The 72089-nt window shown below is 42.3% G+C and overlaps 3 protein-coding genes, 1 long non-coding RNA gene and 1 pseudogene across 4 annotated transcripts; all 5 read right to left on the minus strand.

Annotated features, from left to right (window-relative positions):
* Positions 1–5978: 5978 nt before the first annotated feature.
* LOC139533740 (fish-egg lectin-like) lies at positions 5979–8172 on the minus strand. Its single transcript, XM_071332056.1, has 5 exons — positions 8077–8172; positions 7717–7950; positions 7303–7520; positions 7053–7171; positions 5979–6459 (listed from the first exon to the last, which is right to left on the minus strand). The coding sequence occupies exons 1-5, from the start codon at positions 8129–8131 to the stop codon at positions 6318–6320; spliced, it is 768 nt and encodes a 255-aa protein (XP_071188157.1). The 5' UTR covers positions 8132–8172; the 3' UTR covers positions 5979–6317.
* An 11420-nt stretch (positions 8173–19592) lies between these two features.
* Positions 19593–23852, minus strand: LOC139533741 (fish-egg lectin-like). The gene is made up of 5 exons (XM_071332057.1): positions 23694–23852; positions 23318–23551; positions 22929–23146; positions 22672–22796; positions 19593–20092 (listed from the first exon to the last, which is right to left on the minus strand). Exons 1-5 carry the CDS (start codon positions 23848–23850, stop codon positions 19951–19953), a joined length of 876 nt encoding a protein of 291 aa, XP_071188158.1. The 5' UTR covers positions 23851–23852; the 3' UTR covers positions 19593–19950.
* Positions 23853–28463: 4611 nt separating this feature from the next.
* On the minus strand, positions 28464–30112 carry LOC139533742 (uncharacterized). The gene is made up of 3 exons (XR_011666850.1): positions 29251–30112; positions 28984–29053; positions 28464–28891 (listed from the first exon to the last, which is right to left on the minus strand). It is a non-coding gene; the product is annotated as an uncharacterized lncRNA (long non-coding RNA).
* Positions 30113–38779: 8667 nt separating this feature from the next.
* Positions 38780–44093, minus strand: LOC139533744 (fish-egg lectin-like). Its single transcript, XM_071332059.1, has 5 exons — positions 44030–44093; positions 43670–43903; positions 43284–43501; positions 43032–43150; positions 38780–39252 (listed from the first exon to the last, which is right to left on the minus strand). Exons 1-5 carry the CDS (start codon positions 44076–44078, stop codon positions 39111–39113), a joined length of 762 nt encoding a protein of 253 aa, XP_071188160.1. The 5' UTR covers positions 44079–44093; the 3' UTR covers positions 38780–39110.
* Positions 44094–50617: 6524 nt separating this feature from the next.
* LOC139533743 (fish-egg lectin-like) lies at positions 50618–52638 on the minus strand (annotated as a pseudogene).
* Positions 52639–72089: the final 19451 nt, after the last annotated feature.

Here is a 72089-nt window from a genome sequence, read left to right on the forward strand (position 1 = left end):
TTTGTATTTGAAGTGTTCAGTTTATTGTCTTTTTATTAAACATGATGAACACTAATCACGCTGCGCTTTGGTCCTCTCCTTCTTCCACCGAAGAAATCCGTTACAGGATGCCTATTATGCTGCCTAGTTATGGGAAGCTGATTGCTCATCTAACATTGAACTATGAACATTTGAACATTGACTGATGACTAGTTATTGGACACTGATGGTAGATCGGCTATGATCATGATGTAATATGAGAGATGATGAGCTATGACAAGGATTGCATTCTCAAATGCCTTGTTCATACAGAATGATGGATGTTTTTGCCCACTACTAATTATTCTTAACTGCATGGTGAAGCCAGACGTGGAGATGACCCAAAGACGACCCAGGTCGTAGGTCACGTGCTTCATGCACATCAGAGATTTACATTAAAGTCTGAAAGGCACCTGCCCAACGGGCAAGTCAGGAGTATTTTTTTGGTTACTCGAAGATTGGATCACTTGCCTGAAAATGTAAATGAGCTGTTTACACTCAGAAGTGCCTTTTAACTACACATAGGGTGGACTCATGTATTTTGGTTGTTATGTAAAAGAAATCTCAGAACAGGCTCAACCAGCCTGACTGCCATACATTGTCTGTCTTTCACTCCACTTAAATGTAGAGGAACCAGAAAGATTTGTTTTAGGTTAGGACTACTGGAGTTAGTTTGTTGGCTTGAATTCACTTTTTTATATCACCGACCCAATGGTGCTACCTCAGAGCAGTGGTGCTACCTCAGAGCAGTGGTGCTACCTCAGAGCAGTGGTGCTACCTCAGAGCAGTGGTGCTACCTCAGAGCAGTGGGGCTACCTCAGAGCAGTGGGGCTACCTCAGAGCAGTGGGGCTACATCAGAGCAGTGGGGCTACCTCAGAGCAGTGGGGCTACCTCAGAGCAGTGGGGCTACCTCAGAGCAGTGGGGCTACCTCAGAGCAGTGGGGCTACCTCAGAGCAGTGGTGCTACCTCAGAGCAGTGGTGCTACCTCAGAGCAGTGGGGCTACCTCAGAGCAGTGGGGCTACCTCAGAGCAGTGGGGCTACCTCAGAGCAGTGGGGCTACCTCAGAGCAGGCTTAACTTGAGTGACTGCTCAGTTCACTTGCCCCTAAAGGCACTGTCAATCCCTACACATTGGGACATTGCTCCATCCAGTGCCCTCTGGTTTACTGGCTGTGATGCTGACTCTGTGTTGAAGAAAGAGGTGGGGTACATCTGTTCAAAATGTCTTGAATCCCACATTATAATTTCTGTGATTTAGTGCTTCCAACCCCTTTGAAAAATGGTGTGTTTGAGCTACATTGCATTGGTCTATTTATTCTGCATCCATTGAGACCAACCATTAGCCTGTGTGATTAACGGTAGAACAGTGTTTGTGAGACCAGGGCGGATCCTGAAAACGGTTCTTCTCACAAAAACGTCTTTAAAGTCTGAATGGTTTGAGCTACAAATGATTACTGCTTTATTTTTCATGAAATAAACTTCACTCTGAGTTGTGTGCTTGTCTTAATTGTTTACAGCTTTATTTTACAGCAGTCTTACCCTGTACCTACCCTCTAAGCAGGGCCGGCCCACTCATTAGGCAGGATTATGCGGCCGTCTATGGACGCACATGGACGAGGGCGGCATTTTCTGAGCTAAACTGACCAAGACCCACCTTCAACAACAACCCATAAAACCTCACGTAATTCTGCCCAAAAACCATTACAATTTCTCTCAACCAGTGGCATATGGGCTTTTTAGGTGAGCTCTGATGCCGCTCTGTGATAAGGCAGGGGCACAACATATTTTGCTTGTTTATTCCCAGCGGCACCTCTGTTGGCATCACTGTGACGCTCCACCAACATAAATCATGTAGCAGATAGAGCCAGGGTGAGACATGAGACATTCACAAAAACTGTAGGCTATTACACAACTTTTTAGGATTACCGCATGTTAGAGGCATGACAAATGAGCGAATGGACTTGAAAAATAATGGTATAGCCTACACTCAAATACGATGTGGTTCAAGGAGAACACTGACATTTTGCCAAGGCAGAGATGAGTGGCCGGCACCGAAACGCATGGCAACAGCACTGGATGCATAAATTCTGCCCTACTGACAATTGCCAAATTTGACATTAAACTTTTTGGTGTTTTGTGTAACAGATGTCTCTTTCCACTCACCACTATTTGGAAGCTGTAAATATCTTGCAAGTGGATAAATATGTATGGGTGGCCTATGAAGGAGCCCTTTGAAATTATAGTTTGACAATCAGATGAAAACATCTTGATTTGTTGTGTTTACGCCACAGTAAAAGGTAACATATTTGTTAAACATATAAGTTAAATTAAAAATCTTTATGACTAGGCCCACAGAGATCCTTAGGGACTGTATATGTAATTCTATGATTAAACACATAAAATGTTGGTGCATGCGCTTGATCCCGTACCTGGATATAGCATATGGTAGAAATAGTATGTAGCCTTTTCTGTAGCCTACAGGCAGGAGATAAAATGTATGACACAACAGCCTGTTTTACAAACGTTGGGCCTGACACATTGTTTATAAAATTCCTTTGACGGCCTACATGGTACGCTACACCCCAGTAAGCACGGACCGACGCCAATGTCCTCTGGACGTCTTTTTTTGGTCCTGTTGGACCTGGCAACACGGATAAATGCTGACACCTTTTGGACATCTTTTTTTGGTCCTGTCTGTACCGGCCTTGATTTCCATGTCCACGGACGTTGGTTTTTAGTCCGGTCCAAACCAAATTCTGAACCAGTCATAGATGTCTATGTTTGGTTCAGATAAAAATGACGTCAAAACACGTTATACCGTAGCTTTGATTCGACTGATCATGTCAACATCATACTTTCAAAATCTTAGCTAGCATACTAGCTAGCTAGACAGGCAGTCATCATCATGAATCACATTGCCAATCTACTGGGAAATCCTTTTCAATCCTTATCATATGAAGATACATTATAAATAAAACATCTCTGTGCTCATGGGCCATTGGACATAAACATTACACAAGAAGTCGGAAATCACAAATTCAACAATGAGTGGTTTGGAAGGAATCATTAGCTAACTGCAAGTGCCGCAAAGCAATCACTATTTTGCTTCCCCTGCCTGCTATTCAGTGGAGAGGGTGTGAAGTCACAGTCTGGGTTTAAGGCTTGAAAACATTTGTCTGAAAAGGTCTCATTATCAAGCTTAAAAATATAAACATTCACATGCAACATTATGGGCCAGAAAAGGTTGAAATCATTGGCCATGCATCAATCTAGCATGACTTCATCCAGAGAATGGCAGACTTTGATGACAATGTTTGATGATGACAAAGTTTTCCCACAAAAGGGACTGCCACGCCACCTTCCTTTTCAAGTGAGCACAGCACAACAATGGTGAGTCCAAACGTATTTATTGTAAACTGCTGCATAAATTATGTAGTATGCCAGGGAGATATGAAACTGACGGGTGGTGCACCTGTAGCCAATAGCCAGTTTTAGAGAACTGTCTTCATTGAATATTGTGAGAGCTTTTATTGTCTGCTTATATGCCCCCGTTATTTATCCTATGGTTCTGACTTGGTGTATAGGGAGAATACAGTAAGAACGGCCCATTCTGTTGCTGTCCATTTCAAAAGTGCAACTACGTCCATATCAACTACGTCCATTTAAACTCGCTCATTAATGTCTTAATCAAAATAATGGCTTCCCTCTTATCCACAAATGTTTTCCTTATACTGTATTTTGTACATATCAATTGTTATATTGCTTATATAGGTCTATCTCATTAGTATCTTATTCATAATTTTAGGTAATGTTGGAATGATGCATTTAATTGTTTTGCTTACTTTGTGTATTATAATTAGCTCGTGTTTTTCTCCATGAGGAGGGGACACTATACAATGTTGTTGGGTCTGTAACCATGTTTGCCAGTGACAGTCTCTTTCCATTCAAATATTTGTTTTCAACTAAATGTTCATTTAATAGACCCATGTAATTCCAGTTGATTTTGCAAGGGTTGTATTGTCTGTGAGTCGGTATATTGCCTATAATAGTGAATCCTCGTGATTGTATTTTCCTTCCTTTTTAGACCACAAATGCCTAATAAAATACTTCAAATGGTAGGCTAACTCTCTCTCTCTCTCTCTCTCTCTCTCTCTCTCTCTCTCTCTCTCTCTCTCTCTCTCTCTCTCTCTCTGTGTGTGTCTGTGGTGATTTAATGAAGAGTAAAGTTAAGGACTCAACACATTGCTGAATTTATCTGAACTAACATCTGAATTTCTGTCGGTGTCCATTTTGAAAGTACTGAAGGAATAGGCCTACCTCGTCGCAGCTCGTTTGCTAATGATCAGAACAAACATGATGAATTTACTGAACATAAATGTAATAATGTTTGTGTATGGTTCGAAAGTCTAAACTCATGTCGGCATTCACTATTATTGAAGCAGAATATGATTCTTATCGAGTTACACCAATCCACAAGGAATCCGTAGAAACCATATTTATTTAAGCAAGTCAGCCATATCAGCTATGTTTTTATAAAATGCAGTAACTTAGGCCGAATGAACTGTATTGCTGCCAGACGATGCTCAGCCTGGTCTCATAAACGTAAGTTTGGGACACTCAAATTAGTATGATATGTTAGGTTTGGTTTGACATATGATTACTTAAGTCTGGGTGGATGGGTGGGCGTATAACGCGTTTGAATCTCATCACGGCTAGCTTTAGCAATTTAGCTGATTAGCAACTTCAACTACTTACTATTTATTAGGTACTTCACAACTACTTAACATGTTAGCTAACCCTTCCCCTAACCTTAAACCTTTTAGCTAACCCTTCCCCTAACCTTAACCCTTTAACCTAACTCCTAAACTTAATCCCTAACCAAGGCTAGCTAACATTAGCCAGCTAGCTAACGTTAGCCACCTAACCAGAATATGTAACATATTGTATGCTTTGCAAGTTCGTAACATATAATACAAATTATAATTCGTAACATATCGTATGAAAATGGTAATGGACATCCACAAATGAATACATACCATACAAAATGTAACTTATCATACTAAATAGTGGTCTCGAATTTACGTACAGAATAATACTAAATACTCTGAGACCAGGTTGCCAGGCTCCACTGATAGTCAGGTGTATTGGTGGTAAGAATTCACTCCATGGTGCTGAAAGGAAAGCTCTGCTGTCTGGATAGCTTTATGTAGGCCCTAACAGTTTGTGGGCACTGTCTGTCACCCTTATACTGCAATTCATGGATTGTTTAATGCAGTGGTGTAAAATAGTTAAGTAAAAAATCTTTAAAGTACTACTTAAGTCATTTTTGGGGGTATCTGTACTTCCCTTTACTTTTTATATTTTTGCCAAGTTTTTTTTTTTTAGGAATGTAGTGAAGTAAAAGTACAATGTACTTTTTACTCCATACATATTCTCTGGCATCCAAAAGAAAATGGTCCAATTCACACCCTTATCAGAGAACATCCCATGTCATCCTTACTGCCTCTGATCTGGTGGACTCACTAAACACACATGCATCGTGTGTTAGAGCATGCCCCTAGCGATCCGTCAATTTTTTTATTGTGTCGTCTGGTTTACTTAAAATAAGGAATTTTTACTTTTGATACTTATGTACATTTTAGCAATTCCATTTACTTTTAATACTTAAGTATATTTCAAACCAAATACTTTTTGACTTTTAATCAAGTAGTGTTTTACTTGGTGACTTTCACCTTTACTTGAGTTATTTTCTAATAAGGTATCTTTACTTTTACTCAAGTATGACAATTGATTACTTTTTCCACCACTGGTTTAATGTTGTGTTGTGTAGTGGCTTTGCTGGAATGTATCTAAAACAATTTGATCTGTTTGCCACACCAACATGTACATGCTAAAATCACCACTGGCAGAGCAAACTAACATCCCCCTGTTCAATATGAAAAAAAAGAAACACGGAAATTACAATAGCTTCAAACTGAATGTTTATTTTAGCGGGAAATGATTATATAATGAGACAATAAGCATTGAAAAGGATTCCATCCATCTCTATGAATGACCGTTGAAGCACAGCAAAACCCATGTGGCTGGTGAGCAAGATCATTATTAAGATCAGTGATTACTATTGACAGAGATAAAGTACTGAACAGTATAGGTAGAGTAGTAGGTTTTAGAATGAAGGATTCTTATGAACTAATGTTGGGCATTCTCAAGCAGAAGACTGTTCCAGAAAGAGACATCAATGAGTTAGCATGTGATCTTTAGACAGATCCCGAACAGCCATCAGATGCAGAGGAGAGGCTAATGTGTGCACACCATGGTGACGCCAGACTTGGAGACGACCCAAAGACGGCCAAGGTCGTAGGTCACGTGGCCCATGCGCATACACATTGGGATATTGCTCCATCCAGTGCCCTCTGGTTTACTGGCTGTGATGCCGTCTCTGTTGAAGAAAAGGATGAGGTTCACATGTTTTAAAGATTATCCATATTTTTAAATACATCCAATTTTGGACTTTATTAATTATATAGCTATTGATTTTTGAAGAATATAACTTATAAATGCCTATTGAGCTTAATACAACTGCATCAGAAGCCAAAATGTAAGCTTTTACTCAATTGTTTGTTTGTTTATAATAACATTGTTTACATGTTCCAAAAAATATATATGTGGGGTCTGTCTGCATCCGTAGCTCCATGTATGAATATGAGAGTGGTTACATTTGTCTAACTACATTCCTCAGCTGTTTACCAAAACAAGTGGTGGGAAGTACATGTAGTTGTTTTTATCACAAACTGTAGCTTTACAGGACATCCCACTTTACATATTCTACCTTACACTGTCTACACATTTCTTTATAAGTCTATTATAAGTTTAGATCTGATTTCATTTTCCAGATATTATTTATGTATCTATTTAAGTGTTTCTGTAAAAAGCTTCACAAGCATATACATAAAGAATAATAATTATAGGTTATTACTACAAGTTGAGTGGGAAAAGGTTGGAACCATACACATAGTTCAGTAGCAACCTTACCTGGTATAAACACTACCCGCATAGTTGACCCCAAAGACACTACCATCAGTTGCCACCTCAATCATGGAAAGCTTGCCTTCAATTTGACTCCACCCCTTGTTTTGGCAGTCTAGATTCAGCTGGAAAAACAGATTCAATCAGGGTTTTAGGACAATTTCAACAGTTATAATATGAAACAGTTTTAAAATAACTGACACTCTCCATCCTCTACTACTCTGCTCCAGCTCTCACACTCTTTCCCAGATCTTACACTCATTAAGTAGATATCATCATTCTTGTTGACTGCCCAGCACCCAAAGGGTCCACAACTGTAGTACTTCACAGCTCCTGGCAATCCTGTCCATGGAAGGGGTGAGTCAGGTCCCTTGTAGCCAACTGTGGCACTACGTGTCAGACAGTATGGAGTATCGTCCATGTTGGCCCCCACAATAAACTGTTCACCTCCAGCATCCAACTGTTTCAGAAGGCCTGAAGACCACAAAGACAGACAGACGGACGGACAAGCAAACAAGTAACACTTATGTGTGAGTACTGCAAAATGACTTACAATAACAATGTTAAACTTGTAAAACATGAATAATTTTTCCAAGAACAGCTGATGGTATCAGGAAAGCTAAGAAGCATGTGTCCTCTGGATAAATATTGAGTAATGCTCTCCACTTACCTGCAGCTTGCACCCAGTTACCGGCCACATACTTGTAGATTGAGTCTGCCTTGTTGACACCCCAGATCCCTGCTGGTCCTACAGTGATATGCTTCAGGGAACCAGGCAGGCGGATCCATTCATCACCTACCAGGTAGTAGGGGATTTGACTTGTGTCCGTAGCAACCACTTGCCCCAGTCCTGCATCGATCTGCATCAGATTCTTGATATCCACTACAGGCTGACAGTCCCAGGCTATGAAGACACCAGATCAAAGACACATCAGTAGAGTACAGCAGCAAAAAGGAGGATGAAATTATGGAGCCAACTTGATGACCAATTCAAAGTTGATCAAGCATGTTTCAGATGATGGTAACTTACCATGACTGATGACCAGGAGACAAAGGACCAATAGGACGGCTGCAGTGGCTCTCATGATGTCTCTGTTGATCTACAGTATAAATCTGGTTGTAGTTTGGTTGAACACATACTTTGTCCCCTCATATATACAGCCCTGCAAACAGCTTTCAACCCCCATAAAATAATTATTAATGAGCTATCTATATTTGACAAACAACCTGTTCCAAGGAAAAGTTAACAGGAGGAGGACAAACAACCTGTTCCGTTGAAAAGTTGACAGGAGGATATAACCCCACCCTCTCCCACACAAAGACACAATAATAATATAAAAGCCTTAAAACCTGTTATGGCTAGGCGTGCCTCAAGCGACCCACCTCGACAACATCCGGTGAAATTGCAGAGCGCCAAATTCAAATTATAGAAATATTTAACATTCATGAACACACAAGTGTCATACATCAAAATAAAGCTTAACTGCTTGTTAATCCAGCCGCGGTGTCAGATTTAAAAAAGGGTTTACGGCGAAAGCACACCATGCAATTATCTGAGGACAGTGCCCCGCATACAAAAGCATTATTTTGTTTTTAAACCAGGCAGGTGCGCCACAAAAGTCAGAAATAGCGATATAATAAATGCCTTACCTTTGAAGATCTTCTTCTGTTGGCACTCCAAAAGGTCCCAGCTACATCACAAATGGTCCTTTTGTTCGATAATGTCCTTCTTTATATCCAAAAAAACTCAGTTTAACTGGCGCGCTTCATTCAATAAACCACCGGTTTCCCTCCTTCAAAATGCATACAAAAAGAAATCCCAAACGTTACCAATAAACTTCTCCAAACAAGTCAAACAACGTTTATAATCAAACCTCAGGTACCCTAATATGTAAATAAATGATAATAACGATTCTCCGTCTTAAATTTTGTCTTTACTGGAGATTAACAACAAAGAACGTGTTCTCATCCACACACATGAAAACACTACAGCCAATGAGAACCACTTAAAAAAACTACAAATTCTAGCAAATTTTTCCAAAAACAAGCCTGAAACTCTTTCTAAAGACTGTTGACATCTAGTGGAAGCCCTGGGAACTGCAATCTGGGAGGATTTAACCTCATAATAAACATGACAGCCATTGGAAACAGTGGTAGGCTGAATTTTTTGGGGGGGATGGTTTGTCCTCTGGGTTTCGCCTGCCATATCAGTTCTGTTATACTCACAGACATTATTTTAACAGTTTTAGAAACTTTAGAGTGTTTTTTTATCCAAATCTACCAATTATATGCATATCCTAGCTTCTGGGCCTGAGTAACAGGCAGTTTACTTTGGGCACGCTTTTCATCCAGATGTCAAAATACTGCCCCCTAGCCCAAAGAGGTTTTAATGAGCAATTTATATTTGACAAACAACCTGTTCCAAGGTAAAGTTAATGGGAGGTGGATATAATCTCCACCTGCACACACAGACAACCATGCGCGCACACACACACACACGCACAATATGAGATATGATCATATTGTGGCAAAATCTTGCACAGAGCCTTCAGCAGTAAGGAAGGAGGAGATAAAGACCGCTCTTTCAGCTCTCTGGGAGGAAGCTCTTGGTTGGCGCGACAGTTTGATTGTGTGTGCTATGCTGCAGAAGTCCTTGTTTATTTTCAGTGTGTTAAGTTTCTAAAGTGTTTAACTCAATCATCGTGACCGCTCTAGGTCGTGGTTGGAGGAGATAAAGACCGCTCTTTCAGCTCTCTGGGAGGAAGCTCTTGGTTGGCAAGACAGTTTGATTGTGTGTGCTATGCTGCAGAAGTCCTTGTTTATTTTCAGCGTGTTTAGTTTCTAAAGTGTTTAACTCAATCATCGTGTGACCACTCTAGGTCGTGGTTGTTATCGTTTGGGACCGCACCGGATATGGATCGTATGGATTAGTAGCAACATTGTTGAGAAGCTTTGACATACAAGCCAATAAACCATCAGACGGTCAGACAGTACAACTGCAAGTCAACAGCTAAGATCTTTCTTTCTCTCTTTCTCTTCCCTCTATCGTTCCAGTGCTTTACACTGCAGCAGACTTTCTATTTTTCAAATGCACTTCCCGTTGATGTTCATTAGAGCTGGACTATTATTGCCCTGCCAGAACTATTTGGGTGGACATTTTAGTTAAAAGGGAGGTTGCTTGCAAGTTGTGTATTGTTATTTGAACTGTATTGAGGTGGGGTGTACTAATGATATGTGGCCGAGAAGATTGTGGACATTTTAAGGCCTTTGTTTTGTCTATGAACATCCCCCACATTCATACCCTCTGCACTCCTCCACTGGAAGGTAATCCAGATTATTGCAAATCCTCTGTTGATGACTGGGTTCTTTCTTGTAAATTGTTTCTATGAAGTTGCCGTTCAATTGCTCTGCCATTATTATTATTATTATTGTATGAGGTATTCTTGGTGGGGTTACCCCTGTGCTGTGATGTGGGTTTTATATGGTGTGTCTTCTCTTTTCTCTCCACTGGCTATCTGGTAAACATGCTATACTCTAGGCAGTCTCTTCTGCTGATGTGTGTGGGTCTGGTAGTGGTACTCTCTCTATTCTAATCTTTTCCTTTCGGCATGGTTAATACCTGCCTGGCACCCGAACAAAATCTTGATCTTTACCCCTCTCTAATAAATACCGCTACAATATGATAGATGAGGTGTTAATCACCAGGGCCAAGCTTCCTGCCATCTAGGACTGCAGCCACCCTAGTCATAGACTGTTCACTCTGCTACTGCACGGCAAGCGGTACCGAGCACCAAGTCTAGGTCCAATAGGCTTCTAAACAGCTTCTACCCCCAAGCCATAAGACTCCTGAACATCTAATCAAATAGCTACCCAGACTATTTGCATTGCCCCCCCCCCCCCCCACATCTTCTATGCTGCTGCTACTCTCTGTTATTATCTATGCATAGTAACTTTAATAACTCTACCTACATGTACATATTACTTCAATTACCTAAACTAACCAGTGCCCCCGCACATTGACTCTGTACCGGTACCCCCTGTATATAGAACTCACTATTGTTATTTTACTGCTGCTCTTTAGTTATTTGTTACTTTGTGACACCTAACACATGTGACACAAAACATTTGATATGATTTAATCAAGGAATAAAGATGAATGATTATTTAGATAGTCCCATATAGATGGTCATACTGTCAACAATTCATCTTGTGATCAGTAAAAGCATGCTAAGGTTACAGTTATTGTTCGTACAGACACCACCAGTCTATCTCTCATACGTGGTGCAGGGAATAACAGCCCCAGAGCCGGAATAGGTTATAAAAGATAACCTCTGAAACACAGCAAAAACAATCTGTGTTGTGAGCAACATGACCATGCCCAAAAGTTTTTACACCCTGATGAAAAAGCCTCCCAGAAGGCTCTATTGATGACATGGTGATATTAACACCATAACCAGCACAGACTTTTGGGGGCGTTATGTAAGGGATAATCAACGAGGGGATATGCGTTCTATGGAAAATAATGAACAACGTGGAAGGAACTAGCGGCGTGGAACTGACCTTCCATGGAGTTGCATTATTTTACAGAGCGCATAGAGCCTAGAGTTGATTATCCATGTAATACCATTGCTGTAAATTAACACATTTTGCTGCTAGTAATGTGTTCATTTATAGGTAGAAATGTGTTCAACATCCACTGAACTAGTTTACTAGATAGCTACCGTAGTTGTCTTGGTAACCAAACAGAGACTTACCAGTTTAGCTAAACAAACCATCAGTCCTAGCTTGCTATTATGAAAATCGAATTCAACAATGCCAATAATGTTTTCAATTTGACTTTTGCAGGCTCAAAAGCAGCTCAAACGTAGAACATGTAAGCATGAATTTGCCATTGAATTCTCCCATGCTGATATACTGTGCGCTATAGAGAAATAATGCACACTCTAGAATGCCCTTCAAGCCCTTACATTTTTTTATTCAACAATCATTTTAAAAAATATATCATTTATTAGGATCCCATAACTGTTGCGAAAGCAGCAACTATTCTTCCTGAGGTCCACACAAAACATAAAACATGACATTGTCACGACGTGGCCCTTTTGGGTGTATATCGTAGCTCACCCCCTCTCTCACTCTCTCTCCCACCACAGGTTTTATAACAGTCATAAATTCTTGGGAGAAACTCTCTTCGCTGCCATGGAGTATTGAGGGAGTGAGCCTATCTCAGTCTCTCATTGGATCTCCCATTATCTCAGTCTCTCATTAGATCGCCCATTATCTCAGTCTCTCATTGGATCTCCCATTATCTCAGTCTCTCATTGGATCTCCCATTATCTTAGTCTCATTGGATCTCCCATTATCTCAGTCTTTTATAGTATTTACACAATGGTTTCACTTTCACACCTGCCTCTAATTTAACACATTACAGTACTTTCTATGGATTATTATCATAAGTAATGCACTGATGTGGTGAAATTATATATAGCCTGTCAAGATGTGTTGCATGAATTCCCAATGGAAATATATTTACATTGAAAAAGTATTTAATTATTAGGCCTATTGTCAATATTTCACAAATTTTCAGCATAGAATGGGAAAATATATGTTTGACAAGCATCTCCCTTGTCCCACCACTTGGCACCGCGCATAGGCATGGTCATGGTTGTTAGTAAGTTTACACACATTTTCTGCGTGGAAATTCATGGTTTACGCACAGATTTGTGCCTAAGCACGGTTGATAAATGAGTCCCCTGCAGCATTCCAGGACCTGGGTTGCCTACCCCTGCATTATAGTCTTTAGTCCAGCGTTTCCCAAACCCGGTCTTGGGGACCCCAAGGGGTGCATGTTTTGGTTTTTGCCCTACCCTACCAATACACAGCTGATTCAAATAATGAACTTATCATCAAGCTTTGATTATTTGAATTAGCTGTGTAGTGCTAGGGCAAAAAACAAAACGTGCACCCCTTGGGTCCCCAGGACCGAGTTTGGGAAACGCTGCTTTAGTCACAGGTCGTCTAGAAGGGTGTGGTGGCAAGGATTATTCCTATTTGAATTTTCTTCTTAAAGTTAACATGGCTGCCAAGAGTGCCCCTACCGTGCATGGTCAGATGAAACAACACCTTGAGAAAACAAAGGCGTTCCAAGGCTGTCTTCAAGTGTTTCCTTATTTATCTTGGCTGACTGTTTTTTTTCATGATTAGAGTTCTGTACAAATCCACTTTTTCCAAATCCTGGGAAAGTGTGTCTGCCAATTGAAGAAAGTGTAAAGCTCACACTGTTCATAATACCAGGTTAATGGAGAAAAACTGTATACTAAATTTAATACATAAGGAACTCCAGCCCACTGGTGATCTTGATTCTCTACACATTAATGGATTTTGTCAAACAGCATGCTGGTAGGATCTTCATGACTACAGCCTTGAAATAGGTTCAATCATTAATCAATTCATCCATACAAAAAAGGTTCCAAAAGGGTTCTTCGGCTGTCCCCATAAGAGAACCCTTTTTGATTCCACGTAGAACTGGACCAGCCGTTGCTGTGTTTTGGACTCTGGTGACCAGCCTTCGCTGTGTTTTGGACCCTGTTGACCAGCCTTCGCTGTGTTTTGGACCCTGGTGACCAGCCTTTGCTGTGTTTTGGACCCTGGTGACCAGCCTTCGCTGTGTTTTGGACCCTGGTGACCAGCCTTCGCTGTGTTTTGGACCCTGGTGACCAGCCTTCGCTGTGTTTTGGACCCTGGTGACCAGCCTTCGCTGTGTTTTGGACCCTGGTGACCAGCCTTCGCTGTGTTTTGGACCCTGGTGACCAGCCTTCGCTGTGTTTTGGACCCTGGTGACCAGCCTTCGCTGTGTTTTGGACCCTGGTGACCAGCCTTCGCTGTGTTTTGGACCCTGGTGACCAGCCTTCGCTGTGTTTTGGACCCTGGTGACCAGCCTTCGCTGTGTTTTGGACCCTGGTGACCAGCCTCCACTATGTTTTGGACCCTGGTGAACAGCCTTCACTGTGTTTTGGACACACATAATAATGGTGATGCTGGTATGCTGAGGACCAAGCTGGTCCATGCTCGTCCATGTTGGTCAAGCTGATCTGACCACGCCCATCATTATCATATTTCCCAGCATTCTCTATTGCAGTTAATTTTTTGAATTGTTTGTTTTAAAATATTTTTTTCTTGCTGTGTTTTTGCATGTACATTGATTGATTAATTCATCTTATAAACTGAGTGGTGACAGCCGTGGTATATCAGACAGTTTACCACAGGTATGACAAAACATATATTTTTACTGCTCGAAATACATTGGTAATCAGTTTATAATAACAATAAGGCACCCTAGGGGTTTATAGTGTATATGGCCATTATACCACGGTGTAACGGTTGTTCTCCTCCTCATCTGAGGAGGAGCATGGATCGGACCAAAACGCAGCTTGTGGAGAATACATGTATGCTTTATTTTAAAGAAGACGAAACGGAGAATACTGACAAACTATACAAAACAACAAACGACGTCAACAGACCTGAACATGTGAACTTACATATAACGAAGAACGCACAAACAGGTACAGACTAAACAAAACGAAACAGTCCCGTGTGGTACAAACACTGACACGGAAGACAATCACCCACAAACAAACGGTGTGAACAGCCTACCTTTATATGGTTCTCAATCAGAGGAAACGTCAAACACCTGTCCCTGATTGAGAACCATAAGGCTAATTACCAATGCACCTAAACATAGAAACACATAACATAGACTGCCCACCCAGCTCACGTCCTGACCAACTAAACAAAGCTAAACAAAGGAAAATAAGGTCAGGAACGTGACACACGGTTAAGGGCTGTTCTTATGCAGGATGCAACGCCATATACCACACCACCTCGGTTATTACTGCTTAAGTGACCAATTTTTGATCATGCCTGTGATAACGTTTCATTCCCTCTAAACATGTTAAATTCTCAAGAGTAAATCGTCTGTAATGCTTAAACCATATATGGTAGAAACATGGCTTCTGGAATATTGTTTTTCTGATGGAATTCTCTATTGAATGGAATTCTGTCTGCTAAAGTAAGCCCAATTTCTGTGAAGAACAGATTGAACTTGTGCGCTGTCCTCTTTTGCATCAGAAGTCAATGATTCGTCAACTAGGTATTCATTGGGGAGGGATTTTAATTTTATCCTTTTATTAAGGATTTCATTGATAGTGCCCCACATTGGTCTTGTGCTTCGATAGTTCACTAACATAGTATACTTTTTGGTTGTTTTAATATTTAGATTTAGTTTGTTTCTGTATGTTTTGAATCTCTTATGGTTGTATGGAATGCGTTTGAGAGTGGGTAGCATAATTTAGTCAGCCAGAGTTTTCATTTGACTATTTTAGTCGTTTTTATTTTTTCAGAGAAAGCAAGAAAATACTCAAGACTGAGGATGGCTCAACAACATTGTAGTGACTCTACAATATTAACCTAAATGACAGTGAAAAGAAGAATACAAATATACAGAATATATGCAACAAGGCACTAAAGTAAAATTGCAAAAAACACGGCAAAGGAATACACGTTTTGGCCTAAATGCAAATCCTTATGTTTGGGGCAAATCCAACACAACACATCACTGAGTAACTGCCTCCTTATTTTAAAGCATGGTTGTGGCTGCATCATGGTATGGGTATGCTTGACATTGGCAAAGACTGGGAAGTTTTTCAGGATGAAAAGAAATGGGATGGAGCTAATCACAGGCAAAATCTGTTTCAGTCTGCTTTACACCAGTCAACAGAAGAGGAATTCACCTTTCAGCAGGACAATAACCTACAACACAAAGCCACATCTACACTGGAGTTGCTTACCAAGAAGACAGTTAATGTTCCTGAGTGGCCAAGCTAGAGGTTGACTTAAATCTGTTGAAAATTTATGGCAAGAAAATTGTTGTCTAGCCATGATCCCCAACACCTTGACAGCACAATTTTTTTCACAAATATGGGCAAATATTGCACAATCCAGGTGTATAAAGCTCCTATGAGACTCACATCTGTAATCACTGACAAAGGTGCTTCTAACATCTATTGACGAAGAGGGTTGAATACTTATCTAATCAAGGTAATTAGTGTTTTATTTTTCATTAATTTACATTTAACTTATTTTTTTTAAATTACAAAAATATAATTAAAAATATATATATTTTAATCCCACTTTGTAAAACAATAAAATGTGAAGAAATGCAAGGGGTGTAGACTTTCTATAGACACTGTATTTCAACATGCAAACACAGAAAACGTATTCAGAACATGTAAACTGTCACGTTCCTGACCTTGTTTTCCTTTTGTATAGTTGTGTTTAGTGGGTCAGGACGTGAGCTGGGTGGGCAGTCTGTGTTGTTTGTTCTATGTTAAGTGTCATTGTTAATTGACCTTGTAGGGTTCTCAATCAGAGGCAGGTGTTTGACGTTTCCTCTGATTGAGAACCATATATAGGTAGGTTGTTTCACATTGTTTGTTGTGGGTGGTTGTCTTCCGTGTCTGTGTATGTCGCACCACACGGGACTGTTTCGTTTTCGTTCGTGTATGTAGTCTGTTCCTGTTCGTGCGTTCTTCGTATATTGTAAGTTCGTTTGTTCAGGTCTGTTGACTTCGTTTATTATTTTGTAATTTCTCAAGTGTTCTTCGTGTTTCGTCTTTGTTTAAATAAATCATTATGTATTCATCACCCGCTGCGCCTTGGTCCAATCTCTCACCTAAAGACGACCGTTACATAAACACAGCAAACGTTTTCAGAACATGTAAACACAGCAAACGTATTCAGAACATGTAAACACAGAAAACGTATTCAGAACATGTAAACACAGAAAACGTATTCAGAACATGTAAACACAGAAAACGTATTCAGAACATGTAAACACAGCAAACGTATTCAGAACATGTAAACACAGCAAACGTATTCAGAACATGTAAACACAGCAAACGTATTCAGAACATGTAAACACAGCAAACGTATTCAGAACATGTAAACACAGAAAACGTATTCAGAACATGTAAACACAGCAAACTGTCACGATCTATCACAAGGATGACGCTGGAGAGACGAAGCAGGTACGGGGAGTAACATTTAATAAATAACGGACATGGAACGAGACATAAACAGCTTAGCAAACAGAAAAACAATCAATGCAGAAGCAGGGAACAGAGCTGGGGAACTGACACATATAGGGGAGGAAATGAACAGGTGATAATAGAGTCCAGGTGAGTCCAATAACGCTGATGCGCGTGACAAGGAAAGGCAGGTGTACGTGATGGATGGCAGGAGTGAGTGATGCAAGGCATTCTGGCGCCCTCAAGCGCCAGGGGGAGGGAAAGAGCGGGAGCAGACGTGACAGTACCCCCCCACTAGGGGCGCCACCCGGCGTCCCACCTGGGCAAACCGGCCGAGACATGGGCGCTGGGCAAGCCGGTTGAGGCGTGGAAGCCCGACGAACCGGCTGGAGCGTGAGAGCCTGGCGAGCCGGCTGAGGCATGGGAGCCTGACGATCCGGCTGAGTCCAGACGCCTGTCGATCCCGCTGAGGAAACCCGATGATCCGGTGGATTGTGACGTGGGATGGGAAGCCACCGAGCCAACCGAGGCAATGAAACCTCTCGAGCCAGCCAGGGCATGAAAGCTCGACGGGCTGGCTTAGGCACCCCCGGTTCCATCGGCGGCAGAATCCACCCCCGACGTCACCGACAAAACAAACAACAAACAAACAAAAAAAACTCCTGGACAGGCTGGGCAGACAAGAACTGACGATCCAGCTGAGGCCCGACGTGGGATGGGCGCCATCCGAGCCAACCGGGGCAAGGAAACCTCTCGAGCCTGCTAGGGCGTGGAAGCCCGACGAGCAGGCTAGGCACCCCCGGTTCCATCGGTGGTGACCCAGAGCCGATGCCACTATACCAACCAGAACGCCAGTACTCCCCGATGCTTCGTGTGATGGCTTCTGCATTCTGTCACGATCTATCACAAGGATGACGCTGGAGAGACGAAGCAGGTACGGGGAGTAACATTTAATAAATAACGGACATGGAACGAGACATAAACAGCTTAGCAAACAGAAAAACAATCAATGCAGAAGCAGGGAACAGAGCTGGGGAACTGACACATATAGGGGAGGAAATGAACAGGTGATAATAGAGTCCAGGTGAGTCCAATAACGCTGATGCGCGTGACGAGGAAAGGCAGGTGTACGTGATGGATGGCAGGAGTGAGTGATGCAAGGCATTCTGGCGCCCTCAAGCGCCAGGGGGAGGGAAAGAGCGGGAGCAGACGTGACACAAACGTATTCAGAACATGTAAACACAGAAAACGTGAAGAGAAAAAAGTGCTTCATCACCAGGTGACATTACACAACCCTCCTCTCTCCCGGATACCAAGTCTTCATTGAACAGGTGGAACAGGAAGCCATCACTAGTCAAAGCTGTGTGCAGGTCTATAAAGTGCAAAGTCCTTCAAGGGGATAATTGAAGTCTGGCGTACAACCAGACTTATACTGTAGATCTACAGAGACATCATGAGAGCCACTGCAGCCGTCCTATTGGTCCTCTGTCTCCTGACCATCAGTCATGGTAAGTTACCATCATCTGAAACATGCTTGATCAACTTGGAATTGATCATGAGTTTGGCTCCATAATTTCATCCTCCTTGTTGTTGGTGTACTCTACTCATGTATTATTCTCTTTGTGCTTTGTTTATGTGTCTTTGTGTCTGTGAGCTCTACTCATTAGGCTTTGGTGTCAAAAGAAGAAAATGACCTATATGGAGATAGCACTCCATGTAGCTGTCCATGCTGTCACTGAAACAGTCCATGAAAATGATAGGATGTGTGCGCTCTAAATGCTTAGAAAGAGTAGAAATCTTTTGGGTTCCATGTAGAAACCTATAAGGAAAGGGTTCTACCTGGAAAAGGGTTATTCAACGGGTTCTCCTATGGGGACAGCCGAAGAACCCTTTTAAGGCTCTAGATAGCACCTTTTTTTCTAAGAGCAGGCTTTATAACTCTGGTTTATTGAAATGACCATCGAACAGCAGGAAATCTCCCACATTGATCCTTTAGCGTTTGTGAAGTTTTAAGCAGGTGTCCCCCTCTGCTGCATGTTAATACATGTTCAGTATTGGGAGGGTGGGGGGGATAGTCAGGCTATTTACAGAGCAATATGGTCTGCAAAGAGTTTCCACAATATGTTTACATTCTAGGCAACTAGTCATTTGTTAATAATAAATTACACATTTGCCTCAAAGAGTAGTGTAATGATTAGTGGGTAGTTACCCATCTTTAATAGAGCACACTGTAAAAGGTGTTGTCAAATATGTACCTGACACTACATCAATAAGGCACCTGTCAATCAAACTATGCATCAGGGAACTAAAGGTTCAGTTCCAGTTCCTGCACACTGTAGCACTGTAACACTCTAGTCTTATTTAACTTTCTAAGTAAGAAGATTCACAAAACAGATCTTTAACTGTATATTTGCAGAGCTACCTTAAATCCTCCATGTTCAATATGGTTTCAAACACACTGAAATGAGTTTCAAAATTAATGCTTTATTTGCAGGAAATTATTATATAATGAGATAATGACAAGGATTCCATTCAATCCTTTTGATGACCTCTGAACCACAGAAAACAATGTGGATCGTAACCGTGCCCAAGTTTACACTACGATCAAATAGTAGCCATGGCAAAGCTCTAGATCAGTGATTATAATTGATAGAGATAAAGTACTGAAAAATATAGTTAGAGAGATAGGTTTTAGAATGAAGGATTCTTATGAACTAATGTGGAGAATTGTCAAGGAGGAGGCTGTTCCAGAAAGAGAGATCAATGAGTTAGCAAGTGAACTTTAGACAGATCCCGAACGGCCTTCAGATGCAGAGGAGAGGCTAAGGTGTGCACACCATGGTGACGCCAGACTTGGAGATGACCCAAAGACGGCCCAGGTCGTAGGTCACGTGCTTCATTGGCATGTACATTGTGATATGGCTCCATCCAGTTCCCTCTGGTTTACTGGCTGTGATGCCGTCTCTATGTTGAAGAAAGAGGTGGGGTTCACGTTTTAAAGCTTATACATTTTTTAAAGTACATACAGTACATTTTTGGACTTTAATAATTGTATATAGCTATTGATTTTTGAAGAATATAACTTCTGCCTCTTGAGTTTAACAACCGCATCAGAAGCCAGAATGTAAATTTTTTCCCAATTGTTTGTAAACAATGTTATTGTAAACAAACTATGCATACTGTCACGTTCGTCGAATGGAGGAGACCAAGGCGCAGCGTGATATGAATACATTCTTCTATTTATTAAAACGAAACGAGGAACACTTAAACAAACTAATACAAAACAACAAAACGAACGTGAAGATATATATATATTAAGTGCAGACACAGGCAACTAATACATAGACAATAACCAACGAAATACCCAAGGAATATGGCTGCCTAAATATGGTTCCCAATCAGAGACAACGATAAACAGCTGCCTCTAATTGAGAACCAATCTAGGCAACCATAGACATACAAACACCTAGACTAGTAAACACCCCATAAACATACAAAACCCCTAGACAAGACACAACACTTAAATCACCCTTGTCACACCCTGACCTAACCAAAATAAAGAAAACAAAGAATACTAAGGTCAGGGCGTGACACATAGCTTCAATAAACATGTTTCAAACAACAAAAAATATGTGGGTCTTTCTTTGCATTCATAGCTCCATGTATGAATTTGAGAGTGGTTACATTTGTCTAGCTACATTCTTCAGCTGTTTACCAAAACAAGTGGTGGGGTGTCTGTGTACTTGTATTTTTATCACAAACTGTAGCTTTAAAGGACATCCCACTTGTACATATTTTACCTTACACTGTCTACACATTTCTTTATAAGTCTGTTATATGTTTAGATCTGATTTCATTTGACTTATTTTATTTACAGTGGCAGGAATAAGTATGTGAACCATTTGGAATTACGTGGACTTCTGCATAAAATGGTCATAAAGTCACAACAATAGACAAACACAGTCTGCTTAAACTAATAACACACACATTTTTTCATGTCTTTATTGAACACACCATGTAAACATTCACAGTGCAGGGTGGGAGAAGTATGTGAACCCTATTTTTTAATTACTGGTTGACCCTACTTTTGCAGCAATAACCTCAACCAAACATTTTCTGTAGTTGCGGATCAGACCTGCAAAACGGTCAGGAGGAATTTTGGACCATTCCTCTACACAAAACTATATCAGTTCAGCAATATTCTTGGGATGTCTGGTGTGAACCATTCTCTTGAGGTCATGCCACAGCATTTCAATCGGGTTGAGGTCAGGACTCTGACTGAGCCACTCCAGAAGGCACGTTTTCTTCTGTTGAAGCCATTCTGTTGTTGATTTACCTCTGTGTTTTGGGTCGTTGTCCTGTTGCATCACCCAACTTCTGTTACGCTTCAATTGGCAGACAGATAGCCTTACATTCTTCTGCAAAATGTCTTGATAAACTTGGGAATTAATTTTTCTGTTGATGATAGCAAGCTGTCCAGGCCCTGAGGCAGCAAAGCAGCTCCAAACCATGATACTCCCTTCACCATACTTTACAATTGGGATGAGGTTTTGATGTTGGTGTGCTGTGTTCCTTCCAAACAACTCAACTGTAGTTTCATTTGTCCACAGAATATTTTGCCAGTAGCGCTGTGGAACATCCAGATGCTTTTTTGCGAACTTCAGACGTGCAGCAATGTTTTTTTTGGGCAGCAGTGGCTTCTTCCGTGGTGTCCTCCCATGAACATCATTCTTGTTTCACATATCGTATACTCGTCAACAGAGATGTTCACATGTTCCAGAGATTTCCATAAAGTCTTTGAGCGTTCTGCGCTGTGCTCTTGTAGTCATATTTGCAGGATGGACACTCTTAGGGAGAGTAGCAACAGTGATTCATAGACAATTTGTCTTACCGTGGACTGATGAACATCATGGCTTTTAGAGATACTTTTGTAACCCTTTCCAGCTTAATGCAAGTCAACAATTCTTAACCTTAGGTCTTCTGAGATCTCTTTTGTTCAAGGCATGGATCACATCAGACAACGCTTCTTGTGAATAGCAAACTCAAATTTTGTGAGTGTTTTTTACAGGGCAGGGCAGCTCTAACCAACATCTCCAATCTTGTCTCAATGATTGTACTCCAGGTTAGCTGACTCCTGACTCCAATTAGCTTTTGGAGAAGTCATTAGCCTAGGGGTTCACACACATTTTCCATCCTACACTGTGAATGTTTACATTATTTATTCAATATAGACAAGAAAAATACAATAATTTGTGTGTTATTAGTTTAAGAAGACTGTGTTTGTCTGTTGTTGTGACTTTTATGACCAATTTATGCAGAAATCCAGATAATTCCAAAGGGTTCACATACTTTTTCTTGGCACCGTATGTATCTATTTAAATGTTTAATTAAAGAGCTTCACAAAGCATGTACAGAAAGGATCAGAGTGATTAAGAAATATATAATTATTATTAGAAGTTATTATTACAAGTCATTTTCAAATGAGTTAATAATGTTGAGGGGAAAAGGGTGGAACCATACACATAGTTCAGTAGCAACCTTACCTGGAATAAACTTGGCCTGCAGAGTTGACCCCAAAGACACTTCCATCAGTTGCCACCTCAATCATGGAAAGCTTGCCGTCAATGTGCCTCCACCCATTGCTTAGGCAGGTGTCTCTGTTCACATTCTGGAAACAAACATACAGTCAATCAGCGTTTAAGACAATTTCAACAGATATAATATGAAACAGTTAAAATAACTGAGACTCTCCACCCACTACTACTTTACTCCAGGTCTCACACTCTTTCCCAGATCTTACACTCATTATGTAGATATCATCATTCTTGTTGACTGCCCAGCACCCAAACGGTCCACAACTGTAGTACTTCCCGCTTCCTGGCAACCTTGACCCTGAATAGCTTAAGCTTCGACCCATGAAGTCAAGTGTGAAACTTCTTTTCAGACAGAATGGAATATCATCCTTGGTGGCTCCCAGAATAAACTGGTCCCCCCCAGCATCCACCTGCTTTGTACCGGCTGTAGACCACAAAGACAGAGACAGCAAACATGAAGTATGCATCTGTGAGTATTGCCAAACTATTTACAATGGCATAATGTTGAACATTAATAATTTAATCTGATGGTAATCAGGAAAGATAAGAAGCAGGTGTACTCTGGATTCATAATTGGGTAATGCTCTCCACTTACTTCTAAAATGCACCCAGTTACCGGCCACATACTTGGAGATTTTGGTTTCGCTGTTGATACTCCAGATCCCTGCTGGTCCTACAGTGATATGCTTCAGGGAACCAGGCAGGCGGATCCATTCATCACCTACCAGGTAGTAGGGGATTTGACTTGTGTCCGTTGCAACCACTTGCCCCAGTCCTGCATCGATCTGCATCAGATTCTTGATTTTCACTACTTCCTGACAGTCCCAGGCTATGGAGACACCAGATCAAAGACACATCAGTAGAGTTCAGCAACAAAAAGGAGGATGAAATTATGGCGCCAACTTGATGATCAATTCCAAGTTTAATGTAGAGCTGCCTATAAAATACGTTTTCAGATGATGGTAACTTACCATGACTGATGGCCAAGAGACAGAGGACCAGTAGGACGGCTGCAGTGGCTGTCATGATGTCTCTGTAGAGCGACAGTATAAGTCTGGTTGCAGTTTGGTTGGAAACAGACTTTTCCTTCTTATATAGATAGCCCTGCGACAAGCTTTCAATCCCCATGAAATTATTATTAATGAGCTATTTATATTTCACAAACAACCTGTTCCAAGGAAAAGTTAACGAGAGGAGGATATAACCCCACCCTCTCCCACACACAGACATGCAATACCAGTAGATCGGCTGCAGTGGCTCTCATGATGTCTCTGTAGATCTACAGTATAATTTTGGTTTTACACCAGACTTCAATTGTCTCCTTGCAGGGCTTTGTGCTTTAATAGCCCTGCACATAGCTTTTAAAGCAATGATGGCTTCCTGTTAAACCTGTTTAACACAGAGTTGATGGGAGGCTGGACCCGGACCCGCTTTTATGGTTCCTCACTAATGGTTAAGTAAAAGACAAACAATTTATGGTAAGGTGAAAGACCCCCTTTCCTAACTGCTGCTGCCCTGCTACCTAACTGCTGCTGCCCTGCTACTGCCATGCTACCTAACTGCTACTGCCATGCTACCTAACTGCTGCTGCCCTGCTACTGCCATGCTACCTAACTACTACTGCCATGCTACCTAACTGCTACTGCCCTGCTACTGCCCCGCTACCTAACTGCTGCTGCCCCGCTACCTAACTGCTGCTGCCCCGCTACCTCACTGCTGCTGCCCCGCTACCTCACTGCTGCAGCCACGCTACCTCACTGCTGCAGCCACGCTACCTCACTGCTGCAGCCACGCTACCTCACTGCTGCAGCCACGCTACCTCACTGCTGCATCCACGCTACCTCACTGCTGCAGCCACGCTACCTCACTGCTGCTGCCACGCTACCTCACTGCTGCTGCCCCGCTACCTCACTGCTGCTGCCCCGCTACCTCACTGCTGCTGCCCCGCTACCTCACTGCTGCTGCCCCGCTACCTCACTGCTGCTGCCCCGCTACCTAACTGCTGCTGCCCCGCTACCTAACTGCTGCTGCCCCGCTACCTCACTGCTGCAGCCATGCTACCTCACTGCTGCAGCCATGCTACCTCACTGCTGCAGCCATGCTACCTCACTGCTGCTGCCATGCTACCTCACTGCTGCTGCCATGCTACCTCACTGCTGCTGCCATGCTACCTCACTGCTGCTGCCATGCTACCTCACTGCTGCTGCCATGCTACCTAACTGCTGTAGTGCCGCTACCTAACTGCTGCAGTGCCGCTACCTAACTGCTGCAGCCATGCTACCTAACTGCTGCAGTGCCGCTACCTAACTGCTGCAGTGCTGCTACCTAACTGCTGCAGCCATGCTACCTAACTGCTGCAGTGCCGCTACCTAACTGCTGCAGCCATGCTACCTAACTGCTCATGCTGCAGCCATGCTACCCAACTGCTGCAGCCATGCTACCCAACTGCTGCAGCCATGCTACCCAACTGCTGCAGCCATGCTACCCAACTGCTGCAGCCATGCTACCCAACTGCTGCAGCCATGCTACCTAACAGCTGCTGGCCCGCTACCTAACAGCTGCTGGCCCGCTACCTAACAGCTGCTGGCCCGCTACCTAACAGCTGCTGGCCCGCTACCTAACAGCTGCTGGCCCGCTACCTAACAGCTGCTGGCCCGCTACCTAACAGCTGCTGGCCCGCTACCTAACAGCTGCTGTGTTTCAGACATAAGGAAGTGGATGGCTGCAAACTTTCTACTTTTAAACTCGGACAAAACAGAGATGCTTGTTCTAGGTCCCAAGAAACAAAGTGTCACGTTTGTTATACGAATGAGACCAAGGCGCAGCATGGTATGCGTACATTCTAATTTACTAAAAGAATGAACACTGAACAAAACAAACAGTGACGCTAATATGAATAGTGCAGACAGGCAACTAAACATAGCACAAGAACCCACAAACACCAAAGGGGTAATGGCTACCTAAATATGATCCCCAATCAGAGACAACGATAAACAGCTGCCTCTGATTGGGAACCATACCAGGCCAACATAGAAAAGAAAAAACTAGACTACCCACCCTAGTCACACCCTGACCTAACCAAAATAGAGAAATTAAAGGTTCTCTAAGGTCAGGGCGTGACATACATGGGCTTGCTCCTACCTATCTTTTCGATTTGGTCCTGCCGTACATACCTACACGTACACTACGGTCACAAGACACAGGCCTCCTAATTGTCCCTAGAATTTCTAAGCGAACAGCTAGAGGCAGGGCTTTCTCCTATAGAGCTACATTTTTATGGAATGGTCTGCCTACCCATGTGAGAGACGCAGACTCGGTCTCAACCTTTAAGTGTTTATTGAAAACTCATCTCTTCAGTAGGTCCTATGATTGAGTGTTGTCTGAACCAGGAGTGTGAAGGTGAACGGAAAGGCACCGGAGCAACAAACCGCCCTTGCTGTCTCTGCCTGGCCGGATCCCCTCTCTCCACTGGGATTCTCTGCCTCTAACCCTATTACAGGGGCTGAGTCACTGGCTTACTGGTGCTCTTCCATGCCGTCCCTAGGAGGGTTGCGTTTCTCCTGTCTTCTCCTGTCTTATCCGGTGTCCTGTGTGAATTTAAGTATGCTCTCTCTAATTCTCTCTTTCTTTCTTTCTCTCTCTCTCTCAGAGGACCTGAGCCCTAGGACCATGCCTCAGGACTACCTGGCATGATGACTCCTTGCTGTCCCCAGTCCACCTGGCCGTGCTGCTGCTCCAGTTTCAACTGTTCTGCCTGCGGCTATGGAACCCAGACCTGTTCATCGGACGTGCTACCTGTCCCAGATCTGCTGTTTTCAACTCTCTAGAGACAGCAGGAGCGGTAGAGATACTCTGAATGATCGTATATGAAAAGCCAACTGACATTTACCCCTGAGGTGCTGACCTGTTGCACCCACGACAACTGTGATTATTATTATTTGACCATGCTGGTCATTTATGAACATTTGAACATCTTGGCCATGTTCTGTTATAATCTCCACCCAGCACAGCCAGAAGAGGACTGGCCATGGCAGCAATTGGAATTTACATAAAGCGAGGCATAAAGCAATCACAGGTGTTGATTGGGAGAGCTAGCAAAGACAACGGGTAAGACAGCAACAGCTAATCAGCTAAGACAACAGGTAAAATGGCGATGAATGGGCAGAGAGGGTCAGTTAACTACACACAGGGCCTGAGTTCGAAGTATGGGGCCGACAGATAAACAAAATTAACAAAATGTAGTACCGTGATTAATGAACAGTCCAGCAGGCATCAGCTATGGAGCCAGATATCATAGGGTCCAGTGAACAGCAATAAATGAAACAGGGAAGTCGTTACTACGCTAGCAAGTGGGAGACACGGCGTTCATTAAGGTTAGCAGGCCGGGGCTAGCAGAAGAGTCTTCACCGACGTCCGACAAAGGCCGGTTGAGGGAACATCGGACTGAATTACGTCGGCAGACCAGGCGTGATGGATCGGCGGGGATCCGTGTCGACAAAGGGTCCAGGCCAATTGGCAAAAGAGGAATTGTAGCTGGAGTCATTTTGTTTGCTAGCCGGGAGATGCGCCTGGCTCGGGGCTAACTGGTGCTAGCTTCGGGACAAGGGCGTTAGCCACTCGGTAGCAGCTAGCAAGTTGCAATGATCCGATGCAAAGGTCCAGAGCTTACGGCAGGAATCCGGCGATGTAGTGGCTTCTAGTCGTGCTAGTGAAGAGTCCGGGGGGCATCAGCTGTGTAGCCGAGTGATCATAGGGTCCACTGAGCAGGCCGGGAGATGGGCCTCGGGGCTGGGCCACTCGTTAGCAGCTAGCTAGCTGTGGTGATCTGGAGTAATGGTCCAGTAATGGAGTAATGGTGGAGAAAAGCAGTCCAATATTCTCAGGGTTGATATCACACTGAGCAGACTGGCGGGTATTATCCAGGGTAAAAGCGGCTGGTGTCTTAGCTAGAGGTAAAGGCCGCTAGCAGTGGCTAACAATGACTAAATAGCTAGTAGCTAATTAGCTGGCTAGCATCTGATGGCTAGCTTCTGATGGAGGTTCTAGCTGTAAGGTCTAAAAATAATAGCGGATCCGTATCACATTGGGTGGAGCGGGTTGCCGGAAGGTATATTTAATTTAAAAATGGAAAAAGGGATTGAAATATATACAAAAGACGAAAAAATACAATTTACACGGGACAACGACAAACACGTCTGCACTGCTACACCATCTTGGATCACTATGTGATACTACCTTGAAGAATCTAAAATCTAAAATATATTTTGATTTGTTTAACAATCTTTTTTTAACTACACGATTCCATATGTGTTATTTCACAGTTTTGATGTCTTCACTATTATTCTACAATGTAGAAAATAGTAAAACTAAAGAAAAACCCTTGAATGAGTAGTTGTGTCCTAACTTTTGACTGGTACTGTAGGTGTATGGAAAATTGTTGACAGACATGGGAATGAAGAAAGTTTACATTCTGTCAAACATGTTATTGTTGAATCTCATGGATCCTAATGGGGGAAGCACAGGGCAAATGTCTGGTTTCAGTCACAGATAAGGGAGGACAGGTGTGGATTAAGGAGGAGAGAGGAATTCGGCCCAGGTCACAGGTCAGATGGAGTGAGAAGGAACAGACCAAAGGTTTTAGCGTCAGGCGGGGCCATGACTAAACCAGTGAGAGGAACCAAACAAGTTATTGACTAGCAACAGAGCTGTATTGGCTGTCTAGATGTGCAAGGAGTCTATTCCGGCTAGTGGGAGGACAAAAATATGTGTTTGTGCAATCGTGTTTTTGTATTTTGCAGTTGTTTAACCCAGTGGGTGAATGAACTTAGTTTGAGTATGGAGTATCACACAATAATAATTTTTTCAACATCCTGATGATATCAGGAAAGCTAAGAAGCAGGTGCCCTCTGGATAAATATTGAGTAATGCTCTCCACTTACCTGCAGCTTGCACCCAGTTGTGAACACACTTGTGAATTGAGTCTGCCTTGTTGATACCCCAGATCCCTGCTGGTCCTACAGTGATATGATTCAGGGAACCAGACAGGCAGACCCATATATCACCTACCTGGTAGTAGGACATTTTTATTGTGTCCGTTGCAACCACTTGCCCAGTCCTACATCAGTCTGCATCAGATTCCTGATGTCCACTAGCTCCTGACAGTCCCATGCTATAGAGACAAAGACATATGAGTAGATTGCACCAATAAAATCTTGATAAATTCCAAGTTGATCAAGCATGTTTCAGATGATGGTAACTTACCGTGACTGATGGTCAGGAGACAGAGGACCAATAGGACGGCTGCAGTGGCTCTCATGATGTCTCTGTAGATCTACAGTATAAATTGAGATTTTACACCAGACTTCAATCGTTCCATTGCAGGGCTTTGCACTTTAATAGCCCTGCACATAGCTTTAAAAGCAATGATGGCTTCCTATTCCACCTGTATTTTTTATATATATTTTTTACCTTAATTTAACTAGGCAAAGATAACTAAGGCCAGGGTGTGACAGAACAACAGATTTGTACCTTGGGGATTTGAACTTGCAACCATTAAGTAGATATCATGCTGCCCCGCTACCAAATTGCTGCCCCGCTACCAAATTGCTAGTCCAACGCTCTAACCACTAGGCTACCCTGCCGCCCCGTATATCAAAGAGTTGATGGGAGGCTGGACCAAGAAAGACTTTTCTTGTTCTTTTCTAACGGTTAGGGTAAATACAGACAATTTATGGATAAGTGAAAGACCCCGTTACCTAACTGCTACTGCTCCGCTACCAAACTGCTGCTGCCCTGCTACCTAACTGCTACTGCCCCGCTACCAAACTGCTGCTGCCCCGCTACCAAACTGCTACTGCCTAGCTACCAAACTGCTGCTGCCCCGCTACCAAACTGCTACTGCCCCGCTACCAAACTGCTACTGCCGTGCTACCTAATTACTGCAGCGCTGCTACCTAACTGCTACTGCCCTGCTACCTAACTGCTACTGCCCTGCTACCAAACTGCTACTGCCCTGCTACCTAATTACTGCAGCGCTGCTACCTAACTGCTACTGCCCTGCTACCTAACTGCTACTGCCCTGCTACCAAACTGCTACTGCCCTGCTACCTAATTACTGCTTCCCTGCTACCTAACTGCTGCTGCCCCACTACCTAACTGCTACTGCCCTGCTACCTAACTGCTACTGCCCTGCTACCTAACTGCTGCAGCCCTGCTACCTAACTGCTACTGCCCCACTACCTAACTACTGCAGCCCTGCTACCTAACTGCTACTGCCTCACTACCTAACTGCTACTGCCCTGCTACCTAACTGCTACTGCCCCACTACCTAACTGCTACTGCCCTGCTACCTAACTGCTACTGCCCCACTACCTAACTGCTACTGCCCCGCTACCTAACTGCTACTGCCCCACTACCTAACTGCTACTGCCCCACTACCTAACTGCTACTGCCCCACTACCTAACTGCTACTGCCCTGCTACCTAACTGCTACTGCCCCACTACCTAACTGCTACTGCCCTGCTACCTAACTGCTACTGCCCCACTACCTAACTGCTACTGCCCCACTACCTAACTGCTACTGCCCTGCTACCTAACTGATATTGCTGCAACTTAAAGGGAAACGCAACGCTGTTTTGTCAATCTCTCATATCATTATCATGTTGAAATGGAATGGAATGTTATAACTATTTCTCCAGGCACAACAAGACTGTGGCTTCTATGAAACCTGTCCCGAGTAACCACAGACCAGATAAACAGATACAACAATCTCACTAGTGTAGACAGGGCAAACCCGTTTTCACGATTTCTGTTAGTTCCATTTATTGTACAATTATTTTTTTTTAATCAATAATCAAAATGAAGAAACCGTTTGTGATCCATTGAAAAGCTAATGTACTCAGATTACTTGTATTTTAACACATTATCAACTGCATATGCGCCAAGAACCCTGTTGTTTTGACAAGTGGCATTTGATCAGATCTAACACAACTGACACATCTGGTGAATCATTTGTTTATCACTGGTAAGAAGAGAATTTGCTAAAGATAGTCATCTACATTTTAGAGTGTCGGATGGAGATTCAGGGAGGCTGCCGAAACAGGAAAGGAAACCAAATCTGTTGCTTTTCATTTAACCTCAACGAATCACAACCCTACAGGGGATATCAACATTGACAAGACTTGGCTGTTATTTCAGTGGTAGCACACTGGGAAATATGTTAATGAGACATGTACTTTCAGCCAACAGAGTATTCTAAAGTTGTCAGTCTCAGCAAAGTATACTCTCTTGTGTGATCAACTCAGCTATTTGTGTTGCAAAGGCAAACTTCAATATTTAAGTTCAAAATGGTTTTACATTGAGCAGAAATCATTGGGTTGATGGAGTATTCCATGTCAGCCATGTCAGCCATATCGAAGCTCACTGGACTTTTTCCAAGTGAAATTTTTTAAAGTGTACATTTAGGTAAGGTGTTAATGTCATGTCTGCGACCTAACTATTTGAACATTGATTAATGAATAGTTATGTGATGCCTATTATGCTGCCTAGTTATGGGATGCTGAATCCTCATCTAACATTGAACTATGAACATTTGAACATTGACTGAGTGCCTAGTTATTGGACACTGATGGTAGATCGGCTATGATCATGATGCAATATGAGAGATGATGAGCTATGACAAGGATTGCATTCTCAAATGCCTACTAATTATTCTCAATGTGTGCACTGCATGGTGAAGCCAGATGTGGAGACGACCCAAAGACGGCCCAGGTCGTAGGTCACGTGCTTCATGCACATCAGGAATTTACATTAAAGTCTGAATGGCACCTACCCGTCGGGCAAGTCAGGACTATATTTTTGGTTACTCGAAGATTGGATCACTTGCCCGAAAATGTAAATGAGCTGTTTACACTCAGAAGTGCCTTTTAACTACACATAGGGGTGGACTCATGTATTTCAGTTGTTATGTAAAAACAAATCTCCGAACAGGCTCAACTAGCCTGACTGCCATAAATTGTCTGTCTTTCACTACATTTAATGTAGAGGAACAAGAAAGATTTGTTTTAGGTTAGGACTACTGGAGTTAGTTTCAGTTGGCTTGAATTCACTTTTTTATATCACCGGCCCAATGGTGCTACCTCAGAGCAGTGGGGCTACCTCAGAGAAGTGGGGCTACCTCAGAGCAGTGGGGCTACCTCAGAGCAGTGGGGCTACCTCAGAGCAGTGGGGCTACCTCAGAGCAGTGGGGCTACCTCAGAGCAGTGGGGCTACCTCAGAGCAGTGGGGCTACCTCAGAGCAGGCTTAACTTGAGTGACTGCTCAGTTCACTTGCCCCTAAAGGCCATAGGACCATCCTTACCATCAATCCCTACACATTGGGACATTGCTCCATCCAGTGCCCTCTGGTTTACTGGCTGTGATGCTGACTCTGTGTTGAAGAAAGAGGTGGGGTACATCTGTTCAAAATGCCTGAATCCCACATGATCATTTCTGTGATTTAGTGCTTCCAACCCCTTTGAAAAATGGTGTGTTTGAGCTACATTGCATTGGTCTATTTATTCTGCATCCATTGAGACCAACCATTAGCCTGTGTGATTAACGGGGGCTGAGCTAGAACAGTGTTTGTGAGACCAGGGCGGATCCTGAAAACGGTTCTTCTCACAAAAATGTCTCCAAAGTCTGAATGGTTTGAGCTATGATTGAATACTGCTTTATTTTTAATGAAATAAACTTCACTCTGAGTTGTGTGCTTGTCTTAATTGTGTACAGCTTTATTTTACAGCAGTCTTACCCTGTACCTACCCTCTAAGCAGGGCCGGCCCGCTCATTAGGGAGGATTATGCGGCCGTCTATGGACGCACATGGACGAGGGCGGCATTTTCTGAGCTAAACTGACCAAGACCCAACTTCAACAACAACCCATAAAACCTCATGTAATTCTGCCCAAAAACCATTACAATTTCTCTCAACCAGTGGCATATGGGCTTTTTAGGTGAGAGCTGATGCCTCCCTGTGATAAGGCAGGGGCACAAAATATTGTGCTTGTTCATTCCCAGCGGCTCCTCTGTTGGCATCGCTGTGACGCTCCGCCAACATAAATCATGTAGCAGATAGAGCCAGGGTGAGACATGAGACATTCACCAAAACTGTAGGCTATTACACAACTTTTTATGATTACCGCATGTTAGAGGCATGACAAATGAGCGAATGGGCTTGAAAAATAATGGTATAGCCTACATTCAAATACGATGTGGTTCAACGAGAACAACTGACATTTTGCCCAGGCAGAGATGAGTGGCCGGGCACCGAAACGCGCAGCAACAGCAGTAGACGCATAAAAGCTACCCTACTGACAATTGCCAAATTTGACATTAAACTTTTTGGTGTTTTGTGTAACAGATGTCTCTTTCCACTCACCACTATTTGGAAGCTGGAAATATCTTGCAAGTGGATAAATGTGTATGGGGGGCCTATGAAGGAGCCCTTTGAAATTATAGCTTGACAATCAGATGAAAACATTGTGATTTGTTCTGTTTACACCACAATAAAGGGTAACACATTTGTTAAACATATAAGTTAAATTAAAAATCTTTATGACTAGGCCCACAGAGATCCTTAGGGACTGTATATGTAATTCTATGATTAAACACATAAAATGTTTTGGTGCATGCGCTTGATCCCGTACCTGGATATAGCATATGGTAGAAATAGTATGTAGCCTTTTCTGTAGCCTACAGGCAGGAGATAAAATGTATGACACAACAGCCTGTTTTACGGTGGGCCTAACACATTATTAATAAAATTCCTTTGATGGCCTACATGGTACGCTACACCCCAGTAAGCACGGGCCGACACAATGTCCTCTGGACGTCTTTTTTTGGTCCTGTTGGACCTGACATTTTTTGGGGGGTGTTTCACAATGGTAGGCCTACCATATAGATGGCCATTCATAAAATGCAGTTTCACGACACTGTAGGCTACACCTCAATAAGCACGGATCGATGCCGACACCTTTTGGACGTCTTTTTTTTGGCCTGTCTGGACCGGCCTTGATTTCCATGTCCACGGAAGTTGGTTTTTAGTCCGGTCCAAACCCAAATCTGAACCACTCATAGATGTCTATGTTTGGTTCAGATAAAATGACGTCAAAACACGTTATACCGTAGCTTTGATTCGACTGATCATGTCAACATCATACTTTCAAAATCTTAGCTAGCATGCTAGCTAGCTAGACAAGCATTCAACATCATGAATCACATTGACAATCAACTGGGAAATCCTTTCTAATCCATTTCAAATCCTTTCCAGTCATATGAAGATACATTATAAATAAAACATCTCTGTGCTCATCAGCCACTGGACATAAACATTACACAACAAGCTGGAAATCACAAATTCAACAATGAGTGGTTTGGAAGGAATCGGTGGCTAACTGCAAGAAGAAAGAAATCACTATTTTGCTTCCCCTGCCCGCTGTTCGGTGGATAGGTGTGTGGTCTAAGTCTGGGTTAACTTCTTATGGCTGCAGGGGTAGTATTGAGTAGCTTGGATGAAAGGTGCACAGAGGTGCCAAGAGTAAACCGGCCTGCTCCTCAGTCATAGTTGCTAATATATGCATATTATTAGTAGTATTTGAAAACACTCTTAAGTTTCTAAAACTGTTTGAACTATGTCTGTGAGTATAACAGAACTCATATGGCAGGCAAAAACCTGAGAAGTTCCACTTCCTGTTTGGAATTTTTCTGAGGGTGGCAGATTTTCAACCAAGCTCTCATTGAAATTACAGCGAGATATGGATGAGTTTTCACTCCCTACGGCTTCCACTAGATGTCAACAGTCAATAGAACTTTGTCTGATGACTCTAATGTGAAGGAGAGGCGAAGGAGACAGGATTTATTCACCACTGCCACGAGCTAACCATGCTTTGACCACAGGTGATAGGCAGCTCTGTTCCATGCTCAACTGAAGTCGATGTAATTCTCCGGTTGGAACGTTATTCAAGATGTATTTTAACAACATTCTAAAGATTGATTCAGTACATCGTTTGACATGTTTCTACTGACTGTTATGGAACTTTTGGACATTTCGTCACGTTATAGTGGACGCTCTTTGTGACTTTGGAATTGTTTACCAAACGCGCTAACCAAAGTAGCTAATTGGACATAAATAACGGACATTATCGAACAAATCAAGCATTTATTGTGGACCTGGGATTCCTGGGAATGCATTCTGATGAATATCATCAAAGGTAAGGATACATTTATCATGTTGAAACGATGTGGCTATGCAAAATCACTTGATGTTTTTGGAACTAGTGAATGTAACGCGCCAATGTAAACTCAGATTTTTTTATATAAATATGAACTTTATCAAACAAAACATGCATGTATTGTGTAATATGAAGTCCTATGAGTGTCATCTGATGAAGATCATCAAAGGTTAGTGATTAATTGTATCTCTATTTCTGCTTTTTGTGAAAGCTATCTTTCGCTGGAAAAATGGCTGTGCTTATTGTGGTTTGGTGGTGACCTAACATAATCGTTTGTAGTGCTTTTGCTGAAAAGCATATTCGAAATCAGACACTTTGGTGGGATTAACAACAAGATTACCTTTAAAATGATATAAGACACATGTATGTTTGAGGAATTTTAATTATGAGATTTCTGCTTTTTGAATTAGGCGCCCTGCACTTTCACTGGCTGTTGTCATATCGATCCCGTTAGCGGGATTGCAGCCATAAAAAGTTAAAGGATTGATCCATAAAAGGTTGAAATCATTGGCCATGCATCAATCCAGCATGACTTCATCCAGAGAATGCCAGACTTTGATGACAATGTTTGATGATGACACAGCTTGCCCACAAGAGGGACTGCCACGCCACCTTCCTGTTCAAGTGAGCACAGCACAACAATGGTGAGTGCACAAATATTTATTTTAAACTGCTGCATAAATTATGTAGTATGCCAGGGAGATATGTAAACTGTAGCTGAGAAAGTAACACTAACTGTATGGTGTGTAGTAAATTGTTAGCCCATTTGTCTCACCATAAGAATTTGGTCCCTCTCCCCCTCAAAACTTAGCCGAAAGTTCTGACGGGTGGTGCACTTGTAGCCAATAGCCAGTTTTAAAGAGCTGTCATCATCGAATATTGTGAGAGCTTTTATTGTCTGCTTATATGCCCCCGTTATTTATCCTACGGTTCTGACTTGGTGTATAGGGAGAATACTGTAAGAACGGCCCATTCTGTTGCTGTCCATTTCAAAAGTGCTGAAACAAATAGGCATATCAACTACGTCCATTTAATCTCGCTCATTAATGTCTTAATCAAAATGATGGCTTCCCTCTTATCCACACATTTTTCCCTTATGCCGTATTTTGCACATCTCAATTGTTATATTGCTTATATAGGTCTATCTCATTAGTATATTATTCATAATTTTAGGTAATGTTGGAATGATGCATTGAATTGTTTTGCTTACTTTGTGTATTATAATTAGCTCATGTGTTTTTCTCCATGAGGAGGGGACACTATACAATGTTGTTGGGTCTGTAACCATGTTTGCCAGTGACAGTCTCTTTCCATTCAAATATTTGTTTTCAACAAAATGTTCATTTAATAGACCCATGTAATTCCAGTTGATTTTGCAAGGGTTGTATTGTTTGCTATATGCGTTGTCTGTGAGTCGGTATATTGCCTATGAAAGTGGATCCTCGTGATTGTATTTTCATTCCTTTTTAGACCACAAAGGCCTAATAAAATACTTTAAATGGAAGGCTAACTCTCTGTGTCTCTCTCTCTCTCTCTGTCTCTCTGTGTGTCTCTCTCTCTCTCTCTCTCTGTCTCTCGTTGTGTCTCTCTCTCTGTGTGTCTCTCTCTCTCTGTGTGTCTCTCTCTCTCTGATTCTCGGTGTGTCTCTCTCTCTGTGTGTGTCTCTCTCTCTCTCTCTCTCTCTCTCTCTCTCTCTCTCTCTCTCTCTCTCTCTCTCTCTCTCTCTCTCTCTCTCTCTCTCTCTCTCTCTCTCTCTGTGTGTGTCTGTGGTGATTTAAAGAAGAGTAAAGTTAAGGCCTCAACACATTGCTGAATTTATCTGAACTAACATCTGAATTTCTGTCGGTGTCCATTTTGAAAGTACTAAAGGAATAGGCCTACCTCGTCGCAGCTCGTTTGCTAATGATCAGAACAAACATTATGAATTTACTGAACATAAATGTAATAATGTTTGTGTATGGTTCAAAAGTCTAAACTCATGTCGGCATTCACTATTATTGAAGCAGAATGTGATTCTTATCGAGTTACACAAATCCACAAGGAATCCGTAGAAACCATATTTATTTAAGCAAGTCAGACATATCAGCTATGTTTTTATAAAATGCAGTATATTAGGCCAAATTAACTGTATCGCTGCCAGGCGAGGCTCAGCCTGGTCTCATAAACGTAAGTCTGGGACACTCAAGTTAGTATGATATGTTAGGTTTGGTATGACACATGATTACTTAAGTCTGGGTGGATGGGTGGGCGTATAACGCGTTTGAATCTCATCACGGCTAGCTTTAGCAATTTAGCTAATTAGCAACTTAGCCACCTAACCAGAATTTCTAACATATTGTACACTTTGCAAATTCGTAACATATAATACAAATTATAATTTGTAACATATCGTATGAAAATGGTAATGGACATCCACAAATGAATACATCCCATACGAAATGTAACTTATCATACTAAATAGTGCCTCCGGATTTACATACAGAATAATACGGAATACTCTGAGACCAGGTTGCCAGGCTCCGCTGATAGTCAGGTGTATTGGTGGTAAGGATTCCCTCCATGGTGCTGAAAGGAAAGCTCTGCTTTCTGGATAGCTTTATGTAGGCCCTAGTTTGTGGGCACCGTCTGTCACCCTTATACTTCAATTAATGGATTGTTTAATGCAGTGGTGTAAAGTATTTTTACTTAAGTACTTTACACCACTGCATTAAAAATCTATTAATTGAAGTATAAGGGTGACAGACTTAAGTAATTTTTTGGTATCTGTACTTTACTTTACTATTTATATTTTTGCCACCTTGTACTTTTACTTCACTACATTCCTAAAGAAAATAATGTACTTTTTACCCCATACATTTTCCCTGACCCCCAAAAGTAAATTGTCCGATTCACACCCTTATCAGAGAACATCCCTGGTCATCCCTACCGCCTCTGAACTGGTGGACTCACTAAACACACATATATCGTTTGTAAATGTTCTGAGTGTTAGAGTGTGCCCCTTGCGATCCGTAAAATGTTTTATTGTGCCGTCTGGTTTGCTTAAAATAAGGAATTTTTACTTGTACTTTTACTTTTGATACTTAGCAATTCCATTTACTTTTAATACTTAAGTATATTTCAAACAAAATAATTTTAGACTTTTAATCAAGTAGTATTTTACTTGGTGACGTTCACTTTTACTTGAGTCATTTTCTAATAAGGTATCTTTACTTTTACCCAAGTATGACAATTGATTACTTTTTCCACCACTGGTTTAATGTTGTGTTGTGTAGTGGCTTTGCTGGAATGTGTAACAATCTTAGGCGTAGTGGGTGCGGAGTCAGGTGCAGGAGGCAGAAAGTTCTGAATAGCGCTTTAATCAGCACCGGGCAAAATAGTATATACAACGAAACTGAGCGTCATAAAACACATGCCCAAAACAGGAACCAAACCAACATTGCACTACCACACATACAAAGTGGGAATAAACAAGCCCGCACGAAGAGCAGGCGGGCCTACCGACTTAAATAGCCAAACTAAAAGTCTAAACAAGAAACAGGTGAAACAAATCAGACCAAACCAACAGACAAGGGAAAAAGGGATCGGTGGCAGCTAGTAGGCCGGTGACGACGACCGCCGAGCACTACCCGAACAGGAAGGGGAGCCACCTTCGGTAGGAGTCGTGACAGAATGTATCTAAAACAATTTGATCTGTTTGCCCCACCAAGATGTACATGCTAAAATCGCCACTGGCAGAGCAAACTAACATCCCCCTGGTCAATATGAAAACAAAGAAACACAGAATTACAATAGCTTCAAACTGAATGCTTTATTTTAGCGGGAAATTATTATATAATGAGATAATAAGCATTGAAAAGGATTACATCCATCTCTATGAATGACCTCTGAAGCACAGCAAAACCCATGTGGCTGGTGAGCAAGATCATTAAGATCAGTGATTACTATTGACAGAGATAAAGTACTGAACAGTATAGTTAGAGTAGTAGGTTTTAGAATGAAGGATTCTTATGAACTAATGTTGGGCATTCTCAAGCAGAAGACTGTTCCAGAAAGAGACATCAATGAGTTAGCAAGTGATCTTTAGACAGATCCCGAACAGCCATCAGATGCAGAGGAGAGGCTAAGGTGTGCACACCATGGTGACGCCAGACTTGGAGATGACCCAAAGACGGCCCAGGTCGTAGGTCACGTGGCTCATGCGCATGGACATTGGGATATTGCTCCATCCAGTGCCCTCTGGTTTACTGGCTGTGATGCCGTCTCTGTGTTGAAGAAAGGGGTATGGTTTGCGTTCAAAGTTTATAAAACATTTTTGGACTTCAATAATTGAATATAGCTATTGATTTTTTAAGAATATAACTTATGACTCTTCAAGAAAGATCCAGTGTAATATATTATAAAAATAAAGCGAACTGGATGGAATATGGGGAAAAATGCACCAAATTCTTTTCAATCTTCAATATAGAAATGCTATCAAAATGTTTTATTAAAACTTGTTACAAATGATGGAGTCACGCATGATTCACCAAATGATATTTTGAAAGAGGAAGTAAAGTACTTTAAGAATATGTTTTCGTTTCAGGCTCCTCCATCTCCACTAACTGAAATTAATTGTATGGATTTTTTTCCTAATAATAATGTAAAATTAACATCTATTCAGAAAGACTCGTGTGAAGGCCAAATTACAGAGGAGGAACTGCTTGATGCAATTGGGGTCTTTAAGGATGGGAAAACTCCAGGGCTGGATGGCATACCAGTGGAAGTATACCATTTTTTTTAATATACTCAAAGGACCATTATTAGCATGTTTTAACCACTCCTATATAAATGGTAGATTATTAGACACGCAACAAGAAGGTCTGATATCATTATTACTGAAACAGGACCCAAGTGGTATATATAAAGATCCAGTCCATTAAGAAAATTGGAGACCTCTTACACTTCAGTGTTGTGATGCAAAAATCCTAGCAAAATGCTTGGCGCATAGAATTAAAAAAGTATTGTCAGATATTATTCATCCTAATCAGACAGTTTTTTTTACATGGACGATACATTGGAGATAATATAAGACAAGTACTGGAAACTATAGAATACTATGAAATATCGGGGACACCAGGCCTGGTTTTCATAGCTGATTTTGAGAAGGCTTTTGATAAAGTACGACTGGAGTTTATATATAAATGCCTAGAATATTTCAATTTTGGGGAATCTCTTATAAAATTGGTTAAAGTTATATATGTATAGTAACCCTAGGTAACCCTAGGTGCAAAATGGTAAATAATGGCTACATCTCAGAAAGTTTTAAACTATCTAGAGGAGTAAAACAAGGTTGTCCACTATCGGCATATCTATTTATTATTGCCATCGAAATGTTAGCTGTTAAGATTAGATCAAACAATAATTAAGGGATTAGAAATCCGTGGCTTAAAAACGAAGGTGTCATTGTACGCTGATGATTCATGTTTTCTTTTAAAACCACAATTAGAGTCTCTCCACGGCCTCATAGAGGATCTAGATACTTTTGCTATTCTCTCTGGATTAAAACCAAATTATGATAAGTGTACTATATTATGTATTGGATCACAAAAAAATGCAAATTTTACATTTCCATGTAGTTTACCAATAAAATGGTCTGACGGAGATGTGGACATACTTGGTATACAAATTCCAAAAGAAAGAAATGATCTCACTCCAATAAATTTTTATAGAAAGTAAGCAAAAATAGATAAGATCTTGCTACCATGGAAAAGAAAATACAAAGTCTATTTGTGGAAAAATCCCCCTGATTAACTCTTTAGTCATATCACAGTTTACCTATTTGCTTATGGTTTTGCCTACACCTAGTGACCTGCTTTTTAAATAATATGAACATAAAATATTCAATTATATTTGGAACAGCAAGCCAGATAAAATTAAAAGGGCCTATTTGTATAAAGAATATGAATTTGGAGGGCAGAAATGATTAAATATTAAAGCATTAGACCTCTCACTAAAGGCATCAGTCATACAAAAGTTATACTTAAATCCAAACTGGTTCTCTAGTAAATTGGTACGAATGTCTCATCCTATGTTCAAGAAGGGCCTTTTTCCCTTTATTCATATTACACCTGCCCACTTTCGGTTGTTTGAAAAGGAAATTATCTCCAAAATATCTTTATTTTTTAAACAAGCCTTAGAAAGTTGGTTGCAATTTCAGTTTAATCCACCTGAAAAGACAGAACAAATAATACAACAAATATTGTGGTTAAATTCAAATATACTAATTGATAAAAAACAACTGTATTTTTCGAAGAACTTTTTTAAAAAGGTATAATTTTTGTGAATGATATCATAAATAGGACTGGTGGAGTTATGTCACACATGCAGCTAACACAGACATATGGAAATGTCTGCTCTACCCAAAATTACAACCAATTAATTGCAGCATTACCACAAAAATGGAAGAGGCAAGTAGAAGGGGAAAAAAGCAAGGAACTTGTATGTCGGCCCTGTATTAAAGAACATAAATGGTTAAAGAAAAGTGTGATAAATAAAAACATATAACAATTTCATTTAAGGACCAAAAAACATTCCATAGCACATGGTTTATGAATTGATACGCAAAACAACGCCGGATTCAAAACTTCAAATTTTTCAATTTAAATTACTATACAAAATTCTTGCATCTAATAGAATGTTATATATATGGGGGATACAATCTTCACAGCTCTGCAGATTCTGCTGTGAGGAGGCAGAGTCATTAGATCATTTATTTTGGTATTGTCCATATGTAGCTCGCTTTTGGTCACAGGTCCAGGAATGGCTGAAGAATTGCAACATTTGCCTAGAACTAACGATGCAGATAGCAATACTGGGTGATTTGAAAAGCCATAGTCAATCAATCAATAATATAATAATTATTTTAGCAAAAATGTTTATTTTTAATTTACAATCTGTAGAAGCTATGAGAATAGAAAGGTTCAATTCTTTTGTGAAGCATCACAGCACAGTTAAAATATATTGCAAATAGAAATCCAAAATGGATGATGTTGAGAAATAGATGGGAGAGGTTGAATGGAGCTGAATGGTGGGACTAATAACAAGATAAACCATGTAAAACCTTTGGGGTCTGTAAAATGTATATAGGTTCAGAACTTTTGTGAAATAGCACAGTTACAAATAGAATAGAAATCAAACTGGATGGACATCAGAAATAGAGGAAGGACTAAAAACAAACAAAAAATAACTATTGTAAAATAGACTGTGTCTGTAAAATGTGTATAAGATGTATAAATATTAGTTTACTCCAATTGGGGGATCGGTGGTAGGGTTTGCGGGGAATAATAATAAAGGTATATTCTTTTAAAAAGTATGTATGTCTATATAGGTATGTGTATGTATATATGTGTATATGTATGCATGCGTGTATGGATATATATATATTTACCCCAAAAATATATGGGGGATTGGAAATGATGCAGACAATTACTTTGATGGAAGCAACATTCTTTCCTCAATATTAAGCTGATCCACCCCTTAAAAAAATAAAATAAAGTAAACTTATGACTCTTGAGCATAACACAAGAAGCCGAAATGTAAGCTTTAATTCAATTGTTTCTAAACAATGTTATTCCAAAAAAATGTGTAGTTTAAAAAAAACATTTTTCTCATGGATCCATATTGATTCAATCTGTAGCCCCATGTATTAATTTGAGAGTGGTTACATTTCTCTAGCTACAAAACAAGTGGTGGGATGGCCAAGTTGTTTTTTTCAATCCCAAACTGTAGCTTTAAAGGATACCCAACCTTTGCTAATTTTACTGTACACATTTCTTTATAAGTCTTATAAGTTTAGTTCTGATTTCTATTTACCAGATTTTATTTATGCATCTGTTTTTAATTTTTGTGTAAAGCACTTTTTGTGTAAAGCGCTTGTAAGGACCAGAGTTATTAATAAAGGTATATCATTATTATTACAAGTTATCATTACAAGTCATTTTCAAGTTAATAATGTTGAGGGGGAAAGGGTGGAACCATACACATAGTTCAGTAGCAACCTTACCTGGTATAAACACTACCCTCAGAGTTGACCCCAAAGACACTACCATCAGTTGCCACCTCAATCATGGAAAGCTTGCCGTCAATTTGACTCCACCCCTTGTTTTGGCAGTCTAGATTCAGCTGGAAACAAACAGATTCAATCAGGGTTTTAGGACAATTTCAACAGTTATAATATGAAACAGTGTTAAAATAACTGACACTCTCCATCCTCTACTACTCTACTCCAGCTCTCACACTCTTTCCCAGATCTTACACTCATTAAGAAGATATCATCATTCTTGTTGACTGCCCAGCACCCAAAGGGTCCACAACTAGAATACTTCACAGCTCCTGGCAACCTTATCCCTCGAAGGGGTGAGTCGGCACCCATGAAGCCAAGTGAGGCACTTCTTGAAAGACACCCTGGAACATAGTCTATGTTGGCCACCACAACAAACTCGTCCCCCCCAGCATCCAGCTGCTTTACACCGGCTGAAGACCACAAAGACAGAGACAGACAAGCAAACAAGGAGTATGCATCTGTGAGTACTGCCAAATGACTTACAATGGCATAATGTTAACATGTATAATTTACCCTGATGGTAATCAGGAAAGCTAAGAATCCTCTGGGTTCATAATTGAGTAATGCTCTCCACTTACTTGCAAATTGAACCCAGTTACCGGCCACATACTTGAACATGAGGTTTCCGTTGCTGGCACCCCAGATCCCTGCTGGTCCTACAGTGATATGCCTCAGGGAACCAGGCAGGCGGATCCATTTATCACCTACCAGGTAGTAGGGGATTTGACTTGTGTCCGTAGCAACCACTTGCCCCAGTCCTGCATCGATCTGCATCAGATTCTTGATATCCACTACAATCTGACAGTCCCAGGCTATGAAGACACCAGATCAAAGACACATGAGTAAAGTACAGCAGCGAAAAGGGGGATGAAATTATGGAGCCAACTTGATGATTAATTCCAAGTTGATCAAACATGTTTCAGAAAATGGTAACTTACCATGACTGATGGTCAGAAGACAGAGGACCAATAGGAAGGCTGCTCTCATGATGTCTCTGTAGATCTACAGTATAAGTTTTGCTGAACACATACTTTGTCCCCTTATATATTGCAGCCCTGCAAACACCTTTCAACCCCCATCAAATAATTATTAATGAGCTATTTATATTTGACAAACAACCTGTTCAGAGGAAACATTAACGAGAGGAAGACAAACAACCTGTTCAGAGGAAACATTAACGAGAGGAGGATATAACCCCACCCTTCCCACACAGACACACAATAATAATATACACTGAACTAAAATAAAAAACGCAACATGTAAAGTGTTGGTCCTATGTTTTATGAGTGGAAATAAAAAGATCACAGAAATGATCCATACGCACAAAAGCTTATTTCTCTCACCTACTGTACTTGGCAGGTGGCATATTTGTAGAGCTGTTTGATAAGGTTGCTAAGTGTTATAGGAGGACCCATATAATGTTTATACTATACCAGACTGAGTGTAACACATTTTATACCCCTACCATCCCCCCTCATTGGAGAAAAAAAATATTTTCGTTTTTATTTCAGTAATTTTTTATTTAATTTGTTATAATCTTTAAACACTTACACTACATGACCAAAAGTATGTGGACACCTTAATTGTCAAACATCTCATTCCAAAATCATGGGCATTAATATGGAGTTGGTCCCCCCTTTGCTGCTATAACAGCCTTTACTCTTCTGGAAAGGCTTTCCACTGGATGTTGGAACATTTCTGCGAGGACTTGCTTCCATTCAGCCACAAGAGCATTAGTTATTTTGGGCACTGATGTTGGGTGACTAGGCCATTCAAGTTCTTCCTCACCAATCTCACCAATCTCAACAAACCATTTCTGTATGGACCTCGCTCTGTGTTGTCATGATGCAAGAGGAAAGGGCCTTCCCCAAACTGTTGACACAAAGTTGGAAGCACAGACTCGTCTAGAATGTCATTGTTTGCTGTAGCGTTAAGATTTCCCTTCCCTGGAACTAAGGGGTCTAGCCCGAACCATGAAAAACAGCCCCAGACTATTATTCCTCCTCCAACAAACTTTATAGTTGGCACTATGCATTCTGGCAGGTAGCGTTCTCCTGGCATCCGCCAAACCCAGATTTGTCCATCGGACTGCCAGATGGTGAAGCGCGATTCATCACTCCAAAGAACGGGTTTTGACTGCTCCAGTGAGCTTTACACTACTCCAGACGATACTTGGAATTGCGCATGGTGATCTTAGGCTTGTGTGCGGCTGCTCGGCCATGGAAACCCATTTCCTGAAGCTCCCGACGAACAGTTCTTGTGCTGACACTGCTTCCAGAGGCAGTTTGGAACTCATGTAGTGAGTGTTGCAACCGAGGACAGACCATTTTTGTGCGTTAAGCACTTCAGTGTGGTGTGGCCTACCACTTAATGGCTAACCCATTGTTGCTCCTAATCTTTTCCACTTCACAATAACAGCACTTACAGTTGACCGGGGAAGCTTTAGCAGTGCACAAATTTGATGAAATGCCACATCAAAAGTCACTGAGCTCTTCAGTAAGTCCATTCTACTGCAAATATTTGTCTATGGAGATTGTATGGCTGTGTGCTCGATTTTATACACCTGTCAGCAACAATAGCTGTAATAGCCAAATCCACTATTTGAAGGGGTGTCCACATACACTATACATTCAAAAGTAATTTTTACTCCCTCTCCATCCTCGTTTCTCTGTATTTTGTCCTTCCCTCCTTAAAAGAGTATAAAACATATTGAATAGTGATACCAATTGTAAAGAACAGTTTCATCATAAAGTTAAAACAAATGTCATGACATTCAAATTACACATTGAATCACCTGCCAGTAAAAGCAAAACTATTTCATGAGGAAGTGGAAAGCACATAAACCGTAAGATGTCAAAGGCTTTTTGTAATCAACATAACAAATACCTGGCGCACATTAGTGTTGGCGGTAGCCTTGACATTAGAGAGGCAGACCAGTAACCAGAGGGGTTTCAAATGGCCAAACCAGAAGTTACTGGAGTTCTACAGCATGAAGAGGAAATCATCTCAATATTTGAATAACACAACATTTGTTTCAAACTCAATGTTTTATTTGTGGAAAATCGTGATGTAATGTGAGAGATGATGAGCTATGACAAGGATTGGATTCACTGAAAAATAACTAAAAAAAATAACCAATGTGCATTGTGAGCAACATGACGGTGCCTAAGTTTTGACACTATGATAATATCCTCTTGGAGGCTTTATTGATGACATGGTGTGAATCAGGGAATGTGAAGCAATGTTAACAGGCACCACCATGCTATCTCTCATATACGGTAACCTAACGTAGCAGGAGTAAACTAAACACCTGAAACTACTATACTGTCCTACCAAGCAAAAGAGCGGTAATCTCCATATTTGGTCCAAAATTTGTTAGACATTTTTTAAACATCAAATACATGCTTTATCATGTGGACAAATATCCCGCCTCAATTATGTTGTATTATGGAGAAAATTGGGGTTCATGTTTACAGTAACTGCAAAAAGTTAAAGGGAAACCTAGGAAAAAAGGCAGAAACTGACATCACTCATGTCAGTTAGTTCCATTTACCTTGGTTTCACTGAGCTCTGGACTGTAGTGTCTATGGTAAACCTTGGTATTATTTATTATTCTTTGCTGATTCAAGTATCAAACTATATGACATTGACAGCCACATACAAATAAATATACTAACACAAGAAGGCAGTAACTGCCGTAGGGGATCATAGGTCATGTCAGAGGTCAGGGTCAATATGAATAAAAAATGACCTCATCGTAAGACAACATATAACCACATCTCCAATGATCTGCCTACAATTCACTTGGCTGGACAATAAAACAACTTTGAAGTAATTCTTCTCAGTTTCACTATGAGCGGTTACTGCTCTTTTGCTTGGTAGGGCAGTATAGATCCCCTAAATCAAGGGGGTCAAACTCATTCCATGGACGGCCAAGTGTCTGTGTTTTTTTGTTATTTTCTTTCAGTTAAGACCTACACAACCAGGTGAGGGGAGTTTCTTACTAATTAGTGACCTTAATTCATCAATCAAGTACAAGCGAGGGGCAAAAATCTGCAGACACACTGCCCTCCATGGAATGAGTTTGACACCTTTGATGTAGGGGATCAATAGTAGTTTCAGGTGTTTCGTTTACGCCGGCTACATTAAGTGTCACGTTGTTAAACTCCAATCAACAATCTTATCACAGGCTCTTTCCATTTCCACTGAATACCAGAACATCTGGTTGTTGGGGACTCGGCAGAGAATTTCACTTTCCTGCATTATCAAACATTCCTGTCTCTTCTCTTAATTTTCACTACGATTTTAGCATGTAGCTTGGCATGATAAGTAGCTAGTGCATAGCTAGTGCTAGTGCACCCTGCATAGCTGCCTCCAGTACAAGAGTCGTCCCATTAATTGCCAACCTGCGTTGACAAGACAGTTTCCACTAAATCAGGGGTATCAAACTCATTCCACGGAGGGCCGAGTTTCTGCAGGTTTTCGCTCCTCCCTTGTACCGGATTGATGAATTAAGGTCACTAATTAGTAAAACATCCCTCACCTGGTTGTCTAGGGCTTAATTAAAAGCAAAATTCAAAATCCAGCAGGCACTGGCCCATCCATGGAATGAGTTTGGTACCCCTGATTTAGTGGAAACTGTCTCGTCAAAGCAGGTTGGCAATTAATGGGACGACTCTTGTACTGGAGGCAGCTCTACAGGGTGGTCACTAGCTGGCACAGCCACAAAGTCATAAAATCTAATACTAACCTTCATCACACTAACCTTATGACTAACCCTAACATGAAGACCAAAAAGCATTTTTTTTTTTTCATGAGTTTTTATGATAGTAGCCAATTTTGACTTTGCATCTGGCCCAGCCAGCGAAAACCGCTCTGCCTCCAGGACAAGATTCATCCCAAGTGTCACGTTCTGACCTTTATTTCCTTTGTTTTGTCTTTATTTAGTATGGTCAGGGCGTGAGTTGGGGTGGGCAGTCTGTGTTTTTCTATGTTGGGGTTTTGTGTTCGGCCTGGTATGATTCTCAATCAGAGGCAGCTGTCAATCGTTGTCCCTGATTGAGAACCATACTTAGGTAGCCTGGGTTTCACTTTTGGTTTGTGGGTGTTTGTTTCCGTGTCAGTGTTTGTCGCCACACGGTACTGTTTCGTTTGATCATCGTTTATTGTTTTTGTTCCTGTGTTCAGTTTTTGGATTTATATTAAAGACATGAACACTTACCACGCTGCGCTTTGGTCCGATCCTTCTACCACCACAGACGATCGTTACACCAAGAAACGTCAACCTGTCATGCCAAATGGATATATCACAGTTATAAATTCCAAATCATGGCTATTCAACTCTTAACCTACGAGGTCCGGAGCCTGCGGGTTTTCTGTTCTACCTGATAATGAATTGCACCCACCTGGTGTCCTAGGTCTAAATAAGTCCCTGTTTAGAGGGCAACAACGAAAAAACACAGTGGAATTGGCTTCGAGATCCAGAGGTGAGTTTGAGGGTCCTAGATGGTATGTGCCCCTTTCTACAGAAGACTGATAATGGCTTGCAAGTAGTCAACCTACACCAGCTCCTATTCTAGCTTAATCTAGAGAAACTAGGCCAAATGAAGCAGTCTGTTGAAATGTAATGTAAAATGTTGAGTTAGGCAAACCGGGTGTTTTATGTATATGTTCCAAGGGGAGCTAATGTACTTACCGGAGTCTAAGGTATGCTTGGTCAACATTCTGTTGTCAGCCAGCCCAACCAGGTTAATGATGTTCATGGTGACAAATAATATATAATTTGAGAACAAAAAGTATGCCTAACAAAAAGGATTCAAAAACATGTGGGAACCCCCTGCTGAGTTAGGAGTCTACTCTCAATCAGCTTCTCAAATTGTCAATCACCCATCAATCACTTTTCTTCTATGGTATAATGGCGTTCACAAAAGTTATGTGGATTCCGCCACCCACTGAGCAGGCAGATAATAAGGATCCCAAGAGGGAAAACATTATTTGAAAAAAAGTATAAAATCTCAAACTATCATAACAGAAAATAACTAAACAAAATCAAACTTCATCCACATCTTCATTATTGTTGACTCTTGCCCCTTCGACTCTCTTCACCGCCTCCACATAGGAGATCCGCTGACACCTCGACCTCCTTCACCCTAACAGGGTACTCAAGGAAGTACGGAGTATGATCCCCGCCACAGTTGCAACATTTTCCATTCACAGATTCTTCAATATCATACTTCTTTCGTCTGCAAACATTTGACACGTGACCATATCCTTTACAATTCCCACACTGTAATGGTTTGGACACAAATGCTCTCACCACATTCCTCACATATCCAACCTTCACATACTCACGTAGTCTCCAACAATAATATCAACAGACTTTTCTCCTTCCTTCCATTTACCATACGGGTCAGGCAACGTGCACTGACCACTCCTAGGATTTACTGACTAAGGTACTCGTCTTCTTTATCCAATGAGGCTCCAGCTGTAACAGTCCCGTGTGGCTCAGTTGGTAGAGCATGGCGCTTGCAACGCCAGGGTTGTGGGTTTGATTCCCACGGGGGACCAGTACAAAAAAGTATGAATGTATGTACTTGTAAGTCGCTCTGGATAAGAGTGTCTGCTAAATGACTTAAATGTAAATGTAACTCCTTGGCAGGAGCCCTGCTCAGAAGATTAGTACATGTTACTTCTGACGTGGACAGTTTGACCAGATCCAGTGCACGCTTCTTCAATCACAGTCATCATTTCCTCCTCCAGCTTCCTTCCTGAGACTCCCCATCCATCACTGTCACCTGTGAGCCTTCAACCCTGTCGGCACTCAAAGCACCTGGCCTGGTTACTGCTGCTCCCTATGGGTGTGATAGGAATAGTGGAAATGGACTGCTGAACTGTGGTCCAGACACTTCCATACAGCTATTCCTAAAAGTGGGACTTCCTATGGCAGCATTTCCCAAACTAGGTCCTGATGACACCAAGGGGTGAACATTTGTTTTTTCCCCCTAGCACTACACAGCTGATTCAAATAAACAACTCCTCATCAAGCTTGGATTATTTGAATCATCCATGTGGTGCTAGGAAAAAAACATAATCACAAAACACATCTCTCAAGTTTCAGTTGGTCTTTGCAGAGTAACCTTATTCCTCTGTTCAAAACAGACATTAGTTTAAAAATGAATGCTAGATTTATTTGTGGGAAATGATGATATAATATGAGATAATAAGCAATGCCAAGGATTACATCAACTCTATTGATGACATTGGAAGGTACATGTTTTTACACTACGATCAAAAGCAGCCACAGCAAACCTCTATTTAAGTGTTAATCAAGGAGTCATCAAGACAATAATACATATTTTATAAGGCTGTTGGTGGTTAGTTTTGTGGGAGAAAACATCTACATTGATAAAAAAGAAATTAAACTTCAGTACAGTCAGTGATTACTATTGATAGAGATAAAGTACTAAAAATATATAGTTTTTCGAATGAAGCAAACTGTATTTTTTTTTGAATGAAGGATTCTAATGAATTCATGTCCTCAATTCTCAAGCAGAAGGCTGTTCCAGAAAGAGAGATCAATGAGTTAGCAAGTGAACTTTAGACAGATCCCGAACGGCCTTCAGATGCAGAGGAGAGGCTAAGGTGTGCACACCATGGTGACGCCAGTGTTGGAGACGACCCAAAGACGGCCCAGGTCGTAGGTCTCGTGTTTCATTGGCATGTACATTGTGATATTGCTCCATCCGGTGCCCTCTGGTTTACTGGCTGTGATGCCGTCTCTGTTGAAGAAAGGGATGAGGTTCACATGTTTTAAAGCTTATCCATATTTTTAAGTAATTTTGGACTTTATTATTTATATAGCTATTGATTTTTGAAGAATATAACTTATAAATGCCTATTGAGCTTAATACAACTGCATCAGAAGCCAAAATGTAAGCTTTTACTCAATTGTTTGTTTGTTTATAATAACATTGTTTACATGTTCCAAAAAATATATACGTGGGGGCTGTCTTTGCATCCGTAGCTCCATGTATGGATATGAGAGTAGTTACATGTCTCTAACTACATTCCTCAGCTGTTTACCAAAACAAGTGGTGGGGTTTCTGGGAAGTTGTTGTTTTATCACAAACTGTAGCTTTACAGGACATCCCACTTTACACATTTTACCTTACAATGTCTACACATTTCTTTATACGTCTATTATAAGTTTAGATCTGATTTCATTTTCCAGATATTATTTATGTATCCATTTAAATATTTCTGTAAAAAGCTTCACAAAGCATGTACAGTGAGGATAGGATTTATCCACAAGGAATAATAATTATAAGTTATTACCACAAGTTGAGTGGGAAAAGGGTGGAACCATACACATAGTTCAGTAGCAACGTTACCTGGTAAAAACACTACCCGCATAGTTGACCCCAAAGACACTACCATCAGTTGCCACCTCAATCATGGAAAGCTTGCCATCAATGTGACTCCACCCCTTGTTTTGTCAGTCTAGTTTCAGCTGGAAAAACAGATTCAATCAGAGGTTTAGGACAATTTTAACAGTTATAATATGAAACAGTTTTAAAATAACTGACACTCTCCATCCTCTACTACTCTACTCCAGCTCTCACACTCTTTCCCAGATCTTACACTCATTAAGAAGATATCATCATTCTTGTTGACTGCCCAGCACCCAAAGGGTCCACAACTGTAGTACTTCACACTTCCTGGCAATCCTGTCCATGGAAGGGGTGAGCCTGGACCCTTGTAGCCAACTGTGGCACTACGTGTCAGACAGAATGGAGTATCGTTCATGTTGGCCCCCACAATAAACTGTTCACCTCCAGCATCCAACTGTTTCAGAAGGCCTGAAGACCACAAAGACAGACAGACAGACGGAGAAGCAAACAAGGAGCACATATCTGTGAGTACTGCCAAATGACCTACAAGTTACAATTTAAAACATCAACCGTTTTTTCAACAGCCTGATGATATCAGGAATGCTAAAAAGAAGGTGTCGTCTGGATAAATATTGAGTAATGCTCTCCACTTACCTGCAGCTTGCACCCAGTTACCGGCCACATACTTGTAGATTGAGTCTGCCTTGTTGACACCCCAGATCCCTGCTGGTCCTACAGTGATATGCTTCAGGGAACCAGGCAGGCGGATCCATGTATCACCTACAAGGTAGTAGGGGACTTGACTTGTGTCCGTAGCAACCACTTGCCCCAGTCCTGCATCGATCTGTATCAGATTCTTGATGTTTACTACCTCCTGACAGTCCCATGCTATGGAGACAAAGACATATGAGTAGAGTACACCAAGAAAAAGGAGGATGACATTATGTAGCAAACTTCATCAATTCCAAGTTGATCAAGCATGTTTCAGATGATGGTAACTTACCATGACTGACGGCCAGGAGACAGAGGACCAGTAGGACGGCTGCAGTGACTCTCATGATGTCTCTGTAGATCTACAGTATAAGTTTGGTTGTACACCAGACTTCAATTGTCCCCTTGCAAGACTGCGCTTTTATAGCCCTGCACATACCTTTCACCAATGATGGCTTCCTGTTCCACCTGTTAAACGAAGACCTGATGGTGTCCGGGAGAGAGGAAAGTTGTGTTAGTCACCTGATGACAAAGATCATTCCTTTGTTCTTCTCATGTTTTCTGTGTTTACATTGTAATATGCATTTGCTTACATTTTGAAATACAGTGCCAATACAAAGTCCACACTCACCTTGGATTTCTTCACATTGTATTACCAAGTGGGATTAAAACAGATATAATGGCAATTTTTTGTCAACCATCTGAACAAAATACTCTGTAGTGTCAAAGTGAAAGAAAACTGATATACTTTTAAATTAACGCAATATACCTCCCGGGTGGCGCAGTGGTCTAGGGCACTGCATCGCAGTGCTAGCTGCGCCACCAGAGTCTCTGGGTTCGCGCCCAGGCTGGGCTGGGTTCGCGCCCAGGCTCTGTCGCAGCCGGCCGCAACCGGGAGGTCCGTGGGGCGACGCACAATTGGCATAGCGTCGTCCGGGTTAGGGAGGGTTTGGCCGGTAGGGATATCCTTGTCTCAGTATGTAAAATGTAATGAAATGTAAAAATGTAATAAAATGTATGCACTCTACTGTAAGTCGCTCTGGATAAGAGCGTCTGCTAAATGACTAAAATGTAAAATGTAAAAATATAAACACAAATGTACCTCGATTATATAAGTTTTCACCCTCCCGACTCAATACATGGTAAAAACACCTTTGGCAGCGATTACAGTGGTGAGTCTTCTTGGGTTTGTAACGGCAGCCTTCCCTCTCTTCACGAGAAGAGAGGGTGTAACAGGGATTGGACCAACACGCAGCGTAGCCAGTGCTAAACATGTTTAATAAAACGATAAACAGTGAACACTTAACACGATACAAAATAACAAAATGTGGCAAACCGATACAGCCCTATCTGGTGCAGAGAAAACACAAAGACAGGAAACAACCACCCACAAACCCCAACACAAAACAAGCCACCTATGATTCCCAATCAGAGACAACACAAAACACCTGCCTCTGATTGAGAACCATATTAGGCCAAACATAGAAACAGACAAACTAGACACACAACATAGAATGCCCACCCAGCTCACGTCCTGACCAACACTAAAACAAGCAAAACACACAAGAACTATGGTCAGAACGTGACAGTACCCCCCTCCTGAGGTGCGGACTCCGAACGCACCCCCTAAAACTCTAGGGGAGGGTCTGGGTGGGCATCTGTCCGCGGTGGCGGCTCCGGCGCTGGACGAGGACACCACTCCACCATTGTCTATGTCCCCCTCCTTAGCTTCCTTTGAGTGGCGACCCTCGCCGCCGACCTTGGCCTAGGAACCCTCATAAAGGGCCTCATCAGACTGAGGAGACAGCTCCGAACCGAGAGGCAGCTCAGGACAGAGAGGCAGCTCCGGACTGGAGGGCGGCTCATGACTGGAGGGCGGCTCATGACTGGAGGGCGGCTCATGACTGGAGGGCGGCTCATGACTGGAGGGCGGCTCATGACTGGCGGGCGGCTCATGACTGGCGGGCGGCTCATGACTGGCGGGCGGCTCCTGACTGGCTGGCGGCTCTGGCGGCTCCTGACTGGCTGGCGGCTCTGGCGGCTCCTGACTGGCTGGCGGCTCTGGCGGCTCCTGACTGGCTGGCGGCTCTGGCGGCTCCTGACTGGCTGGCGGCTCTGGCGGCTCCTGACTGGCTGGCGGCTCTGGCGGCTCCTGACTGGCTGGCGGCTCTGGCGGCTCCTGACTGGCTGGCGGCTCTGGCGGCTCCTGACTGGCTGGCGGCTCTGGCGGCTCCTGACTGGCTGGCGGCTCTGGCGGCTCCTGACTGGCTGGCGGCTCTGGCGGCTCCTGACTGACGGGCGGCTCTGGCGGCTCCTGACTGACGGGCGGCTCTGGCGGCTCGGGACGGAAGGGCGGCTCTGGCGGCTCGGGACGGAAGGGCGGCTCTGGCGGCTCGGGACGGAAGGGCGGCTCTGGCGGCTCGGGACGGAAGGGCGGCTCTGGCGGCTCGGGACGGAAGGGCGGCTCTGGCGGCTCGGGACGGACGGGCTGCTCTGGCGGCTCGGGACGGACGGGCTGCTCTGGCGGCTCGGGACGGACGGGCGGCTCTGGCGGCTCGGGACAGACGGGCGGCTCTGGCGGCTCGGGACAGACGGGCGGCTCTGACGGCGCTGGGCAGACGGGCGGCTCTGACGGCGCTGGGCAGACGTGCGGCTCTGACGGCGCTGGGCAGACGTGCGGCTCTGACGGCGCTGGGCAGACGTGCGGCTCTGACGGCGCTGGGCAGACGTGCGGCTCTGACGGCGCTGGGCAGACGTGCGGCTCTGACGGCGCTGGGCAGACGTGCGGCTCTGACGGCGCTGGGCAGACGTGCGGCTCTGACGGCGCTGGGCAGACGTGCGGCTCTGACGGCGCTGGGCAGACGTGCGGCTCAGACGGCGCTGGGCAGACGGATGGCTCAGACGAAAGAACTATGTTCAGAACGTGACAGGGTTAATCTCATAAGAGCTTTGCACACCTATATTGTGCAATATTTGCCCATTTCTCTTTTAAAAACTTCTTCAAGCTACACTATATATACAAGGTATGTGGACACAACTACACATTTGTGGATTCAGCTATTTCAGCAACACCCGTTGCTGACAGGTGTCTAAAATCGAGCAAACAGCCATGCAATCTACATAAACAAACATTGGCATTAGAATGGCCTTATTGAAGAGCTCAATGACCTTCAACTTGGCACAGTCATAGGATGCCACCTTTCCAACAAGTCAGTTCGTCAAATTTCTGCCCTGCTAGAGCTGCCCCGGTCAACTATAAGTTATTGTGAAGTTATTGTGAAGTGGAAACACCTAGGAGCATCAACGGCTCAGCAGCGATGTGGTAGGCCAAACAAGCTCAAGGGACTGGACTGCCAACTGCTGAAGTGTGAACGCTACCTGCCCGAATGCATATTGCCAACTGTAAAGTTTGGTGGAGGAGAAATAATGGTCTGGGGATGGTTTTCGTGGTTTGGGCTAGGCCACACTAGGTCATATGGTTTATGTAAAGGTGTTGTGGATCATGGCTAGACTGCAATTTGCAAGTGTTGCCATAGATTTTCAAGCAGACTTAACTCAAAACTGTAACTTGGCCACTCTGGAACATTCACTGTCTTCTTGGTAACCAACCAGTGTAGACGTGTCTTAGTGTTGTAGGTTATTGTCCTGTTGAAAGGTGAATTCCTCTCCCAGTGTCTGATGAATCAAATCAAATCAAATTTTATTTGTCACATACACATGGTTAGCAGATGTTAATGCGAGTGTAGCGAAATGCTTGTGCTTCTAGTTCTGACCGTGCAGTAATAACCAACGACTAATCTAACCTAACAATTCCACAACTACTACCTTATACACACAAGTGTAAAGGGATAAAGAATATGTACATAAAGATATGCGAATGAGTGATGGTACAGAACGGCATAGGCAAGATGCAGTAGATGGTATAGAGTACAGTATATACATATACATATGAGATGAGTAATGTAGGGTATGTAAACATTATATTATGTGGCATTGTTTAAAGTGGGTAGTGATACATTTTTACATAAATTTCCATCAATTCCCATTATTAAAGTGGCTGGAGTTGAGTCAGTATGTTGGCAGCGGCCACTAAATGTTAGTGGTGGCTGTTTAACAGTCTGATGGCCTTGAGATAGAAGCTGTTTTTCAGTCTCTCGGTCCCTGCTTTGATGCACCTGTACTGACCTCGCCTTCTGGATGATAGCGGGGTGAACAGGCAGTGGCTCGGATGGTTGTTGTCCTTGATGATCTTTATGGCCTTCCTGTGACATCGGGTGGTGTAGGTGTCCTGGAGGGCAGGTAGTTTGCCCTCGGTAATGCGTTGTGCAGACCTCACTACCCTCTGGAGAGCATTACGGTTGTGGGCGGAGCAGTTGCCGTACCAGGCGGTGATACAGCCCGACAGGATGCTCTCGATTGTGCATCTGTAGAAGTTTGTGAGTGCTTTTGGTGGCAAGTCAAATTTCTTCAGCCTCCTGAGGTTGAAGAGGCGCTGCTGCTCCTTCTTCACAACGCTGTCTCTGTGGGTGGATCAATTCAGTTTGTCCGTGATGTGTACACCGAGGAACTTAAAACTTACTACCCTCTCCACTACTGTCCGGTCGATGTGGATAGGTGGGTGCTCCCTCTGCTGTTTCCTGAAGTCCTGACCTCCTGAAGTTCCTGAAGTCCTTCCTGAAGTCCACGTTCCTGAAGTCCACGATGTGAAGCAGACTGAAGCAGGTTGTCCTCTAGGATTTTGCCTGTACTTAGCTCCATCCTGTTTCTTTTCATACTGAAAAACTCCCCAGTCTTTGCCCATGTCAAGCATACCCATACCACGATGCAGCCACCACCATGCTTTAAAATAAGGAGGCAGTCACTCAGTGATGTGTTGTGTTGGATTTACCCCAAACATAAGGCTTTGCATTTAGGCCAAAATGTGTATTCCGTTGCTGTGTTTATTTTGTTGCCTTGTTGCATACATATGCATGTTTTGTAATATTTTATTCTGTACATTTTATAATGATTTTTACTCTGTAATTCAGGTCATTATTGTGGAGTCACTACAATGTTGTTGATCCATCCTCAGTTCTCTCATCACAGCCATTGAACTCTAGCTGTTTTAAAATGACTAACCAGTTTCCTTCCTGTCCTGCAGCTCAGGTCAGAAGGACCAATGTATCTTTGTTGTGTCTGGGTGGTTTTTAACATCATCCACAGCATAATTATTAACGTGACCATGCTTCATTCTCTTCATTAAAGGACTCAATCATGGACACTCTTACTGACAGTTGTGGCTGCTTCACGTGATGTATTGTTGTCTCTACCTTCTTGCCCCTTGTACTGTTGTCTATGCACAAAAATGTTTGTGCTTTGCGCTGCTACCATGCTGTGCTGCTGCCATGTTGTGTTGCTAACATGTTGTTGTCATGTTGTGTTGCTACCATGCTGTGTTTTCATGTGTTGCTGCCATGCTATGTTGTTGTCTTAGGTCTCTATATAGTGTTGTGGTGTCACTCTTGTCGTGATGTGTGTTTTGTCCTATATTTTAATTACATTTTTTATCCCAGCCCCCGTGCCTGCAGGAGGCCTTTTGGTAGGCCATCATTGTAAATAAGAATTTGTTCAGCCTGCCTAGCTCACAAACTAGAATCAGTGAACCCACTCCGACAAGGTTAACTGACCCACAGTCCCACACGGTGACATGATATCATTGACGTGACTTGCAAATGAGCGATAGAAAACCGATTGCGCAAATGTCACCATTACGAATATTATTATTTTTTGTTTGTTTTTTGTGCGTGCGCCCCGTGCCGCCCCTGGCAAGATGCCACCCTGGGCGGCTGCCCATGTCGCCTATACCTAAATCCGCCACTGTATGTGTGGGGAACAGAGGAAGGGTCAACCCCTATTATTTCACACATAGTGAGTCCATATAACTTATGTGATTTGTTAAGCCACATTTTACTTCTACTAATTACACAACTAAATTTTAGTTAATTAATTGTTATTAACCTCTAACGAGCCTCAACCCCGGATCCGGGATCACATTTTTCGACAGAAACACGATTTATCATCATAAATTGTTCTTACTGTGAGCTGTTCTTCCATCAGAATCTTGGGCAAAGAATCCTTTCTTGGGTCTAATCTTCTTTTGGTCGAAAGATGTCCACTTGTCCATCGAAATGCCCACTAACTTACGACCGGGACCCCCAAACGTGCCCAGCGCTTCAAAGTGCACAACAAAGCAATGCCTCAAAATCGCACTAAAAGGATATAAATTGCTATACAACGGTTCAAATTAACTACCTTATGATGCTGTTAACACCTATAACGGGTAAAAACATGACCGGAGAAATATTACTTGCTAAACTAACGCTTGGAAGGAGGCGAGTCCGATGTCCTTCGCGCGCAAGGCGCAGGCAGCAAAGGGAAGCTACTTCCGGTATTTTCTGTTTTATACAGCCCCTGATTGCGCAATCGACTCCATTCAAAGCGTGATCACGCACTGACATCCAGGGGAAGACGTAAGACGTGTCTGTTTCTCCATAGCATTTACACAGACCTTTAAACTGACTCCAGATCAGTGGCCAAAATGTTTGAAATCTGACTCCCTATAATGAAAAGTGCTGTAGATTGAGTTCTGTTTCACTCAGACAAAATTCCAACGGCTATAGAAACTAGAGTGTTTTCTATCCAATAATAATAATAATATGCATATTGTACGAGCAAGAATTGAGTAGGAAGCCGTTTAATCTGTAGAGGAAATTATGCTAATGTGAAACAGCACCCCCTATAGTGGCAAGAAGTTTTTATTTGTCAAACATTTCAGATTTGTTATTTTTACTTTGACATTATGGAGTATTCATAGTTTATTTTGTGTAGATCAACGACAAAAAAAATTCAATTAAATCTATTTCAATCCCACTTTGTAACACAACAACATGGAGGTGTAGACTTTCTATAGGCCTGTATGTTTTCTATGTCAACCTACAGTACATCACAAGCGCTGTGTGATCAATAATTGAAGTGTAGAGTTTTCACGTGCGTAAAGATGGCGGCCTCCTCTGCTGAGAAAAACAGCCTAGACCAGGAAGAGCCTGTTGAGGATGCTGGTGACCAGCCTTTGCTGTGTTTCCGTGGTCTTTTTGATGTCTTTTTGTGATGACCAGACTTCAGTGTGTTTTTGATGGTGACCAACATAAGTCAGTCACCAGAATCAAGTCACGTCATGCTGGCTTGAAAAGGGATGTTTAATTCCTATCAGAATCTAGCCAGAGTGGGGATATCAACCATTTTGAACTTTTCTTCTCACACAATATGCATCCAGAATGACTGCCAGGGTTAGAAATAATACTAAATACGACTACCCAAACTGTTGGACGTGGTCACACCAGCTTGACCAGCTTTGTCACCAGTATAACAGTATCACCATTATAAGCTTGTATGTGTCCAAAAAACAGTGAAGGTTTGTCACCTGTATCGAAAACAGTGAAGGCCACCATTGTACAAAATACACTGAAGGCTTGTCACCAGCAAAACCAGCTAGATCAGCTACCACCTGCTGTCTACCACCTGGCTCTTGATGAGTGTTCTGAGGGGTATGGGGTTAATGCCTGAAATCAATACACATATCTTTAGTGTTTGTCACATTCAGTTGTAAGAATAAACTGTCGCATCAATGTACAAAATCAGGAGCAGTTTTAACTGCATGAAGGACTATTACTGAGTCGTCCACAAACAGGTGCAGTTGGTTCTCGTACACTCTTAGAAAAAAGGTGAGAACTAGAACCGAAAAGGGTTCTTCGGCTGTCCCCATAGGAAAATCCTTTGAAGAACCCTTTTCGGTTCCAGGTAAAACTCTTTTGGGAGGTCCAAAAAGGGTTCTTCCTTGAATCAAAAAGGGTTTTTCTATGGGGACAGCCAAACAACCCTTTAGGAACCCTTTTATCTGAGTGTAGTGGCTACGACAGAATATACAGGATATATTGGAGTGGTGAGAGGAAGTCCCAGAGGTGAGCCTGTTGATGATGCCAGCTCCCCTGACAGGCACACATTTACCCTCAACCTCTGGCTTCTGATGGTAAAAAAGTCAAGGATCCAGCCCACTAGATGAGTCCACACCTACAAGTGAAAGTCACCCAGTAAAATAGTCCTTGAGTAATAGTCTAAATATACTATCAAAATGAAAAGTATAAATCATTTTGCATTCCTTATATTATTTTAAAGCAGACATCACAAAACGACATCTAGACACACAATAACACCATAACGACAAAGCAAGATTTTGTCACATTTGTTGAATATAAAAAATATAAATACTTCTTATGGCTGGGGGCAGTATTGAGTAGCTTGGATGAAAGGGCCCAGAGGTGCCCAGAGTAAACGGCCTGCTACTCAGTTCCAGTTGCTAATATATGCATATTATTAGTCTGTTTGGATAGAAAACACTCTGAAGTTTCTAAAACTGTTTGAATGATGTCTGTGAGTATAACAGAACTCATATGGCAGGCAAAAACCTGAGGAAAATCCAACCAGGAAGTGGGAAATCTGAGGTTTGTCGATTTTCAACTCAGCCCCTATTGAAGATACTGTGGGATATTGGTCATGTTGCACTTCCTAAGGCTTCCACTAGATGTGGAAACCTTGTCTGATGCTTCTGTGAAGTGGGGCTGAATGAGAGGGGATTGAGTAAGGTCTACCATGAGCTGAACATGCGCTGACCATGCGCGTTCACGTGAGAGCGAACTCTGTTCTATCGCATTTCTGAAGACAAAGGAATTCTCCAGTTGGAACATTATTGAAGATTTGTTAAAAACATCCTAAAGGGGAGCACGTGATGCCGCGGAGCTGAGCAGACGTTGACAAACCGAGCTCTTCAAAGTTATTCTATTATTACCTAAATAACAACGTTGAAACAATATTCTAACATCGGCTGATAAATTGTCAAGTACTTACCTTCCCAAAGAGCCATGGACCTCCGACCGAGAGGCAAGAAGGACGACCAAAACGTTGTCGATTCCCAAGATAACGATACAGCTAGCAAGATTAGCATTAGCCCTCATAACTCAAACTGTCACGGTTTTCTAACGTAGAACCCAGAAGCAGACCAGGACAAGGAGAGTAAGACGAAGGTGAGTATTTATTTACAAGTTTAAGTGTAGAGATAGAAAGATCCAGGTAGCAGAGCGGGCAGCGGAGTTGAGTTGAGGGGATTGAATTGGCAGATCCAATGGAGTAGCAGAAGCCACCGACGACCAGGTAGGGATGGAATGAGTGTTCCGGGTGAATGACTGTAGACAGAGAGAACGGAGGTAAGTTCAAGGCAAGCAAGACGTACAAAACAACAAAACAAACTCTATCAAAATGGAGGCTGATACGCTGGCACGACATACTGTTCATGGCTAACGATCCGGCAGGGAATAGATGTCAGGTCAGAGCTTATGAAGTGGAGGGATGATGATCAGGACCAGGTGTGCAGATAGCTGATGGGATACAGGTGTGGGTAATCAGAGATCTCCCAACTAGCTACGTCGTCCGGCAACCAGACAGGGTGCGTTCCAGGACAGAACACAGGCAAAAACAGACTCAGGAAACGGGATTCGTGACACAAACGACAGTTCCAGACTGTTGCTCTCGGCCTCTTGCGAGCCTGCCGACATGCTGGCTACTCTCCTCCGGGAAATTCAGGATGGTAACAAAGGTCTTTCTATGAAAATCGATAAGAAAACGGCTGAACTCCATTCTTCCATTGACGACCTGAAATCCTCCATGAATGATCTCCTTTTGAGAACGACTGAGGCAGAGTTGCGCATTAGCACAGTTGAAGACACTATCGCTCGACATGACCAGGTCTTGATACAACTGCAAAAGGACAATGCCTACCTCAAAAACAAGGTAGATCAGATGGAGAACCAGAGCAGACGTAGTAATATCCGTGTGGTGGGATTGAAAGAGGACAGCGAGAGCCGTGACCCGGTCCGTTTCTTCACTCAATGGATCCCGGATGTCCTAGGCATAATCAACTTCACCAAGCCACTGAAAATCGAACGCGCCCACAGAACATCAGCGCCGAAACCCCGGCCAGATGAGCCCCCACGGGCCGTCCTGATCAGGTTCCTCCGTTTCCAAGACAGAGAGAAGGTACTGCATCTCGCAAGAGCCAAAGGGGACATCACCATTGATGGCAAGAGGGTCAGCCTTTTCCCGGATATGAGCGCGGATCTCGCAAGACGTCGCAAGCAGTTCAGACCTGCCGCCAAAGCACTGAAGGAGAAGAACATCACCGGCTACCTCATCCACCCTGCGCGGATGAAAGTTCAGTACAAAGGCCGAAGCCATCTCTTCAACACACCGGGAGAAGTGTACACTTTTCTCAAAGAACTGAGCAACGTCTGAGCCAGGACGGTCTCTTTGGGGGATAAGATGCAGTTTGTTTGTTTTCTCTTATCCGGACTGAACCGCTGATATCCTCCGGTCGCTATAATTGATTTGTACATTTTCAACTAACCGTATCTTTCCGGGGTGAGTTCTATTACATTTACAGTAGAGTATATTTTGGTTTAGTCCATATCACTGGGCGAAGCAAATAAGTGGGTTTAGGCCCACTGCTTTCCCCCTCATTTATGTTAATCTTTCGAAAAGAGACTCAAGCAGCCCTTACCGTGGGCAGTAAATATTCAGCCATAAATGTCTATTCACAACGTTTGTTTTCAATTTAGAGAGCTCGCAGGTTTTAGTTTACGCCAAGGTTTAGCTAGTAAGAGCAAGATGGAAAGCGAGCAGCAACGTATCTCTACAAGTGTATTCATGTTTGATTGTTGGGATTGTGGTTTTAGTCTAACAATCGGGGTGGGTGGGATTCTTTTTTTTTTTTTTCTTTTTTCTATGTTTATTGTTTCCTTCCTAAAGAGACACATAGGTCACTTCTGTGTTCAAACCAAAGTTGAAACATTTCCTAACTATCTACATATGATAGATTTCCATTCAGTTACATATTTGAAACCCAACTATGCTTAATCCACTAAAATATGTCACATTCAACGTAAAAGGTCTTAACAGCCCGATTAAAAGGAAGAGAGTCTATACATACCTTAAGAAATTAAAGGCTGACATTGTGTTTTTACAAGAAACACATCTTACAGCCAGTGAACACAAGAAATTGAAGAGGGAATGGGTAGGACAAGTTTTTGCGTCCTCTTTTAACTCCAAAGCAAGAGGAACTGCAATTTTGATAAGTAGACACATCCCCTTCTGCGTCAACAACACCATCTCTGATCCCTCTGGCAGGTTTGTTTTGGTGCAGGGGCATATGTTTTCAGAGTCTTGGACCCTATTGAATATCTATGCTCCTAACTTCGATGACCATATGTTTATTCAGAATGTCTTCCTTCAGGTTGCTCAAGCACCACCAGGATGGCTACTGGTTGGAGGAGATTTTAATTTTTGTTTAGATACAGTTCTTGATAGGTCCTCTGATAAACCCTCACTTCTTACCAAAGCCAGCAAGCTCACCATGTCATTCATGAAAGATCTCAATTTACTAGACATCTGGAGACAGTTGCACCCACAGGATAGGGACTACTCTTTTTATTCACACCCACACAAGACACACACACGCATAGATAACTTTTTACTGTCGACACAACTGTTTCATAGAGTGTTAGATGTCAAGTATCTCCCCAGATTACTTAGTGACCATTCTCCTCTGGTATTATCAATCTCCATTCCTACCAAGGTAAATGGAGCATATAGATGGAGACTAAATTCTACACTCCTAAAGCAACCTGAATTTTGTGCATTCATCAAAGAGCAGATCAATATTTTCACTTTGACAAACAAACCCTCCGCTCCTGACAGTTTGATTCTTTGGGACACATTGAAGGCCTATCTGAGGGGACAGATCATTTCCTATACTAAAGGGCTGAAGAGAAAACACGGTGCGGAACTGAGTGCCCTTGAATCTGAAATCTCAGAGCTAGAGAAAACCTACCAAAGAGGCCCGACTAAAGATCTATACAGGCTTTTGGTAAATAAAAAACTGAAATATAATATTCTGAACACATATCAAGCTGAGAGGGCCATCACTAAATCAAAACAGCGTTATTACGAGCTTGGAGAGAAAGCTCACAAAGTATTGGCATGGCAACTGAAAGCAGAGGAAAGTAAGAGGACAATTAATGCTATAGAAACTCTTACTAATGAGATATCTTTCGACCCTACTGAAATTAATAATACTTTTAACTTCTTATGGCTGCAAGGGGCAGTATTGAGTAGCCAGTTAAATAGTGCCCATTTCAAACGGCCTCGTACTCAATTCTTGCTCGTACAATATGCATATTATTATTACTATTGGATAGAAAACACTCTCTAGTTTCTAAAACCGTTTGAATTATTTCTCTGAGTGAAACAGAACTCATTCTGCAGCAGGAAGTGACCAGGAAGTGGAATGTCAGAAATCGATGCTCTGTTCAACTTCTTGCCTATACATGGGCATAAGACGTAAGAGCCTACGTACATTTCATACACCTTCCCCTGGTTGGTCAAGAGGTGGTGAGAGAAAAAAATGTGTGTTTATCTTGGTCTAAGGTGGAATAAAAGCTCTTTCTTTGACATGACCGTCCACTTCCTGTTTCTGGAGCGCGCAAAGAGGACATGGATTTGCCTTCTTTTTAGCTGTCGTTATGAACGACTAACATCTCCGTCTTAGATTTTATTTGATACATGTGACCATATCATCGTAAAGTATGTTTTTTCAATATAGTTTAATCAGATTATTGAAATTTTTTCGGGAGTTTTGCCGTGTTCCGTTCTCTGACTTTGTTGACGTTGGAGAGATATGTAGCACTTGGCAAGTGCCCATGCTAAATGAAGAGGGAAATTTGCCGTTCCAGTTCAAACAACGACTGTTCTGGACAAAGGACACCTTGTCCAACATTCTGACGGAAGATCACCAAAAGTAAGAAACATTTTATGATGCTATTTCTAATATCTGTCGTGCATGTGAACTGGTCGTCGGCGCCCAAGTGTTTCTGGCTATTGTGGCTACGCTAATATAACGCTACATTTTGTTTTCGCTGTAAAACACTTGATAAATCGGAAATATTGTCTGGAATCACAAGATGCCTGTCTTTCAATTGCTGTACACTATGTATTTTTCAGAAATGTTTTATGATGAGTAATTAGGTATTTGACATTGGTGTCTGTAAATATTATGGCTGCTTTCGGTGCAATTTCTGATTGTAGCTGAAATGTAAACTATGATTTATACCTGAAATATGCACATTTTTCGAACAAAACATATGCTATACAATAAATATGTTATCAGACTGTCATCTGATGAAGTTTTTTCTTGGTTAGTGGCTATTTATATCTTTATTTAGTCGAATTAGTGATAGCTGGTGATGGAGTAAGAAACTGTTGGAGTAAAAAAAAAGTGGTGTCTTTTGCTAAGTGGTTAGCTAATAGATTTACATATTTTGTCTTCCCTGTAAAACATTTTAAAAATCGGACATGTTGGCTTGATTCACAAGATGTGTACCTTTCATATGCTGTATTGGACTTGTTAATGTGTGAAAGTTAAATATTTAAAAAAAATATCTTTTGAATTTCGCACCCTGCACTTTGAGCTGGCTGTTGTCATAAGTGTACCGACATCGGGCTGCCGCCATAAGAAGTTAAGAAATACTATGAAGACCTCTACACTTCCCAATCAAGCGATGATCTATCAGAGATCGACTCCTTTCTCTCCTCTCTCAACCTCCCATGCCTGTCAGGGGAAGACAGCGAGCGCCTGAGTGAACACTTCTCAGTTCCTGAATTGTTGGAGGCCATTAAATCCTTACCTTCTAATAAATCTCCTGGGGAGGATGGCTTCCCTCCAGAGTACTATAAAGAATTTAGGGAGCTGTTGGTCCCCTACCTTATGGAGGTACTTAAAAAAGCCAGGGAAGACAACTGCTTTCCAGAGTCTTTCTCTCAAGCAGTGATTACTGTAATCCACAAGAAAGGGAAAAATCCACTAAAGTGTGCCTCATATAGACCAATCTCTCTCCTTAACACAGATTGTAAACTGGTCACCAAGATGCTATCTAAGAGACTGGAGTCGTGTCTTCCCCTGTTGGTCAACCCAGATCAGACTGGCTTCATAATTAGTAGATTGTCCTCCAATAATCTCAGAAGGTTCTTTGATATAATTCACCTTGCTAACAAAAACAAAATACCTAGTGTCGCAGTCTCCCTCGACGCTGAAAAGGCCTTTGATAGGGTTGAATGGCCATACCTCTTTCGCGTCTTGGAAAAGTTTGGTTTAGGTACCGTGTTTATAAATTTGATAAAATCACTCTACAAATCTCCTAAAGCTAGGATTGCTACCAATGGGATTACTTCCTCCTCTTTCCCTCTCTATAGGGGGAACAGACAAGGTTGCCCAATTAGCCCCCACCTCTTTGCCCTCGCCATCGAACCGTTGGCTGAGGCTATTAGAACGTGCCCTGACATACATGGCTTTGAGGTGGGCCCCCATACCCATAAATTATCACTCTTTGCGGACGACCTTATCTTATTTCTAACAAACCCAGAACACTCCCTCTCTCACTTGCAGATCCTACTACAGTGTTATAGTTCTTTCTCTGGATATAAGGTCAATTTAGATAAAAGCAAAATCTTACCATTGTCTGTCTTTGACCATCATACCATCAAGCACAAGTTTCCTTTTAGATGGTCGCCTATGGGCTTCACATATTTGGGCAAAATGGTGGATGGTAACCTGAACAACCTCTATAAACTCAATCTGGCCAGTTTGTTGCAAAAGGTGGAGGGTGACCTTTGTAAATGGATGGACTTACCTCTCACTCTACTGGGTAGAATCAATGTAATTAAAATGAATGTCCTGCCCAGATTTCTATATCTGTTTCAATCTCTCCCTATCCCTGTTCCCGCAGCATTCTTTTCCTCTCTCGACAAGCTGACCAGACGGTTTATCTGGCACGGCAAAACCCCTAGGGTTGGCCTGGATAAACTGACCCTGGATTACAGTCAAGGGGGCTTAAACCTCCCCAATTTTAGAATGTACTACTGGGCAGCACAGTCTAGGTTTCTGGCTCAGAGGTTTGACAAGGGTCCCTCTCCCTCATGGTTGAACATTGAAAAGCTTGAGGTAAATGATGACACTGGGGCAGAATTGTTTTACAAATGGGACAGAAAATCTATAAAAACCATCACAGACAACCCTTTAATCATACATTCTGTCCTGGCATGGTGCAAACTGCATGAGCTGTTCGGACGAGGGGGATTCCTTTCCCCTAAAACCCCTTTATGGAACAATAGATTGATTCCTATGTTTTTCCAGAATAGTAACTTTAAACCATGGTCTGATAAGATCATGGTCTAAGATCTGGGTATTGATCTTGATGAGGGTCTATGGAGTGACCTATGCAGGGATGGTGTTACATCCACATTGAACTCCAGATACAGACTGATCCAGTTTAATTTCCTCCATCAGCTCTATATCACCCCATCTAGACTGCACAAGTTCAACCCTGATATCTCCTCCCTATGTTTTAGATGTGGCTCAGATGAAGGAACATTCCTCCATTCCACTTGGCAGTGTTCAAAACTACACGGTTTCTGGCAGGGGGTATGCGATACCATATCCTCAATTCATGGGGTTGCATTCCCTTTAGACCCGGAGGTCTGTCTACTGGGCAACTTTACTAACACCAATCTTAGGCAAAGCCATACTATAAAGCTAACAGAAATATTGCTAGCGATTGCCAAGAAATGTATTGCCTTGAAATGGAAATTGGATTCCCCCCTGCCAGTTGCAATGTGGCTATCAGAAGTTAATAGTTGTATCCCACTGGAGAAAATTACTTACCGCTTGAGGAATAAGTTAAATACATTTTACAGAATTTGGCAACCTTTTATTGACTATATGGAGAATCTCCCCCCACATCACATTGAATGAATCTCTATATTATCTTTATATAATGTTTCACACGTAATGTATAATATGTAGCCTACAGAAGGTGACCATATGATCCAATGTCTCATTATAGTTTTTTTTTATTGTATGTTTGTATATATAATTATAATTTGTTTTATTTTTTCTTTCTTTGTTACGCTCATCTGTCACTGTCACTTTGTCCTATTGTTGTCTAATATCTTTTCACGTTTGTCTTGAATGTTGTTAATTGGAAAATGCAAAAATAAAATATTCAAAAAACATCCTAAGATTGATTCAATACATCGTTTGACATGTTTCTACTGACATTTCGTCTGCTTTTAGTGAACGCGCTTCGTGACTTTGGATTTGTTTACCAAACACGCTAACAAAAGTAGCTATTTGGACATAAATGATGGACATTACCGAACAAATCAAACATTTATTGTGGAACTGGGATTCCTGGGAGCGCATTCTGATGAAGATCAACAAAGGTAAGTGAATATTTATAATGTTATTTCTGACTTTTGTTGACTGCACAATATGGCGGATATATTTTTGCGTTGATTGGGCTCTGAGTGCCGACCTCAGATTGTTGCATGGTTTGCTTTTTCCGTAAAGCTTTTTTTAAATCTGACACAGCGGTTGCATTAAGGAGAAGTGGATCTAAAATTCCATGTATAACACTTGATCTTTGATCAACATTTTTTATGAGTATTTCTGGAAATTGATGTGGCTCTCTGCAAAATCACTGGATGTTTTTGGAACTACTGAACATAACGCGCCAATGTATACTGAGATTTTTTTATATAAATATGAACTTTACCCAACAAAGCATACATGTATTGTGTAACATGAAGTCCTATGAGTGTCATCTGATGAAGATCATCAAAGGTTAGTGATTAATTTTATCTCTATTTCTGCTTTTTGTGACTCCTGTCTTTGGCTGGAAAAATGGCTGTGTTTTTCTGTGATTTGGCGGTGACCTAGCATAATCGTCTGTGGTGCTTTCGCTGTAAAGCCTTTTTGAAATCAGACACTGTGGTGGGATTAACAACAATATTACCTTTAAAATGGTATGAAATACTTGTATGTTTGAGGAATTTTAATTATGAGATTTCTGTTGTTTGAATTTGGCGCCCTGCACTTTCCCTGGCTGTTGTCATATCGATCCCGTTAACGGGATTGCAGCCATAAGAAGATTTATTTACACAAGTATTCAGACCCTTTGATACGAGACTCGTTTTGAGCTCAGGTGCATCCTGTTTCCATTGATCATCCACCTATTGTAAATTCAATTGAGGTGACATGATTTGGAAAGGTTCACACCTGTCTGTATCTGGTCCCACAGTTGACAGTGCATGTCAGAAAAAAAAACAAGCCATGATATCAAAGGAATTGTCTCTAGAGCTCTGAGACAGGATTGTGGCGAGGCACAGATCTAGGGAAGGATACCAACACATTTCTGCAGCATTGAAGGTCCCAAAGAACACAGTGAGATTACATTGATTGGACATTGATTGGACTAAATAGTTTTTGATATATTTTGGTATATTAACTGTCGCTGTATTAGACTAAGCATAGGGGATTTGATGTTAAAATGTTGAAGATTAAATGGTGCTGGAATAGTGGAGGCAGCTCCTGTTTATTTTGTTATACTTGCGGTAACGTGGTTCTAAGTCAATAATTGTTTAGTGGTCATGAAATGTCAGAAAGATCTACTTCCTTGACCATACTGTAAGTCATGTCACTGTTTGTTACGTGGAATATGCTTTGTGGACTTCACCAGACAGAGGTTGCTATCCGGTTTCGTGATGAAACAAAGGTGTGGTTGAATTTATTCTGTCACAGTGTCACGCCCTGGCCATAGAGAGGCTTTTATTCTCTATTCCGGCCTAGTGTATCCGGTGCCTGCTCCCAGAACCAGGCCTCCTGTATGTGTCCCCGGCCTGGTAAGCCCTGTGGCAGCTCCACGCACCAGGCTGTCCATACGTCTCCTCACTCCAGTGATGATCCATGGCACGAAGCCTCCAGTGATGATCCATGGTACGAAGCCTCCAGTGATGATCCATAGCACGAAGCCTCCAGGGTTGATTCATGACACGAAGCCTCTAGTGATGGTCCATGGCCCGGAGCCTGCAATGAGGATCCATGGCAGGAAGCCTCCAGTATTGATCCGCGGTCCGGGGCCTGCAGCAAGGGGCCCCCAGTCCGGGGCTCGCAACGAGGGGGGGGGGGGGGGACTGTCACGCCCTGGCTATAGAGAGGCTTTTATTCTCTATTTTGGTTAGGCCAGGGTGTGACTAGGGTGGGAATTCTAGTTTCTTTATTTCTATGTTTTCTGTTTCTATGGTCCCGTGTGGCTCAGTTGGTAGAGCATGGCGCTTGCAACGCCAGGGTTGTGGGTTCAATTCCCACGGGGGGACCAGGGTTCAATTCCCACGGGGGGACCAGGATGAATATGTATGAACTTTCCAATTTGTAAGTCGCTCTGGATAAGAGCGTCTGCTAAATGACTTAAATGTAAATGTATGTTTTGGCCGGGTAGGGTTCTCAATCAGGGACAGCTGTCTATCGTTGTCTCTGATTGGGAATCATACTTAGGCAGCCTGTTTTTCCTCCTTAGTTGTGGGTAGTTGACTTTGTTAGTGGCCTGTATAGCCCTAGTCAGCTTCACGTTCGTTTTTGTTGTTTCTTGTTTTTGTTGGCGACATTCAAAATAAAAAGAAATGTACGCTGACCACGCTGCACCTTGGTCCGGTCATTTCCCTGACGACGTGCGTGAAACACGGTGTATTCTTACTGTCTTGGCCTTAGGCATATATGTCACGGTGTCAAGGCATATGAACTAACAAGCTATAGAGCAAACAACTCAACTATCAAAACACATAGGTTGTAATATGGCTTTTTTTTCTGGCTTCCCCAGTGATTTACCTACGCACCGCTACTGTATGTTTTGCTCAGTCTGGCAGTAACCCAGAACTATCAGAGGCAGAGGATCTCTCAGCTGCTGCTGACAGCCACTGCATGTAAATAGTTCTACTACATCCTAAACACTTATACAGTATGTACACATAGCATTTTGTCTCCATTTTGTCAGATTAACTCTTTCTGTAGATGAACTGTTTCCTCCTTTTATCTTCTTCTTTGGAAAGACTCAGGCAACGATACATACTGTACTTGCGGTAGGTAGCCAGCGTCTAAGGAGTTAGACCTGTGGCCAAAAGGTGGCCTGTTCAAATCCCGGGCTGGTCGCTGGAATAAACAGGCAGAATTGATTTCACAACTGTAGGGCTGCTGGGTTCACATCCTCAAAACATTCCCCTGATGTTGGGACCTTGAGCAAAGCCCCCGATAACCCCACAACATGCTTTCTATCCAGGGGTGCTGCACTGCAGATTGAACTGTGCTTCTCTCAACTGTATTTGGGATGTCTGCTGTTTGGGGGGGTTGAGAATGGAGCAGAAGACATATTTTGGTTCTTCGCTCTAACTAATGGACAAAGTTGTATTGTATTGTAAAGAAGTCAGCCAGAGTTGACGTGAGCCATAATTCAAACAGAGATATGCTTCCCTGGCAACCATTGCAAAACCACCTTTACTCCACACACAGAGACGCATACAAAGCTCTCTCTCGCCCTCCATTTGGCAAATCTGACCATGATTCTATCCTCCTGATTCCTGCTTTCAAGCAAAAACTAAAGCAGGAAGCACCAGTGACTCTGTCAAAAGAAAGTGGTCAGATGAAACAGATGCCAAGCTACAGCAGTCTTTTGCTAGCACAGACTGGAATATGTATCCGGGATTCTTCCGATGGCATTGAGGAGTACACCACATCAGTCACTGTTTTCATCAATAAGTGCATCGATGACGTCGTCCCTACAGTGACCGTACGTACATATCCCAACCAGAAGCCACGGATTACAGGCAACCTCCGCACTGAGCTAAAGGGTAGAGCTGCCGCTTTCAAGGA

Source organism: Salvelinus alpinus, chromosome 11 (genome assembly GCF_045679555.1).
Source record: "Salvelinus alpinus chromosome 11, SLU_Salpinus.1, whole genome shotgun sequence".
In the NCBI taxonomy this organism is placed as follows: Eukaryota; Metazoa; Chordata; class Actinopteri; order Salmoniformes; family Salmonidae; genus Salvelinus; species Salvelinus alpinus.

Bases quoted from the DNA above. Each gene is read 5' to 3' on its own strand.
- LOC139533740 (XM_071332056.1), bottom strand. From the start codon at position 8,131: ATGAGAGCCACTGCAGCCGTCCTATTGGTCCTTTGTCTCCTGGTCATC. The intron at 7,951-8,076 runs GTAAGTTACCAT...GTGTCTTCATAG, and splicing joins TCTCCTGGTCATCAGTCATG to CCTGGGACTGTCAGCCTGTA. The intron at 6,460-7,052 runs GTAAGGTTGCTA...TTTCTTCAACAG, and splicing joins GCGGGTAGTGTTTATACCAG to AGACGGCATCACAGCCAGTA.
- LOC139533741 (XM_071332057.1), bottom strand. From the start codon at position 23,850: ATGGGGATTGAAAGCTTGTCGCAGGGCTATCTATATAAGAAGGAAAAG. The intron at 23,552-23,693 runs GTAAGTTACCAT...GTGTCTCCATAG, and splicing joins TCTCTTGGCCATCAGTCATG to CCTGGGACTGTCAGGAAGTA. The intron at 23,147-23,317 runs GTAAGTGGAGAG...TGTGGTCTACAG, and splicing joins TAACTGGGTGCATTTTAGAA to CCGGTACAAAGCAGGTGGAT.
- LOC139533744 (XM_071332059.1), bottom strand. From the start codon at position 44,078: ATGAGAGCAGCCTTCCTATTGGTCCTCTGTCTTCTGACCATCAGTCAT. The intron at 43,502-43,669 runs GTAAGTGGAGAG...TGTGGTCTTCAG, and splicing joins TAACTGGGTTCAATTTGCAA to CCGGTGTAAAGCAGCTGGAT. The intron at 39,253-43,031 runs GTAAGGTTGCTA...TCTTCAACACAG, and splicing joins GAGGGTAGTGTTTATACCAG to AGACGGCATCACAGCCAGTA.